At 44.9% G+C, this 60000-nt stretch overlaps 1 protein-coding gene across 1 annotated transcript; it reads right to left on the bottom strand.

Annotated features, from left to right (window-relative positions):
* Positions 1-11337: 11337 nt before the first annotated feature.
* LOC137594190 (paired box protein Pax-6-like) lies at positions 11338-40630 on the bottom strand. The gene is made up of 11 exons (XM_068313517.1): positions 40618-40630; positions 35367-35420; positions 23780-23910; positions 21236-21451; positions 20859-21012; positions 18767-18919; positions 18382-18464; positions 16533-16683; positions 15948-16057; positions 15221-15362; positions 11338-11423 (listed from the first exon to the last, which is right to left on the bottom strand). The coding sequence occupies exons 1-11, from the start codon at positions 40628-40630 to the stop codon at positions 11338-11340; spliced, it is 1293 nt and encodes a 430-aa protein (XP_068169618.1).
* Positions 40631-60000: the final 19370 nt, after the last annotated feature.

The following is a 60000-nucleotide window of genomic DNA, read 5'->3' on the forward strand; positions in this document are numbered from 1 at the left end:
TTGTGTGTCTGAGCTCTGTGTCCCAGCAGGAGAGCTGGCCTCACATTGATTGTGTCCAGTGTGTGGCCCGGTGCTCACACACTCTGTGCTGTGTGGCCCCGGCCGGCCTCTCATTTAATACGTGGATCAGTTTGACCTCCACATTTGATGTGTAGAGCAGCCTGACCTCTGCTTTGTCCTGAAGAAAAGCTCCTAACACTGAGAGCAGAGACCTTTGCAAGGCTTTGCTCAGTCGATGGAGGGACACACCAACACTGATGGACACGCTGAATGGCCATTTGGGTATCACTCCATTTGCCAACAACATTTTATTAAGTGTTTTCTGTGTATGTCCCAGAAGAACCTTTCAGTTCACACAGCCATCATTAATCTTGTCAGGTTAGAGTGAGTTTAAGGTAAAATAGTTCAGTGTTGGATCTTAAGCCAAGATGGGGATCCTGTTATTTCTCTTATTCATGTACACAGCTGGTTTTGGTTCTGGTTGTCCCGGTTCTCTATCCCTGCTTCTAACTCCATCCTAAAACAATGGAGGTTAATGAAATGATTTATACTTCTAGAATGACAAGAGACCAGACCATTAACAAGTAGACAACACTGTCTAAGCACAGCAGCTGAGTGAGGGGTGATCGTCCGAAACCAGGTCTGCCTTCTGCTAGTCTAGTCTCAAGTACTAAAAACCACGAAGAACCAGAGCAGTGAAGAAACATTTTACTTTTATTTTTGGTTGCTAACCGGCATTGTTCAAAACCGAAGACCCAACACGTGTCACAATTGAATGACAACCACTTCTCATTCATTTCACACAATGTAAAGAAGTACAAGCACGAAAACCCAGATAGTCCTTTCTCAGTCAGAGTTGGATCAGACATTGGAGAAGATTCTTTGCGTGATGCTTTGCCAGAAATGACACAAGATGTGAGGTTAATGGCAGCTGCTCAAATGCAGCCAGGAGGGGCAGGACTAGACCCCAGAGTAATATGAGGGAATATAGTGACTGTTTTACAGAGGGTGTCAAACTCATCTTCACTGAGGGCCATATCAGCACAACGGCTGTCCTGAAAGGGCCAGATGTAACTTTTAAATGTAACTAAATGTAACGCAATGTAATGTTACATAAATGCAACTACTCCTTCATGTTACATAACTAAGAATTTATTACTTATTCAAGTTACAAACATTATAGTTACACACAGCTTGTTGCTCTGTGATGAAATAAATTCTTTTAACCCCACAGAACTTCATCAATTAAGGATCAAACTATCCAAATCAATAGAGAAAAGTAACATCAAACACAAGTTAGGACATTAACTTTGTTTTTTGTCAAAGCAAAATACACTTCATTACTGCATTGTGGGAAATATGGTTTTTGTTCAAAGCATGCTTTTGACATATTTATTTGTAAACTCTGACCGTTTGTCCTCTCGCGGGCCACATAAAATGATGTGGCGGGCCACATTTGGCCCCCGGGCCTTGGGTTTGACACGTGGTTTAGAGAGGATTGTTTTCTTCTTCTGTTCATTACAGCCCTGAGTTAAAGAATCTGAAACTTTAAATTCTTCCCTAGCACTATGAATCATTGTGCAAAGATATGGAAAATTTAAACATAATTGAATGTAACTAATAAAAATTCCTGCATTACTGATTTGTTCTTTGTAGAATGTGGAATCATGTAACGACTCAATAAAGAGCAACGATCTCATTGTATTACACAGAACTGATGATCCTGATCCAGGCTCTACAGCCACGTCGTCTCTGCTGTGTGTCACTGGCGTGTAGCTCAGTGAGTTAATGGTGTGTTAATGGTGTGTTAATGGTGACAGGGCTTCTTCATGACTTGATGCCAGTGTTGTGGGTGAATGGACTGATTGTCAGACATGACGATGTGTTTTGTTGCTGTGAGTTCTGAAGGTCAGATGACCTGTTTGGCGGAGATGTGGGAAACGTTTCTGAAAATAGCTTCAGTATCGACCAGTAATTGATATGTGAAAAACTATAGTGGTCTTATTAACATGATTGGAGGATAGAATAGTTGGCACCAAGTCTCTAATATAAAAATTGTCTGTAAAGCAGAAATATAATCACATATGTTGCCTTGATTTATGACACTTAATTCTAGACGCCTCTTTTTGTGGTGTGTCAAGTATTATTTATTCTGTGTACTTATTTGGTTTATCTTATGTGGACATATCATTACAACAGACTTCACCACCTTCATCTCATTTGTGACACCAACATCCAGAAAAAGGGCTGATGGGTAGAAGCCGTCTGGTTTGTGTAGCTCCTGTCCCCAGAATCAACCAAAGTCCTCATCACAACGTTTTCAAGCAACTCATACAATAAATACCATAAATGTTGACGGTGATTGTGGCACATTGTTGTTCAAAGCGTCCATTCAGTCCCAACAGATGTGTGTCTGCATGTCTACATCAGGTCTACATCAGGTCTACATCTACTTCTACATTTGTTCTACATCTACGTCTACATCAGGTCTACGTCTACATCAGGTTTACTTCTACATCAGGTCTATGTCTACATCAGGTCTACATCTACGTCTACATCAGGTCTATGTCTACATCAGGTTTACTTCTACATCAGGTCTATGTCTACATCAGGTCTACATCTACGTCTACATCAGGTCTATGTCTACATCAGGTCTACATCTACGTCTACATCAGGTCTATGTCTACATCAGGTTTACTTCTACATCAGGTCTATGTCTACATCAGGTCTACATCTACGTCTACATCAGGTCTATGTCTACATCAGGTTTACTTCTACATCAGGTCTATGTCTACATCAGGTATACATCTACGTCTACATCAGGTCTACATCTACGTCTACATCAGGTCTACGTCTACATCAGGTTTACTTCTACATCAGGTCTACGTCTACATAAGGTCTACATCTACGTCTACATCAGGTCTACATCTCTGTTTACATCAGGTCTACGTCTACATCAGGTCTACGTCTACATCAGGTCTACATCTACGTCTACAACAGGTCTACGTCTACATCAGGTCTACATCTACATCTACATCAGGTCTACGTCTACATCAGGTTTACTTCTACATCAGGTCTATGTCTACATCAGGTATACATCTACGTCTACATCAGGTCTACATCTACGTCTACATCAGGTCTACATCTACGTCTACATCAGGTCTACGTCTACATCAGGTTTACTTCTACATCAGGTCTATGTCTACATCAGGTATACATCTACGTCTACATCAGGTCTACATCTACGTCTACATCAGGTCTACATCTACGTCTACATCAGGTCTACGTCTACATCAGGTTTACTTCTACATCAGGTCTCGTCTACATAAGGTCTACACCTACGTCTACATCAGGTCTACATCTCTGTCTACATCAGGTCTACGTCTACATCAGTTCTACGTCTACAACAGGTCTACGTCTACATCAGGTCTACGTCTACAACAGGTCTACGTCTACATCAGGTCTACATCTACGTCTACATCAGGTCTACGTCTACAACAGGTCTACGTCTACATCAGGTCTACATCTACGTCTACATCAGGTCTACGTCTACAACAGGTCTACGTCTACATCAGGTCTACATCTACGTCTACATCAGGTCTACGTCTACAACAGGTCTACGTCTACATCAGGTCCGTGAGTGAACAGAAGTTCAGTGACCTTTAGTAGCTCCAGTGTGATCAGTGTGATCCAGATCATGGTCACACTGGAGCTCCTGAAGTTGAAGCTACTAATGTTAGAGATGGTCCAAACAAGGTGACCCTGCCAGTGTTCCTAGTTACTGTACAACAATATATAATCATATTAGACTAGAACCATCTGAAGAATGAACCAACATTTCCATCCGTTGTGTAAACTTGTGTTGTCAATTCTTTATACGCGTTTTAAAGGCAGACGGGTTCCTAGACTCCCAACTCCCTTTTCCAGTTGTTCCAGTTTGACACCAGTAAAAGAAATAGAGAATGTTTTTAATGTAGTTCTGTTTCAGCTGATAGTTGGACTCACAATCCTGGGAGTGTTCTAATATATTTTGTAGTAAACTTGGCCGTCTTGTAAATGAGTTGAGCAGTTGTACGTGTCTTCAGTAATTTGGATGTAATGACTAATGGATCTGTGTGTGTTCTATCACGAGCATTGTGGAGAATTGTTACGGCTTTTTCCTGGAGTAAGAATAGAGGCTGTTTACCTCTTGTATATCTTTCTCCACACCTCAGCGCAGTAGTTCTGATTGTGTTGCTGAAACACAAACTCCCTGCATGTAAATGTATTTGAACTGAAGAACAAAACCAGTTCTATGAAATTTACTGAATGACACAAGGAGGACATTTTCAAGCAGGAGCAGCTAATCGACCATCTAATCAATGGTTACATTTAAAGACAAGTTCTGTGCTTGATTTTCTGTGAAATTAATTTCAAATTGTGATTTCTGATATTTTGTTGTTGCAATGTCATATATCAAATTAAACTACAAATTGTTCACTAGTACAGGTGGTCATTTCCATCCACCCATCCACTAATTGCACTGATTGATGAAACTCTTCCCTATTGACAGGTGACAGGCGTCACCACTGCTCTAGTGGTCTTCATTGGTGAGGTGGTCTCTGTGGACCGTCCATCTGAAATGGAGATGTCAGAATGGACGTGAACCCATCTGCTCTGACGTTCCATTCCAGCTTTCATCTGTTTGTCTGTCTCTTTATTCATCTGTGAAGAGGCAGAATGCTGCTCTGTTACAAAGCCATCCTGCTGCGATTACCATATAAATGTATTTGATTAGAATGTAAATGATGGACATAATGATGATTTTTAATTAGAATGTAAATGGTGATTTTTTGTTTGGACAGTGACAGGGAGCTGTTGTCTTTCTGACCCAGTAAATGGATGATGGCTTCCATTCATCCACTAACAATGTTTTCTTTTGTCCTCCTCTCTCATTCTCCCTTCTGTTTCTTCATGTTAAGAGTTAGAGACAACCGTTTCACTGGAGACCAGTTTCTAGCAGTCAGTCTGAGATGGACCACATCTCTTCTTACTGGACACAGCCAGTCCCTGATGAGATTAGACACCCACTCTGCACCTGAACAGTTGTGTAACCTGTAGAGTAGTCTGGTGTGTCACTAGGTCTCTGTGAAAACACATTTCTATTTTAATGTAAAAGAAAAAGAACAGTGGTGAAAATGAAGATTCTATAAGCTGATGAGAGCTGCTGTCAAAGTGTTTCTGCTGAACCACTATCAGCTGTAATAGAATCTACTCTTTATTGACCAACTACACTGCACTTTGTATGACAGACTCAGTACATCTGAGTGCTGGACTACCAAGCAAGTTGACTGTCTCACCAGGCTTATAGTGAAATATACAGTAAGAATATTGAATTTTCTTCAGTGGACTGTGACTAAAACCATGGACTGAATAGAACTGAACAGACAGCCACTAAAATAAAATGCTCACTATATGTTAGTGAACAAACAAGCAAAACGTACACACCGTGGAGATGTGGGGGTGCACATCTGTTCGGACGTACATTTGGACATAGAGGGGCGGTGGCAGTGGCTCAGCAGTAGACCGGACGCCTTACGACCAGACACCGCCCCAGACATCGGCGGCTCGATTCCCACTCCTGCCAAAACGTCCTCAGAGTGGGAGCTGACTGTGGTAGATTTTTCAACAATATTGCTTGAAAACGGGAGGTTTGATATGGGGCTATGTTTGCTCATTATTGAAGTGTTCTTTTCCAGGAGTAGCTTGATCACTGGAGTTTTCAGAGTCTGTATTAACAACCTGTAAATCTGGGGCCATGCAAATTTAAATCGAATAAGTAGGCTTTTCAATTCTGTTACTTACTTCCTAATTATAAATGTGTAGCCTCACTTTATAAATATCAGAATTAACCTGGAGATTAGTTTTTCACTACCTGCGTTCAGCTTTTTGGCACTCTCTTTTTTTGCATTCTGACCAGTGTCCCGTTTCCCCATGGAGATCTTTTCTTATCAGACACAGCCTTCACCTTAGTGGGAGCAATGGCATCAATACGATTTGTATTTGTAGAACTAAAAATATCTACAAGATCATTGACTGAGCCCCAGGAGAGGGGGGTGTGACAGAGAAGGCCTGAATGAATATTTTACTGGGGCTTTCAGTGATGTACCGTTTTGTGATGACCTGTTTGTGTGCATGGAAATAGCACAACGATCAGAGAGAGCAACATCAGTACCCACAACCTGAGAAAGGTTTAGGCCCTTAGAAATGAGGACGTCCAGAGTGTGTAGTCCATAAGTATCAAGGACATAATACAATTCTTTAGTTCTTTACTGTAGATTGTCAATGTGGACATTAAATCCCCAGCAGTAAGTGTATAGTAAATATAAATACAGACAGCACTTCAGCACAGTATTTAGAAATATTTAAATATTTAGTTAAGTATTATCGTTAAACCAAACGTCAAACCCGTCTCTAGCTTCACTCATTCATTTGAAGTTGGGAGGAGTTGTCTGGATTAGACCGGCTGCACTGTTATCTGGGTTTAAACCGGTTTCAGTTAGAAACACCAAATCAAGGTTAATCTGTTTTCCAAACCCTCAACGATGCTCAAGAACTCTGGATAGTTACTGGAAGACTACTGAATGGTTTTCTGTCACAGACTGGGGGCCTCCAGCGTGCCTCACCTTGGAGGTTAGAACCTGTGGAGGGAGGGGTTGTTGGGTTGTTAATTCATTACCCCAGATTAGTGGAGAAAATGGATGGATGGGATTAACTGATGGATAGATGGAAGGTATCAGCGGAGGTTCTCCATCGACGGAACGTAAGGTCAGGTGTGGCTCACCTGCAGAAATACTAAGGTCACGTGTGTGTGTGTGTGTGTGTGTGTGTGTGTGTGCAGGTGTGTATGGGGGGGGGTGTTTCTGATGCTTTGCTGTCATTGGCTGCCTCACTCCACAGACACAGCCCCCCTCCCCAGCTAACAGAGTTGACAGTGGAGGGTTGGAGATTGAGGCAGAGTCTCCAGCCCAGAACACGCCTGTCCCTCAGTGATACACACACACACACACACACACACACACACACACACACACACACACACACACACACACACAGACACACACTCACACACACACACACACACACACACACCTACACACTCACACACACACACACACACACACACACACACACACACACACACACACACACACACACACACACACACACACACTCACACACACACACACACACACACACACACACACACACTCACACACACACACACACACACACACACACACACACACACACTCACACACACACACACACACACACACACACACACACACACACACACACACACACACACAGACACACACACTCACACACACACACACACACACACACACACACACACACACACACACACACACACACACACACACACACACACACACACTCACACACACACACACACACACACACACACACACACACACACACTCACACACACACACACACACACACACACACTCACACACACACACACACACACACACACACACACACACACACACACACACACACACACACAGACACACACACTCACACACACACACACACACACACCTACACACTCACACACACACACACACACACACACACACACACACACACACACACACACACACACACACACACACTCACACACACACTCACACACACACACACACACAGTGGTCCCGGTCCTAAACTAATGATGGTGTCACCAGTCTCGTTTCAGCGCTGGGACACCATCATTGATCACCACCACTCTCTTCGTTGCTATTGTACTTGTGATGCAGACAGGAAGTGATCGGTGCTGACATGATGGGATGTGGTCGGCTGTAATGGAATGAAGGTGTTCACGGGGAGACGGCAGGTCGTGAGTCATGATTGGCTCTCCCTTTCTGTGGCTGACAGCTGTCAGCTCTCTCTCCGTCTCTCCAGTCCTTTGTTAGGGAGAAGAAGAGAGGATGACCCCGTTCCCATCCTGCAGCACCGCCGGCCAATGGGGGACAGGGATGACGGGCTGAACCAATGAGACAGATGGAGGCAATGAAAGGGCTTTACCTCAGAATTTACCGTGTGGGAGGTAGAGCACCTTGGAGTATATTGTGTGTGTGTGTGTGTGTGTGTCTGTGTGTGTGTGTGTGTGTGTGTGTGTGTGTGTGTGTGTGTGTGTGTGTGTGTGTGTGTCTGTCTGTGTGTGTGTGTGTGTGTGTGTGTGTGTGTGTGTCTGTCTGTGTGTGTGTGTGTGTGTGTGTGTGTGTGTGTGTGTGTGTGTGTGTGTGTGTGTGTGTGTGTGTGTCTGTCTGTGTGTGTGTGTGTGTGTGTCTGTCTGTCTGTGTGTGTGTGTGTGTGTGTGTGTGTGTGTGTGTGTGTGTGTGTGTGTGTGTGTCTGTGTGTGTGTCTGTCTGTGTGTGTGTGTGTGTGTGTGTGTGTGTGTGTGTGTGTGTGTGTCTGTCTGTGTGTGTGTGTGTGTGTGTCTGTCTGTCTGTGTGTGTGTGTGTGTGTGTGTGTGTGTGTGTGTGTGTGTGTGTGTGTGTGTGTGTGTGTGTGTGTGTGTGTGTGTGTGTGTCTGTGTGTGTGTGTGTGTGTGTGTGTGTGTGTGTGTGTGTCTGTCTGTGTGTGTGTGTGTGTGTGTGTGTGTGTGTGTGTGTGTGTGTCTGTCTGTGTGTGTGTGTGTGTGTGTCTGTCTGTCTGTGTGTGTGTGTGTGTGTGTGTGTGTGTGTCTGTCTGTCTGTGTGTGTGTGTGTCTGTGTGAGTGTGTGTGTGTGTATGTGTCTCTGTGTGTGTGTGTGTGTGTGTGTCTGTGTGTGTGTGTGTGTGTGTGTGTGTGTGTGTGTGTCTCTGTGTGTGTGTGTGTGTGTGTGTGTGTGTGTGTGTGTGTGTGTGTGTGTGTGTGTGTGTGTGTGTGTGTGTGTGTCTGTGTGTGTGTGTCTGTGTGTGTGTCTGTGTGTGTGTGTGTGTGTGTGTGTGTGTGTGTGTGTCTGTCTGTCTGTCTGTGTGTGTGTGTGTCTGTGTGAGTGTGTGTGTATGTGTGTGTCTCTGTGTGTGTGTGTGTGTGTGTCTGTCTGTCTGTCTGTGTGTGTGTGTGTGTGTGTCTGTCTGTCTGTGTGTGTGTGTGTGTGTGTGTGTGTGTGTGTGTGTGTGTGTGTGTGTGTGTCTGTCTGTCTGTCTGTGTGTGTGTCTGTGTGTGTGTGTGTCTGTGTGAGTGTGTGTGTATGTGTGTGTCTCTGTGTGTGTGTGTGTGTGTGTGTGTGTATGTGTGTGTGTGTGTGTGTGTGTGTGTGTGTGTGTGTGTCATACATACATACCGTATGTCATAACAGCCCATGGTACCAGCCCAGCAGCAGAAGGACCCAGTGATCCTAGGATCATGCTCTTTGTGCTGACCACACTGTGCCTGTTTGAAACTCTACTGAAAGTTCTGAATACTGACTACAGCATTGTTATGTCAAAAGGCTTCACCCTATGTGGCATGTAGGGACGTGAACAAGATCAAATTGAAGTCACATTGTACCAATTAACAACATTAGCTATACTAGAGGAAGACCAAAGAGGAGGTTTATGGATGTAGAGAAAGAGGACATGAAGGTAGTTGGTGTGAGAGAAGAGGATGAGAAGACAGGGTTAGATGGAGGACACTGATTGGCTGTGGAGACCCCTGAAGGGAAAGGCCCAAAGGAGAAGAAGAACAACAACAACATTAGCTCAACTAAGGGATTTCAGAAGAAGGTCTAGACCTGGTCTAGACAAGGACTTGTGAGTTTACATTCCAGATTCCCAAATTCAGTTTTATCAGCAAGGGACAAGAACCACTGGAGGACACCCATGTGACTGTTGGGTTGTGTCCAGCTGCGATCCATGGTTGATGGCTCGACCACCTAGCACTTGATGGAAAGACCTTCCCCAACGCCGGGGTCCAGGTTGAAGCCCAGGGGTCCATTTCACAAAGCAGGTTTAGTCAAAACTCTGAGTTTTTTAACCCTGATTTGTGAAATCCAGGTAAACTTGAGTCTTGTTATCGTTCTTCACAGGGGGGTCATGAACTGGGCCTAGTCTGGCTCTGTCACCTCAGTCCAATCTGCCTCCATTACAGCAGAGAGCAAAGTGTATTGGGAGATTGCTAAATGTCCTGTGATAACATCTGTAGTGATGTGGACACTATCAGTCTGCTCAGCCACAGGCGAGTCTCTCCATTCACCAGTCAGTCGACGTTCACCCTGATCTGTGGTGATGACAGAAGACTGAACACGGCTCTGGACGCTGAGGAGTGTCTGTGCTGACCCTTAGAGGTGGAGTAAATGGTCCATTCATGTTGAGCTCAGATGAGTCTAGAACTATGATCTTACTTATTTTAGTTTTCTATCTTGTTAATGAATTATTTATTCATTCTTTCCCTCTCTTGGGGGGTAACACATGACAGAGCAGACTAATAATTACAGAATGAAACACATGTCATTGAAATAAGTTTATTATTGAAACCCTCCCTGATCAGTGCAGAGGACAAATACTTCACATGTAGGATTTAAAAACAGAGTTACATCTTACACCCAGACACAATACATGTTCATTGTTTATAAGACTGTAGCGTTTGTTCATCTGGATTTCTGGCCCTGGGACCTTTAAAATGAAGTGAGGACCCCATCACAGACCCATCACAACCACCCTCACCCCTCCTAGAATGAATGTTTTTCTGTTTAAAGTCAAAGCCCATGCCATTTACCAGATTATATCAATAAAAAAGTTTGTACTATAGCAAACACATTTCATCAGAATCTACGTTCTGTAGCTCTATACACGTTTCAGTGTGTGTGCTGATGAGAACAATTCACAGCAGACACTTCATTTCAAGTTTCATCCAGTTCTTCCCTTTGTCGTCCAGTGAACACCTTTGTTTCTGGTGCAAACGCATCACCGTCACATAACATGTAGTTATTGTCTTCCACAGGGTGTGTCTGAATGCACACTGAACAGGTGCTTCCTGTCATTGTCTCCAGAGGATAGTTCACCTCGATGGAGGTCATGAGAACATCAGGCACCTCATGTCCTCAGCAGCCAGGCTTTGATGAGGTGAACCATTGATCCATTAGCAGCCCAACAGGCTAATGTTAGCCTTTAAGCTAGAAGAGACTCCATTGCCTTTGTGCTGGCTGTCTCCAACTTTTGGTTTGAACGTTTTATGTGTCTTCATATCCTGCAGTGCAGTCTGCGTCAGCCAATGACATTCCAGCTGTTGGTCCGTCTCCAGGGTCCAAACGCTCCTGTTACAACTGTTACTGCTGATAGGTTCTCCCAGAAAGCGTCGCATCACTGCAGGCGTGGCCAGTACTGCGACATGTCTGCTTCACCTCCAGGAACCTGGACTGGAACTGAGACCCCAGGGGAGATGAGACCTAGGAGGAAGACGAGTCATCAGAAGGTGTGGTTCAACAAAGGTTAAAGGTTAAAGCAGTTCAGCCATCAGGACTCCGTACTGGAATTGGCCCACGTATAACAGTTAAGCTGAACTGGTCCTGGACAATGTGGACCTTTCATTTAAGTAATAGTTAGACTGATTAGTTCTCCTGGGTGCAAAAATATTTGTAGCAAAAAGATCAAATTTATTGAATACATTTTTAATTGAATTATATATAATAGTATATATTGTTTTAGTGTATATGGTTATTTTTTAGCATGCCCTTCAGATATGTGGGATTGGAACATATTATCAGTGTTTATTACCAGTTTTCCATTTCAACATGGACATGGGGCATTTAGGTGCAACGTGAGATTCAGACACATTTTGAGGCAACCAGTCCAAAAGGTCAGATATTCTGAACGGCACCTGAAGTAATTATAATCACATTTCAAAGTACAGTAATCCATCGCTTGTTCGCACTACAAGATGTACGGCTTCACTGCATCGCAGATCTTTAGTAGGTAGTCACGTGATACCGTACGCACATGCTATTGGCTGACATGCTATTGGCTGACATGCTATTGGCTGACATGCTATTGGCTGACATGCTATTGGCTGACATGCTACTGGCTGACATGCTACTGGCTGACATGCTATTGGCTGACATGCTATTGGCTGACATGCTATTGGCTGACATGCTATTGGCTGACATGCTATTAGCTGACATGCTATTGGCTGACAAGCTATTGGCTGACATGCTATTGGCTGACATGCTATTGGCTGACATGCTATTGGCTGACATGCTACTGGCTGACATGCTACTGGCTGACATGCTATTGGCTGACATGCTATTGGCTGACATGCTATTGGCTGACATGCTATTGGCTGACATGCTATTAGCTGACATGCTATTGGCTGACAAGCTATTGGCTGACATGCTATTGGCTGACATGCTATTGGCTGACATGCTATTGGCTGACATGCTATTGGCTGACATGCTATTGGCTGACATGCTATTGGCTGACATGCTACTGGCTGACATGCTATTGGCTGACATGCTATTGGCTGACATGCTATTGGCTGACATGCTATTAGCTGACATGCTATTGGCTGACAAGCTATTGGCTGACATGCTATTGGCTGACATGCTATTGGCTGACATGCTATTGGCTGACAAGCTATTGGATGACATGCTACTGGCTGACATGCTATTGGCTGACATGCTATTGGCTGACATGCTATTGGCTGACATGCTATTAGCTGACATGCTATTGGCTGACAAGCTATTGGCTGACATGCTATTGGCTGACATGCTATTGGCTGACATGCTATTGGCTGACAAGCTATTGGCTGACATGCTGTTGGCTGACATGCTATTGGCTGACATGCTATTGGCTGACAAGCTATTGGCTGACATGCTATTGGCTGACATGCTATTGGCTGACATGCTATTGGCTGACATGCTATTGGCTGACATGCTATTGGCTGACATGCTGTTGGCTGACATGCTATTGGCTGACATGCTGTTGGCTGACATGCTATTGGCTGACATGCTATTGGCTGACATGCTATTGGCTGACATGCTATTGGCTGACATGCTATTGGCTGACATGCTATTGGCTGACATGCTATTGGCTGACATGCTATTGGCTGACATGCTATTGGCTGACATGCTATTGGCTGACATGCTATTGGCTGACATGCTATTGGCTGACATGCTATTGGCTGACAGCTATTGGCTGACATGCTATTGGCTGACATGCTATTGGCTGACAGCATCCGCTGCATTCCGTGAGTCTCAGAACGCAGCGCACTTCCTTGAGACACAGACGCACTTTAAAGTCGATAGCCAGCTCGTCTCCATCGGAGGAACATTAATAAACCCAACAGAGCCTGCAGCAGAAACAACTGGACGGCCTGATGATGAGTCCTTGTTGTTTGGCCATAGATTGGTTACTGACTGCATACAGGAGTACGGCCATTTCACTCACTAATGGGGGTTTTCTGTGTCGTTCTGCTGTTTGGACTCTCTGCTCTGAACATGAACATTGTTAACAGTTCTGACTCTAGATGATGTGAGCTGGAGTCCACCAGAGGCATGTCTGCTCCTAACACACCTTCTGGTAGATGGCCGTGATTGGTTGGGTGCTTGATTGACAGGTAGTGGGTGGAGTTGGTGACAACTTGAGACTTCAAGTGAGCTTATTCAAATATGTAGGTGGGGACACACACACACACACACACACACACACACACACACACACACACACACACACACACACACACACACACACACACACACACACACACACACACACACACACAGAGAGAGTTCATTGAACCTCCAGAAAGTAGTGCATCCCTGGGATGCGCTTCAAGAAGAATGTGTTCATCCCAACATGACGTTTATACATCCCAAAGTAGTAACAGAATACACGGTAGAAGCGTACGCAAGGATTGAGTTTAGTCAATAGTACAATATAAAAACTAAACAAACTGTTAATTTTAATAATTCTATTAATAACATCATTACTGTTTAGCTAAAAAGAAAAGAGTCAAATTACATATTACTTTAACAAAATGTTAAAGCCTGGCAGTCATTTAAACAACAATTTTCAAATTAAAGATGTCATACAGTTTTTCTTTCCACTTTTGCTTTTCACATAATAGTTTTCTTTGCCTTTAATTCATATACTTTCCTATTTTTGCTGGTTTTTTGCTCGGCTTCTTCTGCATCTTTATCTGCAACATCCACAGTAATATCTGTCTTTTTTCCCCATTAACTTCTGATTGTTTTTAGTCAATAAAGCACTTCTTGTCACTTGGTTTTTCTTCCATTTTTTTCATCTTTTTCGGAGGTTTATTGGTACGTATTACAGTAATCTCTCGTTTATGTGTGCGTCAAGATGTGTGGCTTCACTACATTGCAGATTTTTAAAATTAAATTTAAATTATATATTGTCCTTGATGAGATGTACGTTTCATATACAGTGCGCCCTCGGTCTTTTTGGTCAATGCGTTCCAGGAACCACACACGGTTAAGGAATCCGCAATAGCAGTCATGATCTATTTATTTTATTATTTACAGTAATTTAAATGTTTCTGAACCCCCCCATCCTGATATTAAACCACCTTCTATCTGTATTACCTCTAAAACACTCTGACAGACTGTTTAAAGCACTGTCGTGTCTCACGGAAGTCTGAGACTCACGGAACGTAGAACACTTCAGGATGCCGTCAGCCAATAGAATGCGAGAACGGTATCAGGTGACTGACGACCAGAAATCTGCGATGAGGTGAAGTCGCGTGCGTTGATGTACTATATATATATACACACACACACACACACACACACACACACACACACACACACACACACACACACACACACACACACACACACACACACACACACACACACACACACACACACACACACACACACACACACAGTATTTAGCTCTATACACATTTAAGGCTCAAATGGGTACATAATGAATCCACATGCAGAGATCACATTTTCACAATGTCCTTGGGGGATCGACTGGCTCTTGTTTCATATGAGTCTCCACCACACATTCATCACAAGCTAGCCTAGCCTAGCCTAGCCTAGCCTATCCCATAACCCCTGAGGGTCACCACAGATGCCCTGCGGTGGTCATCATGTGGTGTGTCTTAGGATATTAGGCTGATTGATTCACGTCCCTCCTGTCTCATTGCTCCAAAGCGTCTCCTGTCGTCCAGCAGAAGGAGCTGAGCCACGTCTCACATCCAACATCTGCAGCGTCCTACCTGTTGATGATGTTCCAGAAGATGTCAATGTCTGGCTGTTGATGTGATGCTGCATGTGTGGAGGAGTATACGTCTCATAACTTCTCCCGTTCACAGTGGTGCTGTTGGGCAGCATGCAGGAGTATGAGGTCTGGCTTGAGCCCTGGAAGCAGGAATGAGTATTAGAACGACATCCTCTAACAGCCCGTTGGGTCATCCTCCACCAGATGGGATCCAAAAAAGCTGGTGGTAATTTTTATGCCATCATTTTAACCTTCTGAGAACTTCACACAAATATTTATGAACATGTACATTAAAAAAACAGCACAGAAGTATGTCAAATGAATCTGCAGGCTCTTCTAGATTGTGTCCAGCTGTGACTCACAGCATCTCACAGGAACCTTTCATTCTAATGTCTGGTGAAAACACAGTCAAACAACTTTCACTCAAAAATGCAATTTGACTAAATAAAATAGAAGTTAATTTTGAATTTTTATTCCAATACTGCTGTGACTTTTATTACTATTGAACTCATTTTAATGCTAAACTCCACATATCTAAGAGGGATATAACGGTACTAATTTCCCTTTGTTAGCCGTTCATGAATGGTCCCCACACAGTAGTCCAACCAATCAGAAGTCAACACATTCATGGAATAGTGTTGACGCTCAGAAAGATGCTGACACGTGAAAATATTATCTCTAGCAATTCATTGCATTTTTTTTGCTGGCTTCTAAAATAATCTTACTTGCATTGGAAGGCTAGTAGCCATGCTAAAGCTGGGCATGGCTGGCAGATTGTAGCTGTTTGATAGAACTGGATCCGATCTCCCCAACATGGATCCTGATGAGAAGGACACTAGAGAGAAGTAGGGATGGAGATGGAGAGGTTTAGTTACACCCAGGATTAACATAAAACAACTATCCCCCACGGGGACGGTTGGTCCGGGACATTCATGATGTCTGATATGAGACAACAATAGAGCTAACACCAGCAACAGCTAACTTTAACCAGGCGTGATGATGAGATTTTATTTGGTGTACTGAGGCAAATCCAACACTTTAACCAATGTCTTCAAAACAGCAAAAGACATTTTCAGAAAAAAAGTAAAATGAAGAAACTGGAAAGATTTGAAGCGATTTCCAGTTTTTGTGTGTTCAGCTCCAAATATTTGTTCCACACATTTGAAAAGCAGTGTTTCAAGCTAAGTCCAGCCTCTTGGTCAAGTATGTGTATGTAGATCACATGTATGTTCCATTATCCCTGAACATTTACCAGGCAGCCCTGTCACTGTGATGTAATTAGTAACTCTCGACAGGTGTTGCCCTGGTACCTGGTGTTGCCGGCTGGGGCAGCGGCTGGTAAACACTGGCGTTGAAGCTGCTGCTGATGGGGATGTGGTTGGAGGAGCTGGACACCTGACGACGCTGATTCCTCAGCTTCTCCTCTCTTCTCCACTTTGCTCGTCTGTTGGAAAACCAAACCTGTGCGATAAAGTGCAGATGAGAAAAAGTCACTCATGAAAAATAAAAGACTACAATTCCTCCAGTCTACGTGTGAAAAGATGTCTGAAAGTCTGAGGATTTGGTTTGTAGTAACAGACTGGATGGCAACCCAACAACCCTCTACGCAACCCAACAACCCTCTACACAACCCAACAACCCTCTACACAACCCAACAACCCTCTACACAACCCAACAACCCTCAACACAACCCAACAACCCTCTACACAACCCAACAACCCTCTACACAACCCAACAACCCTCTACACAACCCAACAACTCTCAACACAACCCAACAACCCTCTACACAACCCAACAACCCTCAACACAACCCAACAACCCTCTACACAACCCAACAACCCTCTACACAACCCAACAACCCTCAACACAACCCAACAACCCTCTACACAACCCAACAACCCTCAACACAACCCAACAACCCTCTACACAACCCAGCAAACCCTCTACACAACCCAACAACCCTCAACACAACCCAACAACCCTCAACACAACCCAACAACCCTCTACACAACCCAGCAAACCCTCTACACAACCCAACAACCCTCTACACAACCCAACAACCCTCTACACAACCCAACAACCCTCTACACAACCCAACAACCCTCTACACAACCCAACAACCCTCAACACAACCCAACAACCCTCAACACAACCCAACAACCCTCTACACAACCCAACAACCCTCTACACAACCCAACAACCCTCTACACAACCCAACAACCCTCTACACAACCCAACAACCCTCAACACAACCCAACAACCCTCTACACAACCCAGCAAACCCTCTACACAACCCAACAACCCTCTACACAACCCAACAACCCTCTACACAACCCAACAACCCTCTACACAACCCAACAACCCTCTACACAACCCAACAACCCTCAACACAACCCAACAACCCTCTACACAACCCAACAACCCTCTACACAACCCAACAACCCTCAACACAACCCAACAACCCTCTACACAACCCAACAACCCTCAACACAACCCAACAACCCTCTACACAACCCAACAACCCTCTACACAACCCAACAACCCTCTACACAACCCAACAACCCTCTACACAACCCAACAACCCTCAACACAACCCAACAACCCTCTACACAACCCAACAACCCTCTACACAACCCAACAACCCTCAACACAACCCAACAACCCTCTACACAACCCAACAACCCTCTACATAACCCAACAACCCTCTAAACAACCCAACAACCCTCTACACAACCCAACAACCCTCTACACAACCCAACAACCCTCTACACAACCCAACAACCCTCTACACAACCCAGCAAACCCTCTACACAACCCAACAACCCTCTACACAACCCAACAACCCTCTACACAACCCAACAACCCTCTACACTCAACACAACTCCTACTTTGATCACAATCCATACCACAGTCTACAGACCATAATATCACAATCTACAGAACATAGTTTTACAATCTGCAGACCAAATATTGACATCTATAGACCATAATATTATCAAGCAATGTCTGCCACTGTAGACTCTTCTCATGTAAACCATAAGACAATAGTTTAAGGGAACATTATCTTAGTTAAGTAGCGATAGTGTTTTTATGTAATATACATTATTGTTGCACACAGTGTGTGCTGAACGCTGTAGAACAATGAGTCATAGGTTCTACCTGTATTCTTGCCTCTGGAAGGTCGATCTTGTTGGCGAGGCGCTCTCTGGCAAACACATCCGGATAATGAGTCCGTTCAAACTCTGGAGCGACACAGTCAGTTATTACCCAACAGCGCCAGATGTGCTGTGTCTGCTATGTGTCAACACACAGGCAGAATGAGGACATGCTGTCCACACTCCACCGTCATTGTGTCCTATACAGGCTGTCATTCTTTTATTAGCATGAAGGTGAGCAAACTGTGAATTTTTTTTTTTTTTTTGGGGGGGTGGCAAAGTGTCCCCTTTGAGTTTTAAAACATGAACAAACTGCATTGGCAGATATAAGTGTGTATGTTGGTAGAGAGGATCATGGTGTGTATGTACCTTTACAGGTGACTAGTTACCTTTCTCCAGCGCCTCTATTTGGTCTTGAGTGAAAGATGTTCTGTTTCTCTGTAGTTTCCTCTTGAGCTGTAACCTCATCTGTGTTTCCTCCGAGTCTTCACCGTTTGAACTGACTGTGAGGGCTTTCCCTCCCCCGTCGGCCTGTGGACACTCTGCACAAGGAGAGACGACCCAGAGGAATCACAGACATGTCACCGTCCACACCCTCCACCAGATGCTCTGAGCTACGGCTAGCTGTCCTGGACACTGGAGCTCCGTCCGTCCACCCATCATACTTGAGTGCACGGCTAAAAAACAACCAGTGCTTTAAATGAAACCCAGCTAACAGATCACCACATGTATGAGTGGAGCATCTGACAAATCACAGATTTCAAACTTTTATACTTTAAGAAATATTTGTCATTTTCTCATTCAGACATTAAGTGGACAAATTGATCATTGTAAACAGGAATAATGCCACATGCATTGATAATTTCACAGAAAAATTTCATTCAAAAAATGTTCATAAAAACTTGAAATTTCTCTTCATAAGGTAACTTTTTCTTTTATCAGTCAATATTTTACACAATAAAATATCACCAGGTTTCAGCATGGGTGACGTTAGCAGATAAAACAGCAGCTGCAGTATTATTCCATTATTATTCTTTGGTGAGACATTCTAAAACAACTGATGAGGACTTTCATTTGATGCTATATTATATTATTTTTATTTATAAATGCATAAATAACCTGCAAAAATAAGACAAAAAGTAATGAAATGTATGTTTAATTCAATACAGTATGTTGAACTGTATATAAGAACTGTATGGTCTAGCAGGTATATTAGAGGTCACAATTAAATCACAGATCCTTCAGACTGAAGCGCTCCAACCTGTGATGTGAGCAGGCGTTAGCTTGACTCCGGCTCCCTGTGGAACCGATGTTATTTGTGGTGCTAGCCTAATTATTCATTATCCCCAGCAGACAGAGACTGCAAAACAGAATGAAGCCATTGCTCACTGTCACAAGCAGTCAGGCAGAAAGAGACACAAATGAGAGCAGACGCCCCTTTTCCCTCCCCTACGCACACACGCTCACGCCGGCACAAACACGCTGCAGACCGATGAAGAGGAGCGGCTGTGATGGTCGGCAGGACCGTGTAATCCCAGGGCGCCGGAGGAGGAGCAGCACATGAGGCCCTCAAACACACACACACACACACACACACACACACACACACACACACACACACACACACACACACACACACTGAAGGAATACAAAGCTGCTCGGGTCAACTCCATACAATGCGTTCCATGAATTTAGATTATATTACGGCCGGTTCACTCAGTTTACTACGGCTGCTGTATAATAATGATTTGATACAATGATCTGTGAAATAAACTACAGACTTGAAAGTTACCTGAGATACAAAGTCAACATAATGTGACTCTTGGTTAGTGAACACAAACATCCTGAAGAATCATCAGCAGTCATGTCTCCTAACTGGACCTACTGGGACCGGTTTGACTTGGAACCTCCAGCCCAGCCTGTTTGATCACATTATGTGTTCTACTGAGTACACACTCATACTTGATCAGACGATACCTTCTTTTCTTATCGTAATGAGTGTTGACAGACCAATAGAGACGCTGTTATACCTGTTGTCCAATTGATGCAGTGACCAAGATGACCTCTGACCTGACGAAGCACCTGGACACCAGGTAGAGACTCCTCCTTGATAGCCTAGCCAGTATTGGTTCATCTGGAGCAGAACTGCTGCTAAAGTCAGCATTAGAGCTAACATTTGGTGCTGGAGCTAATGTTAGCATGCATACATGAGTACAGCTCTACTGGGCTGAACCCTTCATGAATGAGTCGGTTACCCAGTTGGACGACTCACTGGACGAAGCCGAGCTCTTTTTATGTTCTTGATGATGTTAGCTGAGAATTGTCTTTCATTAAAGTTGATTGTGAAAACAGTAGCATGTGAATTAGCTTCTGCTAACCCCTAAACTAATCACTTATATCCTCTTATGCTCCAAACTGCTGGAGGAGCAGTGGTTGTGACGGTACATCTACTGGGGTAGAACCACCGTTATGAAGTCTTACCGGTGGTCGTGAGCGTCGTCCCGGGGTACCACCCTGAGCGCCCCCCCCACGTGGTTTGTCCACTGAGCATCTTGAGTTTGTCAAACATGCCCTCAGCTCCCATTTGCTGTTTGTCACTGGCCAGGTTCCTCAGGACTCGGTTAATAGAAGAAACCTGGAGGTGAGCGGACGTGTGAGGGGTTAGTGTCCACAGTCTGAAGAACATCGTCAAAACTACAACTACTAAGATATGTAGGGGCCCGCAATAAAAGGGTCCCATTTCATCTCCATACCACAGTAGAGGTCAGTGCTGATAACGTCAATGTGCAGATGTTACATGTCAGTCATTTCAGTCGTGAGCTAACATCAACACAAGTTGGGCGGTCAACAGGTCTCACACTGGGTATGTTGTCGTTGGTGCAGACGCCCTCAGCCAGCAGCCGGTCCCTGATCTCCCAGGCAAAGATGGAGGGACACTCTCTCTTGTACTGACCGATCTTTCCCACCACTTCTGGAGTCGCCACCCGAGGTTTACTCCCACCTATCGCCCGGGGACGGATGGAGCCCGTCTCGTAGTACCTGCCCAAAATCTTGCTCACACAGCCGTTAGACACCTGCACACAAAAAGACATGAATCACATGCATTATTTAACAATTCTAAAACAAATAAATGAAAGGAGTGTGTGTGTGTGTGTGTGTGTGTGTGTGTGTGTGTGTGTGTGTGTGTGTGTGTGTGTGTGTGTGTGTGTGTGTGTGTGTGTGTGTGTGTGTGTGTGTACACAACCATCAAAGGTTTGGACACACCTTCTCATATAATGGATTTCTTTATTTTCATGACTACAGTGTAGATTCCCACTGAAGGCCTCAAAACTATGGACATGTAGTAAACACATGTAGTAAACACATGTAGTAAACACATGTAGTAAACACATGTAGTAAACACATGTAGTAAACACATGTAGTAAACACATGTAGTAAACAAAAAAACCCTAACTTCTCAGTAGCCACCCTTTGCTTTGGTTGGCATTCTCTTGATGAGCTTCATGGTCACCATGCTGGTTCTGTGTGCCTTCAGTTGTGAATAAATCCCAATGATGTCACCAGCAGCCCCCACGGCAGTATCAGCAGCAGGCGGCATTGTGAACAACGCCGGTGCCAAGGAAAATAATGACCCCGTTTTAATCCGTCTGACGTGGAAAGTCTGTGGTCCATTGGCTCAACAAACAGGAAACAATGCACAGCTCACTACGAAGTCACTACATAGGCTGGTCTCTGTTATGTGTCTCATCAACAACTCTATGACTAACAGATGGAAATGAGGAGTAGGAGGTAGAGGAGGAGCAGGAGGAGGAGAGAGTTTGCACCACCTTCCAGTATGTTATATGTGCACTAAAACTATTTGGCAATGTTACTATGACGACCATTTCAATGTCTCTCCAGAAAGGTTCTTCTACACAGTTTGGAGTCAACAGCCGTCATCTGGTAAACCCTGATGCCAAACTACATGTGAGTCTGTAAGTCACAGTGTTAGTAGATCATGGGTGAGGAGGCAAACTGAGATGAGGCCAGAGCTGATCAGTGTGTGTGTGTGTGTGTGTGTGTGTGTGTGTGTGTGTGTGTGTGTGTGTGTGTAACCCATGCTGATCCATGTTCATGCAGGAGCCTCATACCTGCTCATACCTACCTGACCAGACCAGTCACACAGAACCTTTGCTTTGTCTTTTGAACTGTTTGTTGGTCAGTGTTGCAGTCACCTTCTGCTGCCTCAAGGTGGCAGTGAGCCACCAAATACTGACCACACCTTCTTATTTGACCAACAGGTGGACACAAGCAATGTGGGTCTGATCAATGCAATGTAAGGTGCATTGTGTCAAGGCTAGAACACGACTGGCAGGGAGAACCCAAAAGCACAACAGAGTATCAGGTGGGCAAAGTCTCAAAAGAGGGTTTAATGATACAGGCAGGGGTCAAGTTCCAAAATAATCAGTCCGATAGGCAGAAGTATCCAATAAACGACAGGCAAATGGTAGAGTCCGGAATCAGGTAGGGTCAGGCACGAAACAATCTGCAAACCAGGCAGACGAATCAGATCAGGGGTCGACGAAAGGCAGGGTCGGGGAAACAGGCGGGGTCTATCAGAAAAGCAGGCAGGAGTCAAAGGCAGGAGAGTCAGGGCGACACTCAATCTGACAGAGAGCAGAAGGCTGAGCCGGCATATGTAGGGTGGAGACAGATTGGGGAGTGGCTGCAGGTGTGTGGGGAGACGGCAGGTGTAGGGAATGAACTGATAGAAGAAGAGACAGGATCTGGAATGATATGAGATGTTAATAGAAAGAAAACTAACTATTAGACCCGAGATGTGACACATTGATCAGAATGACCACTGTGAGACACTTTGTGGAAGATCTGAGATGGAGGTAGACCTCCAGTCCAGATAGACGTCCAGATAGACGACCTGGTAGACGTCCAGATAGACGTCCAGATAGACATCCAGATAGACGTCCAGATAGACGTCCAGATAGACGACCTGGTAGACATCCAGATAGATGTCCAGATAGACGTCCAGATAGACGTCCAGATAGACGTCCAGATAGACGTCCAGATAGACGTCCAGATAGACGTCCAGATAGACGTCCAGATAGACGTCTAGTTCTGACTGTCAGTCTGTGTTAAAACTGAAAACCAGATGATTACTCTTTTAGAAAAGCTCAATGAGAACATGAGAAGTGTCCTCCAGCAACGAGAACATGAGAAGTGTCCTACAGCACCCAGAGATGCTGGAATCCACAGGACTCCAATAGACCGTAGTCAGAACTCACACAGCCTCAGCATAACCTGACCCAGGTGGACCCCTACTCCATCACTGCAGTCCTGTCCAGGGCTGAGACCTGTGAACCAAACGAATGTGTTGGTGTCAGCTGTCAGCAGCAGGATGGTCTCACCTGCAGGATCCTGGAGATGTCACAGGGTCGAGCTCCGCTGTGAGCCAGCTCCACGATCTTCTGCCTGGTGGAGTCGGGTAAGGGTCTCCCATTAACAAACACACCTCCCAGTTGGTTTACGCCACTGTGACCTGCACACACACACGCACACACGCACGCACACACGCACACACACACACACACACACACACACACGCACACACACACACACACACACACACACACACAGAGGATAAGAGCTTTATTCAGACTAAAGTTAATTCAGACATTTTGAAAGCTGTCAAATGAAATCTAATGCAGGGAGAAGTCCAGCCACAATGAACTCAATAGCGTGTTCATACACATGCAGGTGAACACGGCACACAGAGGGATTACATGGATCACAGTGCAGCGGTGATGAGGAGAGACCAGAACCATCCTCTTCACTGCAGGAACACGGAGGTTTAAAGGGGGCTGATTGTTTCCTGTCTTTATGTGAGTTGAACACATGAAATACTTTGGTGGACTCACTTTTACAGTAGCTGTGTTTTACAGCTGGGGTGTTGGGGGAAACACTGAACCATTGTTCCGTTGGCCTGATCTGCCCACTTTGAGATTTTTACCATCAACACATTTTAAGTGGCAACAAATACTGGAAAAGATGCAAAATAGTGAAATAAAACACCTGCGGAGGGCAACAGGTCAGTAAGAAGAACATCCAGAGGTAAAGATGGAGTGAAGATGGGAGAGGTGGGGAACACCCTGGATGAGATGCCAGCTCATCGCGGGGCCACACCTACATGTGCACCTGTACACATTCACACCTATGGACAATTTGATGATCGATTCATCTAAGCTGCATGTTTTTGGAGGTGGGAGGAGGCCAGACAACCTGGAGACAACCAGAATCACAATCCTCTCGTGAGAATTCTGTATTAAGGATTAGGAGGAGACACACAAACTAGGCACATTTTATATATATATATATATATATATATATATAGCACAAAAGTGCTTTAAACAGTCTATCAGAGTGTTTTAAAGGTAATACAGATAGAAGGTGGTTTAATATGGGGGGGTCAGAAACGTTTAACTTAAAGGAAATAATAGGAGAAATACTCTGTCGCTTGATCGCGGAATTTGTTAATCGCGTGTGGTATATATATATATATATATACTGTATATACGTATATATTTTTTATGTGCGTGTGTGTGTGTGTGTGTGTGTGTGTGTGTGTGTGTGTGTGTGTTCAGTGGTCAGCATGTTGCTGATCTGACACGTTTCCCCAGCAGCAGAGGACAGTGTGTGTCTGCAGGTTAAGCAGGGATTTACACTCCATCAATCGTCTATTGTCTGGTAATGGCACTGAGGGGGGGCATACTGCACATTTATAAACCTCTCAACGGGACATTAATAAATCACACACATACACACACATACACACACACACACACACACACACACACACACACACACACACACACACACACACACACACACACACACACACTCTCTCTCAGAGGATTCACCAGATTCTCCATTCAGGGTGGAGACATGGAAATGTTCACCTTCTGTTCTCTGTGCAGAGAAACAAACACCCCCTCATTAATTCATGCTGTTCATGAAGGTTTTCCAGCGTCTTCATCTCATGATGACTGGAAAGAACGGACAGATTTGGGGTGTGGGTACCCTCAACCCATAAGTCTTTAGTAAATGTCTAACTTAAAGGGACAGTGAAGTTAATTTTAAGTGACATACTGTATATGTTATTCATCATTATGAAAAATAGAAGAAAAAATAACTTTTTTAGGCGACGCATCATCCCTTTGGTCGTCATACGTCACTGGGGCCAAACATAGCTTGGCAGCCATAAGAAACAATGTAATCCACGACACGATTAACTCTATAAATATCCTGGTTACCTGTGAGGTGAACGCTTGTGTCAACACAACAGGACACAAAGACCAGGACCTGTGGTTCTTCAGAATACCTCTGAGAAGATAGGAAGGAGATGGAGAGCAGGAGAAACCGGGTCAACATGACCCAGGACCCCAGGGTCTTCATGAACACTTTACCTCGGAGGATTTACAAAGAGATTTGAAGGTAACATCGTTTTCAGACAACCCATAGTATTTATTCTGAATTCCAAAGGTTTAGTGGATAATTAATTCATGTCTGGAGCTACTGGAGGTGTTGTATAAATGTTTTTATGACCAGATTATCACAAGATTATGGCAGTTGTGAAAGTAAACAATTAATAGAAGTGATAGAGGTCAGTTGATTGGTTTGTTTCCCCCGGGGCTTGTTAGTAATTTACAACAATTACATCAGATTTTCCAACTAGTTATAACGTCCCATTTGGGTTCACTGTGTGTATGAAAAAGTTAATCACGCTACCGATGCTAACGCACTAGCCCGTCAATGGGATTTTCCATATTATGTTAGCATTGAGCTGGCAGCCATTCGTTACTGTTGGACTGTGTGGAGTTAATAACAACTGTGGTTGATATAATACGTCTTGTATTAATGAATGTATCAGGACCAGGGCCTGACATGATGTTTCTGTGTGTTTTATTTCAGTGTCACAGATCTTCTCAGTAAAATGACTGACTGGCTGTCTGTCTACCAGAGGCGGGGCCTGGATTTGAGCCTATCTTCGATCAAATTCTGTTTTAACTGTTTTTTTGTGTCTCGTCTCATTATTGTTTGAGGACTTACATTTTTTTAATGTTATATAATGTTTGTCCCAGTCCAAAGTGTGACTGGTTGCACTATTTATCTATATTTCACGTTGCTTTACCCTTTTCATCTCTTTGAATTTACATAACAGACAAGTGAGCAGACAGCTCTGATAACCTCTAATAAATAGATTCTGTTGGTTGTTGGACTAGAGAACATTTTAAAGTGTTGTTACATTTCTCATCTTGTCATAAGTCTTCCATTTTCTTCATGAGATTCATTTCTTCAGTGAAACAAAATTATCTCAAGAGCACAGACATCTTTGTGAATGTAGAGTGTTCTTCAGGCGTAAACTTACTGGTTTGTTTTAAGAATCTCTGACTCCCCCTCCCTCAGCAGAGTCACATGTATGACCTGAATCACGGTGAGTTTACCCCCCAACACGCCTCACCCCCCGCGCCCGGTTAATTCAATTACAGAGGAGTCACAGCCCTGCTATAAGATGCTGCCCCCCCCCCCCCCATGCTGCCTCACTTCATGTTCACTGTGTGTTCAGGGGCCGTAGAAATGTTAATCACAGGACCCGGTCCCCGGGGGCCGCCACGGAGCCCCCACTGCTGACACACAATTAATGGACAGACATATGGAGTCAATTTGGCTGAGGGCCCTCTGAGACACACACACACACACACACACACACACACACACACACACACACACACACACACACACACACACACACACACACACACACACACACACACACACACACACACACACACAGGAGCAGCTCCCTTTAAATCAGCTCCTTCATTCAAAGACTGAATCCATGTCAACATTAATATAGTTAATATAACACTGATCAGTGTTAATATAACACTGATCAGTGTTAATATAACACTGATCAGTGTTATATTAACACTGATCAGTGTTATATTAACATTAATCACTTCAAATCACTTATGATTTATGATTAGATGATGTTTTTCTTTTTTTGTGAGAATTATGGTTACAGTTGAAATGACTGCGTGTTAAGGTTAGGGTCATTATATGACTAATTAATAATGATATTAATTAGTTATGTTATTATTCTCGTAAACTCTTTGATACAGGAAATGTCTCGACTCAAGTGTAATATAACTAAATGTAACTACTCCTTAATGTAACTAATAAATGTAACTAAATGTAACTCAGTGTAATGTAACTAAATGTAACTACTCCTTAATGTAACTAATAAATGTAACTAAATGTAACTCAGTGTAATGTAACTAAATGTAACTACTCCTTAATGTAACTAATAAATGTAACTAAATGTAACTCAGTGTAATGTAACTAAATGTAACTACTCCTTAATGTAACTAATAAATGTAACTAAATGTAACTCAGTGTAATGTAACTAAATGTAACTACTCCTTAATGTAACTAATAAATGTAACTAAATGTAACTCAGTGTAATGTAACTAAATGTAACTACTCCTTAATGTAACTAATAAATGTAACTAAATGTAACTCAGTGTAATGAAACTAAATGTAACTACTCCTTAATGTAACTAATAAATGTAACTAAATGTAACTCAGTGTAATGTAACTAAATGTAACTACTCCTTAATGTAACTAATAAATGTAACTAAATGTAACTCAGTGTAATGTAACTAAATGTAACTACTCCTTAATGTAACTAATAAATGTAACTAAATGTAACTCAGTGTAATGTAACTAAATGTAACTACTCCTTAATGTAACTAATAAATGTAACTAAATGTAACTCAGTGTAATGTAACTAAATGTAACTACTCCTTAATGTAACTAATAAATGTAACTAAATGTAACTACTCCTTAATGTAACTAATAAATGTAACTAAATGTAACTCAGTGTAATGTAACTAAATGTAACTACTCCTTAATGTAACTAATAAATGTAACTAAATGTAACTCAGTGTAATGTAACTAAATGTAACTACTCCTTAATGTAACTAATAAATGTAACTAAATGTAACTCAGTGTAATGTAACTAAATGTAACTACTCCTTCATGTAACTAATAAATGTAACTAAATGTAACTCAGTGTAATGTAACTAAATGTAACTACTCCTTAATGTAACTAATAAATGTAACTAAATGTAACTCAGTGTAATGTAACTAAATGTAACTACTCCTTAATGTAACTAATAAATGTAACTAAATGTAACTCAGTGTAATGTAACTAAATGTAACTACTCCTTAATGTAACTAATAAATGTAACTAAATGTAACTCAGTGTAATGTAACTAAATGTAACTACTCCTTAATGTTAAATAACTGAATTTCTGACTGATTCTAGTTCCAAACATTACAGTTAGACAGAAAAAACATGTTTGTTTGTTTCTCTGTTCTAACATAAATCCTTTTCATTTGTCAGGTTATTAAACCCACAGAACTCCATCAATCAAGGATCAAACTATCAATCAATAAAGAAAAATAACATCAGACACAAGTTAGGACATTAACTTAGTTCACAACGTTTGTGGTCTGAATTACTGCATTGTGGGAAATGTAGTTTTGGTCAAAGAACACACTTGTCCTATTTATTTTTAGACACTCTGATCTTTTTTGCTCTCGTGTGATACATCAAATGATGTGGAGGGCCACATGTGGCCCCCGGGCCTTGAGTTTGATCTACAGGCTACATGTGTTTGCTCAGTGTTGTGTTCAGGGACAGTAAGACGTTTTGAGAGTGCAGTAAAGTCAAGAATAAAAAAAAAAAGCAGAAGTTTGAGTGAAATAGTTTCTGTGTAACCAGTTTAGGTTTAACTGAATGTGAAAGTAAGTTTTCATGTTTGTGCTTCTCCGTAGATTCACTCCTGTTGATCTTCTGAGATCTGTGTTCTATTCTGAGATAGAGATAGATGATCAGGTTGATCACCTAATCAATACATGTTTGAGTTTGTTGTCAGAGTTACTACTAAATGTGACATGTGCTTTCAGCAGACAGTAAATCAATCTAGTTACTCATCTGACGAAAACAACCCATCCAACAGAAAACCCAGTCAGACGTGTGCATTGAAACATTAATGATTGATGTCATGACCCCCAGTTGATGTAAGAAAGCATCAAATCTTTATAGTGTTGTTCTGGTCTGACTGACGACTCAGCGCCTCATGCATTCACCCTCTCACACTGACGTTCACTCGGCGGTGACAGCAGTGGAAACCATTCACACACATTCACACACCAGTAACAGCTGCTGGGACCAGTTTGGACCTCATGGGATCCTTCAAAACAAACGTCTTATTTAAATGTTAATGTTCATCTCCAGAACATTTTCTGGTTTTTCACTCAGTCTTCATTTCTCTTCTTGACTCCACTGCTCCTCTAACGCCGTAAGGTTCTCCTCCTGCCTTCATAGCTAACGCCGTAAGGTTCTCCTCCTGCCTTCATAGCTAACGCTGTAAGGTTCTCCTCCTGCCTTCATAGCTAACGCTGTAAGGTTCTCCTCCTGCCTTCATAGCTAACGCTGTAAGGTCCTCCTCCTGCCTTCATAGCTAACGCCGTAAGGTTCTCCTCCTGCCTTCATAGCTAACGCCGTAAGGTTCTCCTCCTGCCTTCATAGCTAACGCCGTAAGGTTCTCCTCCTGCCTTCATAGCTAACGCTGTAAGGTTCTCCTCCTGCCTTCATAGCTAACGCCGTAAGGTTCTCCTCCTGCCTTCATAGCTAACACTGTAAGGTTCTCCTCCTGCCTTCATAGCTAACGCTGTAAGGTTCTCCTCCTGCCTTCATAGCTAACGCCGTAAGGTTCTCCTCCTGCCTTCATAGCTAACGCTGTAAGGTCCTCCTCCTGCCTTCATAGCTAACGCCGTAAGGTTCTCCTCCTGCCTTCATAGCTAACGCCGTAAGGTTCTCCTCCTGCCTTCATAGCTAACGCCGTAAGGTCCTCCTCCTGCCTTCATAGCTAACGCCGTAAGGTTCTCCTCCTGCCTTCATAGCTAACGCAGTAAGGTCCTCCTCCTGCCTTCATAGCTAACGCCGTAAGGTTCTCCTCCTGCCTTCATAGCTAACGCTGTAAGGTTCTCCTCCTGCCTTCATAGCTAACGCCGTAAGGTCCTCCTCCTGCCTTCATAGCTAACGCCGTAAGGTTCTCCTCCTGCCTTCATAGCTAACGCTGTAAGGTCCTCCTCCTGCCTTCATAGCTAACGCCGTAAGGTTCTCCTCCTGCCTTCATAGCTAACGCCGTAAGGTTCTCCTCCTGCCTTCATAGCTAACGCCGTAAGGTTCTCCTCCTGCCTTCATAGCTAACGCCGTAAGGTTCTCCTCCTGCCTTCATAGCTAACGCTGTAAGGTCCTCCTCCTGCCTTCATAGCTAACGCCGTAAGGTTCTCCTCCTGCCTTCATAGCTAACGCTGTAAGGTCCTCCTCCTGCCTTCATAGCTAACGCCGTAAGGTTCTCCTCCTGCCTTCATAGCTAACGCCGTAAGGTTCTCCTCCTGCCTTCATAGCTAACGCTGTAAGGTCCTCCTCCTGCCTTCATAGCTAACGCCGTAAGGTTCTCCTCCTGCCTTCATAGCTAACGCCGTAAGGTTCTCCTCCTGCCTTCATAGCTAACGCTGTAAGGTTCTCCTCCTGCCTTCATAGCTAACGCCGTAAGGTTCTCCTCCTGCCTTCATAGCTAACGCCGTAAGGTTCTCCTCCTGCCTTCATAGCTAACGCCGTAAGGTTCTCCTCCTGCCTTCATAGCTAACGCCGTAAGGTTCTCCTCCTGCCTTCATAGCTAACGCCGTAAGGTTCTCCTCCTGCCTTCATAGCTAACGCCGTAAGGTCCTCCTCCTGCCTTCATAGCTAACGCTGTAAGGTCCTCCTCCTGCCTTCATAGCTAACGCCGTAAGGTTCTCCTCCTGCCTTCATAGCTAACGCTGTAAGGTTCTCCTCCTGCCTTCATAGCTAAGCTGTAAGGTTCTCCTCCTGCCTTCATAGCTAACGCCGTAAGGTTCTCCTCCTGCCTTCATAGCTAACGCCGTAAGGTTCTCCTCCTGCCTTCATAGCTAACGCTGTAAGGTCCTCCTCCTGCCTTCATAGCTAACGCTGTAAGGTTCTCCTCCTGCCTTCATAGCTAACGCTGTAAGGTTCTCCTCCTGCCTTCATAGCTAACGCTGTAAGGTTCTCCTCCTGCCTTCATAGCTAACGCTGTAAGGTTCTCCTCCTGCCTTCATAGCTGACGCCGTAAGGTTCTCCTCCTGCCTTCATAGCTGACGCCGTAAGGTTCTCCTCCTGCCTTCATAGCTAACGCCGTAAGGTTCTCCTCCTGCCTTCATAGCTAACGCCGTAAGGTTCTCCTCCTGCCTTCATAGCTAACGCCGTAAGGTTCTCCTCCTGCCTTCATAGCTAACGCCGTAAGGTTCTCCTCCTGCCTTCATAGCTGACGCCGTAAGGTTCTCCTCCTGCCTTCATAGCTAACGCCGTAAGGTTCTCCTCCTGCCTTCATAGCTAACGCCGTAAGGTCCTCCTCCTGCCTTCATAGCTAACGCCGTAAGGTTCTCCTCCTGCCTTCATAGCTAACGCTGTAAGGTTCTCCTCCTGCCTTCATAGCTAACGCTGTAAGGTTCTCCTCCTGCCTTCATAGCTAACGCTGTAAGGTTCTCCTCCTGCCTTCATAGCTGACGCCGTAAGGTTCTCCTCCTGCCTTCATAGCTAACGCCGTAAGGTTCTCCTCCTGCCTTCATAGCTAACGCCGTAAGGTCCTCCTCCTGCCTTCATAGCTAACGCCGTAAGGTTCTCCTCCTGCCTTCATAGCTGACGCAGTAAGGTTCTCCTCCTGCCTTCATAGCTAACGCCGTAAGGTTCTCCTCCTGCCTTCATAGCTAACGCCGTAAGGTTCTCCTCCTGCCTTCATAGCTAACGCCGTAAGGTTCTCCTCCTGCCTTCATAGCTAACGCCGTAAGGTTCTCCTCCTGCCTTCATAGCTAACGCCGTAAGGTCCTCCTCCTGCCTTCATAGCTAACGCCGTAAGGTTCTCCTCCTGCCTTCATAGCTAACGCTGTAAGGTTCTCCTCCTGCCTTCATAGCTAACGCCGTAAGGTTCTCCTCCTGCCTTCATAGCTAACGCCGAGGTGAGGGGTGATGGTGGTGAGGGGGTGAGAGGTGAGGGGGTGAGGGGGTGAGAGGTGAGGGGGTGATGGTGAGGGGTGAGAGGTGAGGGGGTGATGGTGGTGAGGGGGTGAGAGGTGAGGGGGTGAGGGGGTGAGAGGTGAGGGTGTGAGGTGGTGAGGGGGTGAGGGGTGAGGGGGTGATGGTGGTGAGGGGGTGAGAGGTGAGGGGTGATGGTGGTGAGGGGGTGAGAGGTGAGGGTGTGAGGTGGTGAGGGGGTGAGGGGTGAGGGGGTGATGGTGGTGGGGGGGTTAGAGGTGAGGGGGTGAGGTGGTGAGGGGGTGAGGGGTGAGGGGGTGAGAGGTGAGGGGTGATGGTGGTGAGGGGGTGAGAGGTGAGGGTGTGAGGTGGTGAGGGGGTGAGGGGTGAGGGGGTGATGGTGGTGGGGGGGTTAGAGGTGAGGGGGTGAGGTGGTGAGGGGGTGAGGGGGTGAGAGGTGAGGGGTGATGGTGGTGAGGGGGTGAGAGGTGAGGGTGTGAGGTGGTGAGGGGGTGAGGGGTGAGGGGGTGATGGTGGTGGGGGGGTTAGAGGTGAGGGGGTGAGGTGGTGAGGGGTGAGGGGGTGATGGTGGTGAGGGGGTGAGAGGTGAGGGGGTGAGAGGTGAGGGGTGATGGTGGTGAGGGGGTGAGAGGTGAGGGGGTGAGGTGGTGAGGGGGTGAGGGGGTGATGGTGGTGAGGGGGTGAGAGGTGAGGGGTGATGGTGGTGAGGGGGTGAGAGGTGAGGGGGTGAGGGGGTGATGGTGGTGAGGGGGTGAGAGGTGAGGGGTGATGGTGGTGAGGGGGTGAGAGGTGAGGGGGTGAGGGGGTGAGAGGTGAGGGGGTGATGGTGAGGGGTGAGAAGTGAGGGGGTGATGGTGGTGAGGGGGTGAGAGGTGAGGGGGTGATGGTGGTGACGGGTTGATGGTGAGGGGGTGATGGTGGTGAGGGGGTGAGAGGTGAGGGGGTGATGGTGGTGAGGGGGTGAGAGGTGAGGGGGTGATGGTGGTGGGGGGGTTAGAGGTGAGGGGGTGAGGTGGTGAGGGGGTGAGGGGTGAGGGGGTGAGAGGTGAGGGGGTGATGGTGGTGAGGGGGTGAGGGGTGAGGGGGTGATGGTGAGGGGGTGATGGTGAGGGGTGAGAGGTGAGGGGGTGATGGTGGTGAGAGGTGAGGGGGTGATGGTGAGGGGGTGATGGTGGTGAGGGGGTGAGAGGTGAGGGGGTGAGGGGTGAGGGGGTGAGAGGTGAGGGGGTGATGGTGGTGAGGGGGTGAGAGGTGAGGGGGTGAGGTGGTGAGGGGGTGAGGGGTGAGGGGGTGAGAGGTGAGGGGGTGAGGTGGTGAGGGGGTGATGGTGGTGAGGGGGTGATGGTGGTGAGGGGGTGATGGTGATGGTGAGGAGGCAGAGACACAGAGGGGGGTCCACACCCCTCCCTCAGACGGCGGTCGGACCCAGACGCTGTGACACACGGCGTGTTGGGATTGGTTCGTCTGGTGAGTGTCTCAGCCAATCAGAGCTCATGTCCAGTCGTTTTAACAACCAGGTGTGTCTCACCTGTAACATGGCATCAGTGTCTTCACTGGGGAGTTAGTATGTCCCTCAGTGGGGAGGAGGAGCAGGAGGGGGGCATCATGATAAACACAACACCCCCACCAACATGATGGATGTGACAACAGGAGACATGGAGGGTTGGGGGTTCTACTCCCTGAGAGTCGTTCTGTTCCAGTTGGGGGGTCAGAGCTCTGATCACTACTGGACCCCCCCGTGTCACCTCCTCCATCTGCTCCAGCTGCTCCATCAGCCCCCAGTTCAGCCCCCGTTCAGCCCCCGTTCAGCCCCAGTTCAGCCCCCGGTTCAGCCCCCAGTTCAGTCCTCTTCCTCCTCCTGTACCTGCAGCAGCCCCCCCATGTCGGCTGACTTCAGACTGGGGGCTGAACTGGTCAGGGCTGCGTCCCAACACTTATTTCTACTTAAAGGTGAATCTCAGGAGTTTGTATGTGGTTCCAAACAAGCGTGTCCCTCCCCAGCGCTGTGGGGATTGGTGGGAGTCCTGGTCCTGTGTTACCCCTGAGTGTCTGGGTAGGGGGCAGCTTCCTGGGCAGGTGTGTTTCCATGGACAGAATCTGGACCAGGTCTGGGTCAGGTGGGGGCTGGGGGGTACCGCTGAAGAACACTGGATCCCAGAAGCTGTGCTGGTCCACCAACCAGGCAGGAGGTGACCGTCAAGAAGCACCAGGGGTTGAACAGCAGGAGCACATGTGGACGGTGGGAGAGGGTCGACCCCCCCACTGGAACAGGGACTCCATGGAGTACAGGAACAACATAGACGTAGACTATCCTGTTGATGTAGAGTCAGCCTGAACCAGGAACAGTGGCGTTGTGGACAGACAGACAGTCCTGTCATGTACGTCCCCAACACGCCCCCCCAGTTTGTTACGCTGTTAGAACAGATCAGGTTCGTTACATTACATCATCGATGGTTACAGACACGTAACTGGAGACACTCCCAACAGACAGATGTGTCAGGTGTTCACCACAAGTTCTGTTGGTACGGGGATCCTCCCCCAGGCAGGAAGGGTCTCTGACTTCCTTTTAGGAAATATGTCTGCATTATTTTACAGTGAGCAACACTGTAGATGAGATGTTTGGTTCCAGACAGAAAAGGAACCTTCTAGTAATTAATTCACAACTTTTCCTCTCGTCATGAATAAATCCTTGTTGATAATTTGTTCCACAGATCGATGAATTCACGAATGCAGATTATTGGAATAATTTTTAGGAAACAAGGAATATTTTAAAGGAATAAAATACAAACAGGACTGATGAGGAGACTCACTGCTTTGCATCATGGAGGCCACGCCCGTCTCCCAGCTGGTCTGGCTCCGGAAATCTGTGCAAACACACACCATCACCTTTAGTAGTGTTTTAATGTACAGCACACACACACACACACGCACACGCACACGCACACACACACACACACACACACACACACACACACACACACACACACACACACACACACACACACACACACACACACACCTTGTTTCATTATTCATTCAGCAGAGAAGAGAGAATGTAGCTTCTTGCTTCAACTGAAGAATGAGATGAGGTCTGGAGGTTTGGAGGTTTGGACAGAACGGAACAGAAAGGCCAGAAGTTCAACCCTTTGGTTCATGTGTTAGTACATGTTAACGTCCATAAACTTATGAGCACAGGTCTCGCTCCAGCTCTGGAGGCCAATCAGGACAGGTTCAGGTCCGACACAAGTCGGTTCAGGTCTGATTTAGAGGGTAAAGGAGATCTTGTAGACTGTCGTCTGTAACAGTAACAATTATAAAAAATACTAATAAATAAATGAAAACCACTTTCTGTACCACACCTTTCTAAAACAAATAGGAAAGCATTAAATATTTAGCGTCTCTTTCCGGGTCAGATGAAGTTTTGGGCCTCGTGGCTAAAACGCTGGGGATAAAGGAGATAAAAGAGAATTCAACGATATGTCCTGTGAAGTAATGGAACAAAGTGACCAACAAGAGGTAGAATGATGAAGAACAATCATGTTTGCTTTCACAGTAAGACATGTTCTGCTGCTCAGCTGTCTGGTTCTATTCTATAGGCCACAGAATAGAGAACACATTGATTAAATGTACAACATTTCTCTACGTCTCCATCCAGACCACTTGTTTTGGGTTCTTTACATATTTTAATTATTCTACTTATTTGAAGTACTCTTTCCAGCTTTCTATTTTATTTATTTTTTTGTATTTCTGATGCAGCGGGCCAAAGGGATTTGACAATTCATGATGTTACTGACATAAATGTTTTATTCTAGCACGAGTTCAGGTGTGGATCCAGCATTAGAATTTAAAGCGATCGATCTAAGACACTGAAAAATGTACCCAATTAAACTAAAAAAGTTTTGAAATATTTTACATCCCTTTTCTTGCAAATTAATATAAAATTAACAGAAAATGAATTTATCCATTTAAATTTAAAGATGTATTTCTCTGTGTCCTGGGTTTTTATTCACTTTTGCTGCATAAGCAACACACATTGTGTATTTAAATGTGTCACTGCAGGGCCACCAGTGTAGGATTTTAACATGAATCCCATCAAAATAAAGAAGAGATCAAGAAACTGGTGTGAAAAATAAATATTTGAAGTGTTGCTGTTGTCTTTACCAATCATCCTGCTGCTTCTGTTCAGAGAATAGAATATAGACTTCACTGAATAATTAACATTTTATCTGTTTTAGCATCTTCACATTTGTAATTTGTTTCATTTGTTTCTTTTCTATTTGTTAACCGAATTGATTATTAAATCCGACTGCAGAAATATCTTTAAGACATGAAAGATGTGTGATATTACCCAGGAGGGCTGCACGTTTACGAAAGTTGATCCCGATTTTATCTGAGCTGCATCTCCTGTCTTCATGTGGTATTATTATTATTATTATTACTATTATTATTATTATTACTATTATTATTATTACTATTATTATTATTACTATTATTATTATTATTATTATTATTATTATTATTATTATTATTATTATTATTACTATTATTATTATTATTATTATTATTATTATTATTATCATTATTATTATATAATCCATTTCTTATATATAGAAATGTAACATTTTTTCATCATCAGTTTTAATGTTAAAGCGTTTTCTGTTGAGTGGTTTTCCTCTTCGTCAGATGTTTAAAGGATGGAGGACGTGATGAAAGCATGTCAACAACCAAACAGTTTAAGAATGTCATTAATTAGACCTGATCCTGATATTCAGTCCGAGCCTAAAGGTCGGCCTACAGAAATGTGGATAAAGGCTGAGAGCAGCTGAAGTCTGTCTGAACACAAAGAGCCTCAGAACAAACCGGCCCGCCGGAGCGGCCGAGCGGCCGCGAAGGAGCTCCGCGCCTCCGGCTGTGAAAGGAGACAAAAGCCGGAGGAGAGAACCAGCGGCTCGGCGGAGCGGCTTTGAGGAGCCGCTGCCTCGTTAGCGGCGGCTCGTTAGAACACGGCCGCACAAAACCGCTGCGGGGAGCCCAGTGTGGGCAGAACAAGAGCCCCAAGGAGCCCTGGTGAACACTGGTGAAGACTAAAGGAGCACTAGTGAACACTGGTGTAGACTAAATGAACACTAGTGAACACTAGTGAAGACTAAATGAACACTAGTGAACACTAGTGAAGACTAAAGGAGCACTAGTGAACACTGGTGTAGACTAAATAAGCACTAGTGAACACTAGTGAAGACTAAATGAACACTAGTGAACACTAGTGAAGACTAAAGGAGCCCTGGTGAACACTGGTGTAGACTAAATAAGCACTAGTGAACACTCTGGTGAAGACAGAAGTCTCATTCAGCGCGTTGTTCACAGGATGTGGAGCTACAGCCAAACACACACAGGACGCTGCGCTCATTCAGACTGTTTACAAACACGGTAATCATTCAGCAACAACAACAACAACAACAATAACAATGACAAAAATGAAAAAAATGTCATTATTATTATTATTATTATTATTATTATTATTATTATTACTATTACTGTTGAATAAATAACAAATGTATTCATTATTAACAAGTAAAATAATAATACGAATTGAGTTATTTACAAAATTATTATTATTATTATTATTATTATTATAAGAGTAATAATAAACATTTAGTAAACAATGTTGCTTAAAGTAACAACAATAATAATTACAATAAACAATAAGCAGCCGAGTTAATAATATAAATAACAATAATAATAATAATAATAATAATAATAATAACAATAATAATAATAATAATAATAATAATAATGATAATGATAATAATAACAATAACAATAATAATAATAATAATAATAATAATAATAATAATAATAATAATAATAACAATAACAATAACAATAATAATAATAATAATAATCTTACAGTAAGTAATCTTACAGACATCGCGTCTGAGTTGAGGCTGACTTCCTTTCTCTTTACTCTGAACCGGATCCCGGACCCTGACCTGTGAATTTATTCCATCGGTCATTATTTTGTCCTAAAGCTTCACGGAGTCTTAACGGTTTCCTGATCGGACGGAGACGCGTCATAACGCGACATCGGATGACATGAAGGTTATTTTGAAGGGGCTTCACATGATCTCGTTTTTCGCATCAAAAAATAATCCAACAGCTGCGTGTGAGCCCGTGTGAGCAGATAGAACCTAAAGGCTCGGTCACTTCAGGAAGTGGTGTCTGTCAATTTTATTTTTTTCACTGCTTTTGTGGATTTTTTAACCCAAATCTAACGGCAGCATCCTGACCACCGCGAACCTTCACACACACACACACACACACACACACACACACACACACACACACACACACACACACACACACACACACACACACACACACACACACACACACACACACACACACACACACACACACACACACACACACACACACACACACACACACACACACACACACACATAATGAAACGGTACAAATTCACGTGTTGGCTGAATTTATTGTGATCTGATTAATCATGCAGTTAATTGACTCCGACCTAATTAAGATGTTAATTATCATCCGATTTAATGAGATCATCCATTAAAGCGGACTTCCCGGCACACACCGGCTGTGTGTTGGAACAGACCTCACAGACTCGGAATGGGACGCGGCCCCAGACCACCAGAGGTTTGAGCGCCCGAGTTTCACTCAGAAACATTTACTTTAGGAAAAACAAACAGTTTAAAAAGCAAGAAACTAACATATTTTATCTGATAATAATTATTAACGGCAGTGAAAATCAAAATGATGTATTAATATTGACAGTCAGTGAATTAAAGACGATTGAAGTTAATTAAATTGTTTTAAAGGAGGAGACAAACGAGTCCAGAACGTGTTTATATGTGAATAAAAACCGACTTTTTGTGTTTTATGAGGGCGTTCATTTGAAAGACGTGGAACGGTCTAACCTGCTTCATCCTAAACAAACAAACAAACAAACAAACAAACAAACAAACAAAGCACCAGTACCTGTGTGAACACAGCCTGGACGGGGACTCTCACTATTAACTCACTATGGAGGGAACCGTGGCTTCCCTCCGCTACACGCGTTCATCTCTGACACCCGGGGGTCCGGACATCATCATCATCATCATCATCATCATCATCATCATCATCATCATCATCATCATCATCATCATCATCATCATCATCATCATCATCATCATCCTCACGGAGACGCTCGGTAAGTTACGGTGCTGATGTCTGGACCTGATCCGGTCCGGTGACCGGGTCCGGCGACCGGGTCCGGAGACCGGGTCCGGTGACCGGGTCCGGTGACCGGGTCCGGTGACCGGGTCCGGTGACCGGGTCCGGTGACCGGGTCCGGTGACCGGACACACACCGACGGAACTAGTGCGTGTGAAAAGTTGAGGTCGTGAGTGTGAAACCTTGTCTGTCTCTCACTGTCTGTTCACTACAGACGTGAACAAAGTGTTTGGACACGAACACGAGTGATGCTGGAGGAGACGCTCAGTCACTGCATCCGGTCTGAGGGTGTCCAGTCCTGTCTGTCTGCAGAGGAGGTCTACCTGTCCTGTCTGTCTGCAGAGGAGGTCTACCTGTCCTGTCTGTCTGCAGAGGAGGTCTACCTGTCCTGTCTGTCTGCAGAGGAGGTCTAACTGTCCTGTCTGTCTGCAGAGGAGGTCTACCTGTCCTGTCTGTCTGCAGAGGAGGTCTACCTGTCCTGTCTGTCTGCAGAGGAGGTCTACCTGTCCTGTCTGTCTGCAGAGGAGGTCTAACCGTCCTGTCTGTCTGCAGAGGAGGTCTACCTGTCCTGTCTGTCTGCAGAGGAGGTCTAACTGTCCTGTCTGTCTCCTTCTCCGGTCGTCCTGTCCAATCATTTCTCTAGAAACTTCTGTCTGTCTCCACTCTGGAGATGTTCTTTCTGGTTCAGGAGCTCCTCTGGTCTAAACTAACTGATAACTTCACACTGCAGCTGATGGGGAGAGAGAGACAAAGAGAGACAGACAGGAACAGAGACAGAAAGAGAGAGAGACAGGGAGAGAGAGACGGGCTTACCTTTCTGTGGCATGCTGAAGAGAAACTTCTGGTTAGTTTAGTTTTCCAACAGCTCCTTTCTTCTATTCTTTCTTCCAATTAGTTTCTCCTTGACTGAGGAGACAAGAGCAGCGAGACGGAGCTGCTCCTCTGAGGAGGAGGCGGAGGAGGAGGAGGAAGAGGAGGGATAGTGGGAGGTCCAAGAGAGGATGGGAGAGGAGAGGAGAGGAAACAATGAAGGGTTTGAGTCAATGGTGAGAGCTGATTATGTGTGTGTGTGTGTGTGTGTGTGTGTGTGTGTGTGTGTGTGTGTGTGTGTGTGTGTGTGTGTGTATTTATGAGATAGATAGATAGATAGATAGATAGATAGATAGATAGATAGATAGATAGATAGATAGATAGATAGATAGATAGATAGATAGATAGATAGATAGATAGATAGATAGATTTTTTTCATTTTTTTTTCAGTTTTGTTTTTCCAACCTTGATTTTACCAGGAAAACCTTTGAGATTAAAAATCTCTTTAATAACACAGACATTTGGAAAATCGATTTATAACTCCATGAATTCCATATCATCAAAAATTAAAACGCCACAAATTTAGCACCATTTTTGTGTACAGGGACGTTATTATCAGATTTACATTAATGCTGTTATCACCCTGACATTAATACAGTTAGCAGCCTTCATAAATCCTGCTGCTACCTTTCATTACTGCAGTAATAAGCTAATAAAGCTGTTACCAGCTTTACATTATATACGGTAATACTGAGAACTATGTATTCATACATTATAAATATACATTAATACTCTTATTACATTATATTATTTGTTTTTATATTTGTTATTTTATATTAATTTGTTCATTCATTTCTCTAACCGCTGTGTGTGTTCTTGTATTACTGGTGTTAGAGATAACCTTCACACACTGGGAGAACACTCAAGTCTCTCCACCTCAACATGACCCGTGTTATCAGTGACATGTGATGTGACTCATGTCGATACCATCAAACGACTAGTTCACGTAAAAAGATCCTCTCTTGATTTGTTGTGTTCTTCTTATTTTTAACTACATCTGCTGAAGACAGAAAATATCTGAGAAAGTATTTATCATTAAAGAATGAGAACAACCAGTGATCAAGAGGCGGTAACAGTGATTGTTAAGTTAAAGCACAATTTAAAAAAAAATCATCCACCAATGAAGCTGTGTTACTCTGTTCTTAACCTTATATTATATATTATATATTATATAACGTTGGTTATATAAATAAATGCAACACAAGACATTTGTTCCAGAAGTGGACTTTTCTGTACGATCACCTGCCTCTGTGCAACTAACTGTAACGACGCACTAGTGACAGGATGTAGCTCACTGGTTAAGATCACCAGAAGTAGTGACCCGGAGGGAAACGTCCTCCTGAAGTCAACCCAGAGAAAGGCGTGCAACACATCCATGACTCCAGTGGAGTTTAAAACACGCGTGTGAGCCAACGGCAGCTGTGTGTGTGTGTGTGTGTGTGTGTGTGTGTGTGTGTGTGTGTGAGTGTGTGTGTGTTTAGCAGCCAACTGACACACAGCCACACAGTAAGGTTCATTCTCAGCCATAACAATGCGTTGATTAATCGATTCAAATCAAATCAATGAACATGCTTTATTGATTGATCAACTGTCACAACACGTGTTCTTACCCCCAGAGGAGTAACAGCCTGTCATGTAGTATGACCACAAAGATGGTCTCCCTTCTCCTCCCTTCTCCTCCCTTCTCCTCCCTGTTCTCCTGTTCTTCATGTTCTCCTGTTCTTCATGTTCTCCTGTGTACAAACCGCCCCTCAAGAAGAAACCAGCCGACCTCCAGTGGAGGATTTTACATGGTGCATCGGTTCCAATGCTTTATCTCTGTTTTTAACCCTGCGGTGTCCAGCCAGTGTCCCTCCTGTCCCCTTCAGGAGACAGTCTTTCATACTTTCAGTGGGTGTGGGAGACTTCAGTGCTCTTCACTCTTCTGACCAATGTTTTTAATTTGTTCAATGAAAACTTTAGTATCAGGAAATCCATCTACGGTTCTGGGTACAATAGATGGAATCAGAGAAAGTGGCAGCTTTTACATTTTATCTCTGGGGAGGCAAAACTCACAATTTATGTGTCCAGGAAGAGGAGAACTGAAAACAAGACTGTTCCAGAAGCAGCTCCTGTTTTCTGCTGTAACATCAGATGTCGCTTAAAACTAGAATCTGGTTTCTATAAAAGACCTGAATAACTTTTGGAACATCTGGTGTTACAAAAATGTCCTATGGACTGTAGTTGATGATCACCTCACTTTTGCAAACTTCCTGTTATAATGTACTGATTTTTAAATTGTATTCCCTTTCATTTATTGGTTTTTAGTGTTTTTGAGGCACTTTAGTTCTTTCATCTAATGTAAAATTGTAAAATGTTTGAATGTGATTAAAGTGTTTTTGCAAAAATCAAAAATCTCCTGTTCTTCATGTTCTTCTGTTCTCCTGTTCTTCCTGTTCTCCTGTCTCTCTCCCATTGGTTTTTGTGTGTTAGTTTGTTGGCGTCTCTCCAGTGTGCCTACCCCGTCCTCCAGCTCACTCCCACTTCATGCCTGACTCATCTAAATCTTGTAAATCTCTCTGTTTTCTGATCCTGAGTTGTGTTTCCTGTATCTTGCCTCCATATTTACCACTTGAGTTTTTGCAGTTCCCCGCTTTCTCCTGAGGATGGCGCTCTGGTTTTGAGTGGAGGGCTTGGCTCGCGGGCCATCCTCGATCATGATCCAGTGAAGTTTCCTGGTGTGGGATGAAATGACCTCTGTGTTAAACCTAGTGACCTCTGTTATGATCATTGACAGCATTAACTTCAGGGTTAAAGGTTGTGTATCTGAGCTGGAAAGGCAGAGCTCTTCCATGTTGGTCTAATTAAGAGATGCTGGCTCAACAAAATGCACTTCCAAATTTGGTGACTCATCCATCGTGGTGACGTTTGCATCTCACCTGTGGTGTCATTCTATGATGACTTTACCTAACCCCCCCACTCCAGATAGCGTCAGTCAGGGACTTTGAGGGAGGTGAGTGTTTCCTCTTTGTAGAACAGCTGTTTGGCTGCACAAGATTTGTGTGTTAGGGGTTTGACCTTTGGTTCATTTCATTCAGAGCAACTCTGTTAAAGGCATTACTACAATTGGCAGCTGTTAATTCTCATATTTCAGCCACTATTCTAATGACTTATCGTATCTCTGCCTGTCTGACAGTATGAAGCAGCAGAAGCACATGTACGACTTGATGCTCCTGACCCGACCACTAAATGCATGTCCTCCATTCTCTTTTACTCTTGTTAATGTCTTTGATTTGACGTCTGTAACAGGGCGACGTCGCTCCATCCCTGTTCCTGCACTGCATTTGGATAGTTTATACTTCTTCAATTCCAATGCTCCTGGACTCAGATCAACCACCACAGACTTTCATTCATTCCTTCATTTGTTTAATGCTTGTCAGAATAGTGTGGCTCTGTACTTGTAACATCTATTCCATGTTTTGTTCTCTGAATGACGATTCAGATAGATGAATTCCACACACCGACTGTAGCTGGAATGCTTCCTCCCAGGAACACACCTGATACCATTTTGGCTGCTTTCATAATATTCCTTGATTTGGACTGTATTGATACTCTGGGGTCTGCAGCTATTTAGTCTGTTCATGGTAGAAAACCCTTTCTCTTATTGTCCTTTATTGTGTGCGTCAAGTTTTCAGCCCATCCCAGTGTTCAGAGGTCGCTCTGCTTTCTCTTATTTCTTTTAGTGGCTTCACCTGTCTTTGACTTTTGATTTAAAATCCCTTCCTATCAGACGTTCATAACAATACACGAAACAATGGTTTCTCATCTGGAACAAACAATCATTAGTCACTCTACAGACACAACGACTGTTTCTCATGTGGCTGTTTTACATGGAGTATGTGTCTCTTTAATGTTACCTGATATTATGCTGCCATGACTACACATTGGTGTCAAAATAAGATTTCGGCAGTGAAAGGTATTAAAACTTGATTAAGGCATTAAGGACACCTCATTAGGATTCACACAGTCTGTTTCACAGTGTAAAACCTTTTCTCAGGTGGATTCATTTTCTTTTCTCCACCTTTTCTTTACTTGTTGTTGAGTCCATTTGCACATTGGAAAGCAATTTCCAAACTGTAAATTAAAACAATAAAAAAATGTATTAGTGTAGGTGCAAGCTGGAATTCTTGTTGTGTTTTCATTAATCATTACGTGATATAATCAAAAGGCACGGTAGTAATTGTGATTTCACTGACAATTAACAGTCCCAAAGAAACAATTAACAGTTTCTAAATATGGATGATTTAAATGATTACTGACAATGAGTTACGTGCCAACGATCGTCTCTTTGCACCGAGAGCACGAAGCCAGATGCAGAGTGAACTCAAGATTATTTTAATGGCAACAAAGTTTATCTATGGCAAAAATACTGAGTTCAATATCAGGTGTGATTTTGTTCCACTGGTACCTATACTATTGTTTTCACTGTCACGTTACTCAATTCAGTTCAGTTCAGATGTATTTGTGCAGCACCAGATCCTCACAGAGTTATCCCAACACACCTTCCAGGTAGAGCAAGGACAGACCTCCACGTACAGAACCCAGTGTGCCCCACATGACTAAGCACTTGGGTGGCAGAGGCAAAGAAACCGTTCTGTTGAACAGGCAGAAATCTTGAACAGAACCCAAGACTCTTAGTAGATGAACAGCTGCCTTGACCGATTGGGCAGAGAAAGAGAAAGTCAGCGACATAGAGATAAAAACTGAAAGTCCACTCTACACACACTGGTTAGTAGTTACATGCGTGTATATATAGTGTGTACAGGTGTGTGTAGAGTGGCGGGCAGGTTTTCATGGTGCGCCTCCAGTGAATAACTTGTAAAGGGGGACGGTGCCTTGCTCAAGGGTGCCTCAGCAGTGCTCGGGAGGTGAACTGACACCTTTCACTGTCAGTTCACACTCCAAATTTTTTTTGCCCGACACGGGTCTTGAACCGCCCCACTCCAAGACTTAGTGGACTGAGCTGCTGCCACCCCTAATAAATAATTACATAAATAAAAGAAAAAGATTGGAAGGCAGAGCGGCAATGGCAGAGAGGGAAAGACAGAAACGACACAGATCAGGAGGGACAGAAAGACAAGACAGAGACATCCGGAGCAGACAGGCCATGATGCAGGTATTAGTCTATCTGGTGGTTCATAAGGAAGCTGCTGAAGAAACTACCGACTAGAGAGCTGCTATAACAGAAGTACTGAAGTGTAGATGCTAACCTTCCTAATCTTAACAGTGATGATGACAGTTGGGCTGGGGACGTCCAGCGGGGACAGTCTCAGGTCCAGATCTGCTCCATGGACAGAAGGTCAGGCAGACTGAGAAACATTGAGAGACACTAGACGGAAAGACAGCAACCGCAGGGGGGGAACAGCAGTTAACCTAGAACACCGTCAGGTGATTTTCACCCACACAATTCTTGTCATGGGATTTTCGTTGTGTTGCTGGTGTCTGAGTTGCAAGAGTCTTGGGCCCTTGTTGGGGCAACCTGACGAATTGCAGCCAGGAAATAATTTAATATTATTTGCAACAGGCAAAAGTACAGGCATTAGTGTTTGTAATCTGTTTTTATCTGTCTGTCTGTCTGACTGTCTGTCTGCCTGTCTTACTGTCTCTGTCTCTCTGTCTGTCTTTCGTTTCTTGATCTGTATAAAAATCGAGGTATGCTTGACTTTTTTTTACCTGCTGCATCCACTAATTTGACATTATTTGAATACCAGCATTTATAAGAGAACTCATTACAGTAATTACATCACAGGAATGACTGCACATAACAACAAAAGGGATATAAGTGGGCCTCTTCTTAACATTACCACCTGACTGTCACATGACTTGTGGAAAAAGCAGCATCACTGTCATCAAAAAGCAGCTCAGTAGCCCTGCAATTACTGCTGCTGTCAGAGGTCTGCGCCATCTCTGCAAATGAAGGGAGATTAATTCAAAGCCACTGTCTGATGGACAGCTGCTGAAAGAGGAGACAGTATCCACTTGACCCCATCTGACAGAAACACATATCAACACTGCCCTTTGTCCTCTGATCCATCATCTCCAGCTCCTTCTACCCCCTGCTACTCCTCCTTCTCATCACCTCCTCTTCTGTCATCTTCACTCCAACCTCTTCCACCAATTTTACCTTCATCCACCCCAACATCCTCCTCGTCCTCCCCCTCCTGTCTCAGAAGCTGAAATTCTGTCTGTTAGTGACAGCTAACCAGTAATTACAGGTAATCATCTAAATGGACAGTAATTACTTCAAGGAGGGCGTGGTCGCTATTTGTCTTTACAATATTGTGAGTTGAAATTTAGCCCGTGACTTACTTTTGTAGACCCCACCCCCACCTTATACGCACACATACAAACACACAATGCTTGATTATGTCACTTGTCGGAACAACTTTACATACATTCACTGACTGAATTTTGGGAACACCAATCATCATCTTCACAGCTTTCACAGATGGTTCATGGCAGGACTTTTATCCCTATTCGATGCTTCACCATCTTCACCATCCGGTGGAAGAATCATGGTGCACCAAAAGTCAAAATTGGCATTGGTTGATTTGTATGAATGTCATTTGTTTTGACCCCCCTTTCTCTGTTGGAACAGGCAGACAGGCTGGAGCACACACATACCATCTCTCCATCTACCAGTTACCACTTTAAACTTTGAATATTGAATCTCTGTCTTAATCAATGACATTATATCAGATTATCATATAGATTTACTGTATTCTGTCTGAAGGAAACCTGGCTAAGTGAGGATGAGTAAGATTCCTTAAATGAAGCTCCGTCTCTTAGTTACCTAAATTGTCAAATCCCACAAGTCTCAGGCAGGGAAGGAGGAGTTGCGTCTATTTTTAATTCCTTGCTAAAACTGAAACCTAAGACGATCTTTAATTCGTTTGAAAGTCTTATCAAACCCAATCCACAAACTACTCCAGTCTCTATTGTTTGTCACCGTTTATCGTCCTCCTGGTCCACACAGTGACTTCCTATCCGAATTTGCCAACTTCTTAACTAGTTAAATTCTTAAAACTGATAAGCCCATTATTGTTGGTGATTTCTATATTCGTGCGGGCGACAGTAATGATAGCCTCATTAGGGCATTTATGTCATTACTAGACTCCATAGGCTTTAGTCAGTGTGTACAGGAATCTATTGATCAGTTTAAGCACACTCTGGACTTAGTCCTGATTTATGGGATTGAAATCGAAGAGCTACTCGTCTTTCCACAAAATCCTCTCCTTTCTGACCTCTGCCTAATAACTTCTGATATTCGGCTATTGTGTAATTCCCTTCCTGCAAAAATGTTTATACAGTAATCCCTCGTTACTCGAGGTTAATGCGTTCCAGGACCACCCGTAAAAAAATAAATTTCGTGATAGAGCGACAAACTATATATTTTATTATTTACAATAATTTAAATGTTTATGAACCCCCCCCATACTGATATTAAACACATTCTATCTGTATTACCTTTTCCCACACTCTGATAGACTGTTTAAAACACTTTTGTGTCTCATGGAAGTGAATTGCATTCCATGAGTCAGCGCACTTCTGGATGCTGTCAGCCAATAGCATGCGTGTACAGTGTCATGTGACTACCTACTAAAAATCCAGCTTTAGCTGTCTGGCTCTTTTACTCTGGAATGATCTCCTGGCCTCGGTCCAGGGGCAGATACCCCCACCTGTCAAGCAGAGGCACATAGACAGTGGGAGTATCTTGCCTGAGAAGGGTCGATGTGGTATAAGCAAGAAAAGCAAAGAAAGAGAACCAACAGAAGCTCCTAAAGTAATTAATGTAACTTTAACGTAGCTCATCGTGTACGGGTGGCAGTAGCTCAGTCCACTAAGTCTTGGACTAGGGACCGGGAGACGCCAGTACGAGACCCTGTATAGGAGTGGAAAAAATTATTTCTCCAAGCCAGATTAATAAAGTGCATCTCTTCTTCTTCACCTCCGATGACCTCGGGCCCTACAGACCGCCTTCTGCATGCCTCTCCCTCGACGTATACCTCTTACCTCTTCCAAGCCTCCACACCTGGAGGTCGTGCACATACTGGACCCATTTCACCCGTTGTGACTTCGTGAAGTGGTGGCAGCAGAATGAGCTCAAGATGAATGTCTCCAAGACTAAGAAGATGGTGTTGGACCTGCAGTGGTCACCCCCACTGCAGGTCCAACACAGCTGGGGGCTATCGAGGGCAGGGAGATGGAAGTGATAGGTCAATAGAAATACCTGGAACTCCAGCTGGATGACAGATTGGACAGGGGTCAGAACAGGATGTACTTCCTGAGGAGACTGGCCACCTTCAACGTCCTCTTTGAAGATCTGTCTGTCATGTCAAGTGTGTGTCTGTCATTGGCCATTGTGTGTTGGGGTGGTGGTGCCATGGAACGCCTGAACAGACTCATCCACAGACGTGGTTCTGTGATCAGTCAGAACCTGGACTCTGTGGAGACTAGAGAGGAAGACCATGTCCAAGTTCAGAGCCATCCTGGAGAACACCAGCCACCCCCTGCACACACCACCTTCTCCCAGTAGAGGAGCTTCTTCAGTGGTAGATTGCTGTCACTCAGCTCCTCCACAGAGAGACTGAGGTCCTCCATCAGGGGTACAATGAGTACAATATGTGTGTGTGTGTGTGGGGGGGGGGGGGGGGTCAAGGTCAGCAGCCAGAGGATGGATAGGGGGAAAGAGATGGTCTCAAGATCTTTGAACCGCTTGGTATGTGGTGTCAGTCGAAGGTAGTCTCATACGGTAGGAATACACCGATGAGGTCACGACAGACAACTACAAAGTGCTCTTGTCTGTTATACATTCAGTGAACATGCTGCAACATATGTACCCCTTCCTTTCACTGAGGTTACTACTAGGCGTTCTTCAGGAGGACGTCTGAAGCTTGGATTCGGTCTCTTTTTGGGGATTCCAGATGAACTTCTTCCTGCCTGCCCTAAAGATTACCTGCATCAAATCCCAGAATTAGCAGCACTACTTCGCTTTGTAGGGTAGTCTGCTGGTCGTGGAGCAGAGGTGCGTAGGTGGGCTGCCTTGAGTTGAACTCCACACAAACTTATCATTAACAAGCAGCAGAAGTGATAATATAGTATTCCACTACGCTGTAGTCAGTGTTAAAAAACAAAACATTTGTCACAGGGTTTAAATACCATGTTCATGTATGTATTCATGTAACAGTCCATACCGTCCAGTTTCAGACATGCTAAAGATACCACATTTTTCTATTTTAAATACGTATTGACACCTGGCTATGTTCAGAGGCTGATAGCTGATATAAGTTACATGCTAATTCGACTTCATACAAAAAAATAAAAACACTTGTCCAAATAATACATTTAATAATGACTCCTTAGTTTTTTATCATTAATTAAGGCTCAAACTCAGCTTGGCCCTGGCTGCAGGTGTGCTAATGTTAGCTTCAACATTGAGGTTTTACAGTGAGTGGGTGGGTGGAGGTGGAATCACACATTCAGAGGTGATGGTTCTTTCTCTTCTCTCTCCACAGCCTCAGCAAGATGCCCTTGAAGGCACCAACATTTTACACAACTTGTTTTAATGTGGACTGCTACTGATCCTGTGCACCTTTACAAACACTGACAACAGTACCCAGACCTCTGTGTCATTAGTTGTAACGTAAAACAATATAGCCTTCACCAATTAGTCAAGTTTCTTCATCCATTTTGTTTAACTTCTGGGTGCAAAATAATTGGATAGGCAAGGGGGTACATCCAAGAACAAACCCACTGGTAGAGAGGTTCATACTCACACACACACACACACACACACACACACACACACACACACACACACACACACACACACACACACACACATACACACACACACACACACACACACACACACACACACACACCTGGGTTCTCCAGCTTCCTCCCTCCTCCAGAAGCATGCGCTTCAGGTTAATTGGCCAACTTCAAATTACCCGTAGTGTGTGAGTGTTTGTCTGTCTGCATGTGGCTCTGCGGTGCACTGGCATTGTGCCCGGAGTGTCCCCTGCCTCATACCCCCAGTCACCTGGGATATGCTTAGCACCCCGCAACCTGTGACAGCAAAAGAATCAGTATTGCACGTTTTCTTTTCCAAACTTCATTCTCCCCTAATCCAATCACAATCTTTCGTATTCCCCTGTTAGCCAATTATTTGCAAGCCAGGCTGCCATGGGGAGGGCTCCTTCATACCCAACAGCAGTGATCTACTTTGTGTCAGGCTGTAGGCGCCAAACACTCTACTCCCAATAAATCACTTTACATTAATGCTCTCATTCCTCCTGTAGTCTTCCCTGATTGAAATGGGCGGTTCAACCCAATATGACCATAAATAAGAGCCACTGGAGGTCAAAATAGGAGAATTAATGTAAATTGGTTATTGGTGTTGGTGGTGCTTGGTGAGGGTGGTTTTTGGATTTATATACCGTCATTTAGAAAACAACTCAAATCATAATGTCAAAGAGATCTTAAACAATTTAATCATTGAAATTAGTCACATTAATGTCATCATGTTTGATGGTATTTCAAGATAGTGTGAGGCTAGCAGCTAGCAGTGGAGTGTTGATGAATAAAGTTATCCATGGCGGTGTGTGACCATGTGTACCGCAACCAACCACCGACGTTTACCCTGTGACTACTCTTACGTTAAAGGCAGTAACATAAACACAGTATTAAAGTTATAAAAACTATTACATGGAGACAGACAGACAGACAGACAGACAGACAGACAGACAGACAGACAGACAGACAGACAGACAGACAGACAGACAGACAGACAGACAGACAGACAGACAGACAGACAGACAGACAGACAGACAGGTTTCTCAGTGGAGCACACTGGACACGATGGACTGCTGAACCTAATAATCATAAATAATTGTAGGTGTTGAAGGTTCATTTATAATTGCATTAATTAAATAAGAACTAAGTAAACAAATCTCCCTTTTGTAATTCACTCTCGTCTCAATGTTTGTCTGTACATGCTTCTTCTGGCGTTGGGGGTTGCAGGGTGCTGGAGCTTGTCCCAGCCGACTGGGGGTGTGAGGCGGGGGACACTCTGGGTGCAACCCGAGTCAGAACCCAGAGAGAACCCACGCAGACACGGGGAGAACACAAAAACCCGTAACAGAGCGGGACTCGAACCGGGAACCCCAGTGCTGTGTAGCGACAGCGCTAACCACTGCACCACCGTGCCGCCCCTCTTGATCAAATAAATGACTTTTTTTTGTGCCTTTTACGATTGTTGCTATAATTAGTGTTGATAAAGACGACATTCTGACAGTAATGTGATAGCACTCTAAATGTTTCATTAATAGTGTGTCATATACAATTAATGAAAATCACAGTCAGCAGACAAACCCTCATCCAACCGACAACATAGCATCAACATCACAACTGGTTCAGTAAAAAGAAGGAAAAGAGTAAAATTATGTATTAGTTTCATCAAAATGTTAAAGCCTGGTAGTCATTCAAAAATTGTTTTAGAAATAAAGAAAGATCTAAAGTTTGCTTTTTCAATTTTGCTTTTAACTCAATAGTTTTCTTTTCCTGTAATTCATATTTTCTCCTGAGGACACTGAACCAGGCTGACAGAACCTTCACACACATTTAGTAATATCTGTAGTAATACCTGTAGTAATATCTTTAGTAATAACTGTGGTAATATATGTGGTAATATCTTTATTAATATTTGTAGTACTATATTTAGTAATAACTGTAGTAATATCTGTAGTAAAATATGTAGTAATACCTGTTGTAATATCTGTAGTAATATCTGTAGTAATATCTTTAGTAAATCTGTAGTAATATCTGTAGTATTATATTTAGTCATAACTGTAGTAATATCTGTAGTAATATCTGTAGTAATATCTGTAGTAATATCTGTAGTAATATCTGTAGTAATATCTGTAGTAATACCTGTAGTAATATCTGTAGTAATATCTGTAGTAATATCTGTAGTAATATCTATAGTAATATCTGTAGTAATATCTGTAGTAATATCTGTAGTAATATCTATAGTAATATCTGTAGTAATATCTGTAGTAATATCTGTAGTAATATCTATAGTAATATCTGTAGTAATATCTGTAGTAATATCTGTAGTAATATCTGTAGTAATATCTGTAGTAATATCTATAGTAATATCTGTAGTAATATCTGTAGTAATATCTGTCTCTTTTTCTTCATTAACTTCTGATTGTTTTTTATGCTAGAAAACACTCATTGTCTCTCGCTTTTTCTCCAACTTTTGCATCTTTTTGGAGGCATGGTGATAATCAATCAATCAATCAATCAATCAATCAATCAATCAATCAATCAATCAATCAATCAATCAATCAATCAATCAATCAATCAGCCTTTATTAGTCTATCTCTTAATCCCACCAGCAGACGTTCCAAAGTGTTTTAACAGACAGACAAACCCAACAGGACTCTTCTTGTTCTCTGGGGGGTTGAACTATCTCCTCTCTCACTGCAGCGTTTAAACCAGCACACCTGTTGCTGATTGGTCGATTTTAATCAGACAGAATCACACAGGTGAATCACACAGGTGAGTCTCGTGACGAGAAACTCACGCAAGATCAAAACATAATGCGTCCCAGAGACACACGCTGCCTGATGATCGTGCGTCCCTGTCAAAAAATGTGTGTCAGAGACGCAGGGACGCACGCAAACCAGAACACTGCTTCTCTGCAATTTTCCATTCAACTGACAAATAAATATAAATAAAATGAATTATAAAAATCTTTGGCACACAGACAAAGTACTGCTTTCAAGGAGACGTCACGTCTTGTAGAAACAATGAAGAATTGAACTGAATTTAAAACTGAGAATACGTTCCTGCTGTGTGAGGCTCACTTGTCTGAGGTTGGGCTGATGTTTGATGGTGTCTCATCTTTAGTACAAGTTCATGAATGTTCAGGGTCAGGGGTCATTCAAGGGTCAGGGTTCGTTCAGGGGTCAGGGTTCATTCAGGGGTCACACTCTGATTTGAGGAACCCCTCAGGATGGACTGAAGGTGTTTGACACTCCTGTGATGTTTGGTTCAGCTTCACCAGAGAGAACACCTGTTCACACAGGTGTGTGCTGTGAAACATAGAGAGCATCAGAGCTGCTTGGATGCACAGCTGGGGCATTGTGTCGGGGGTGAAACGTCAAACTCAGCAGAAGACACACAGGTTAACCTTTGACCTCTCTAAACATACACTCTGACCCCCACCTGGCTTGAAACTCCCTGCGGAAGAAAGACAGAGACACAATGACAAAGAGGGGGCAAAAGAACCAGGGACAGAGATAGAGAAAGAGAATCAGAGACAGAGACAACGCAGAACAGGAGGGAGACAGACAGAACGATAAAAGACAAAGAGAAAACAGGAGCAGACAGATCATAATGCAGTGATTAAAGCCTGTGTCTCAGCTGTGTAGGATACTTCTGCACCTTTTCAACATGAACCTGAATCTACAAAGGGTCCCTGTGTTGTGGAAGACATCTAGCCTAGTCCTGTACCTAAGACATCATATCCAAGTGGCGCAAAAGTTTACAGATCTACCAAATCATGAAAATCCTTTGAAAAACTCATCCTGGAGCATCTCCGACCACTGGACCACCCCACCTGGACCTGGACCCTATATAATCAGCCCGTGTTGGAGTAGAGGATGCCATCATCCATCTCCTAACCGTGTCCACGGTCACCTGGACACAGGGAGGACCATGAGGATCATGTTTTTGATTTCTCCAGACTCTAGACTTCTCTAGACTCTTGTTATAGTGTTGGAGAGGAGGACATTGTCCAAACTAAGGGCCATCTTGGACAATGAGTTCACCCACCATACAGAACACTGATGGGACATAGGAGAACCTTCAGTGGTAGGATGACCCTTACTAAATGCACTACTGAACGCCAGGGGAACTCTTTCCTGCCTGTAACCATCAGACTGTATAATGTCTCACCTTGATGAGTAGTGATGGAGAGGAGTGAAGTGGTAAAAATGTGTATATCTGTACATACGCTTTCATATTATTCTATTTATTAACTCATTTATCACTAATCTCCTTTGTCCATTTTTTTTTCTAAATGATCTATTCTGGTTCTCATTTTGTCCTAATGTTTGTGGTGACTGTAACAAAAAGTAATTCCCGCGTTGGGCAGATCGGGGCATACTGCGGCCCGGGGCCCTTTGTACATCCCTGTCCAGCCCGCGTGAGGCTAATCAGAGATTATATACACTCAAATAACACAAATTACATAAACATTACAATTTCAAATAGCCCAATACAGTGCATTTGAGCATAAAAGTCGCGACTTCACCTCATCGCAGATTTTTGGTTGGTAGTCACGTAATAACGTACACACATTCTATTGGCTGACGGCATCTTGAAGTGCGCTACGTTCCGTGAGTCTCTGACTTCCGAGAGACACAAAAGTGTTTTAAACAGTCTATCAGAGTGTTTTAAAGGTAATACAGATAGAAGGTGGTTTAATATCAGTATGGGGGGTCAGAAACGTTTAAATTACCCTAAATAATAAGATAAATAGTTTGTCCCTATATTGCTGAATTTGTTAACCACAAACAATGAGGGCACACTGCATACATATTTAAAGAGTGTTTCATTCTTGCGGTTATCAGTACCGGCTCTTCAAAACATTTAATTTAGTGCCTTTTGCAATGGAAAGAAGTCAAGCAGAATCAATTTCATGTTACCATTAGTGTCGCCCTTTGACACAATTCAGGTTTCTAATATGGTCCCTTGTAAAAATTAATTGCCCAGCACTACCCCAGGAGATTAATAGAGGTGTAACGCGGGTGAGGTTGGACCTAAGTACAGCACAGACTGAGACCAGATCAGGAATAGTCCAAAAGTTTACTCTGAATGGCAGCAATATCACAGCGAACAGTCTCAGCAAACAGGTATCCAGGTGACAGGTAGCAGACAAGGGACGAGCAGGCAGAGGAATCAAAGACTGAAGGCTGGTCAGATTACCGGGGCAGAGACGAGGAAGACGGGTCGAAGATGGGCAGGGTCGAAACCGAGGAAGCAGTCCGGAGATCAACGCGAGAGAGCTTTGCATGACACAAAGACAATCTGGCAGAGACTGAGAGGAATGGGAGGGTATATGTACTGAGCCGGCAGGTGATAATCAGGTGAGGAAACACAGGTGAAGGCAGTTACACTGATGAGTTGGGAGTGGAAGGCAGGTAGAGCTGGGCAGATGAGAGGAAAACCAGGAGCGGACTGTGACAGGACCCCCCCCCCCCCCCTTCAAGGGATGGCTCCAGACGTCCCAGCCTGAGCCAGGAGGGAGGGAGGAGGCCAGAGGGGGGCTAAAACTCCTCTGAGACAGCGGAATCTACATCTTCTTCTGCAGAAGGGGAAGATGAGCCATCCTCCGGTTGGTCGGCAAGCCCATCAGCAGCAGGTCCCTCAGGAGACGGGATGGAGGATGGAGCAGGCTGGTCCAGATGCAGGCGGGGAAAGTCTGCAATGAGCCGAGGGTTCACGATGAACCGGGCTGGGACCCAGGAACGATCCACTGGACCGTAACCTTCCCAGTCCACTGGATACTGCATACCACGTCCACGGCGGCGAGAGCGCATGAGGCGCTTGACAGCATACACAAGACCGCCATCGACAAGCTGAGGAAGTGGAGGGGGTGGTGTAGGGGGAACAAGAGGACTCACCCGGACAGGCTTGATCTTGGACGCGTGGAATGTCGGGTGGATCTTCATGCACCCTGGAAGGAGCAGGCGAACCGCTTCTGGGTTAATGATGCGAGTGATGAGGAAGGGCCCCACAAACCTGGGAGCCAGCTTGCAACTCTCCATCCTCTGGCCGACCTGGTAGGCGGGAACAGGTTTGTGGCGCTTGTTGGCGGCGGCAGCATAGCGGTCAGCAGACTTCAGGAGGGCGGTGCGTGCTCGTTCCCAGGTGCGCCGGCAACAACGGACAAAGGCTTGGGCCGACGGGCATGCAGCTTCCCTCTCTTGGTTGGCAAAGAGCGGCAGCTGATACCCATAGGCACACTGGAAGGGGGAAAGACCCGTGGAGGAGCAGGTGAGGGTGTTGTGGGCATATTCTACCCAGATGAGCTGCTCCGACCAGGAAGCAGGATTGTCAGCAGGGAGACAGCGAAGCGTGGTTTCCAGGTCCTGGTTAGCTCTCTCAGTCTGCCCGTTGGACTGGGGGTGAAAACCAGAGGTGAGGCTGACTGAGGGCCCCAGCAGACTGCAAAACTCCCTCCAGAAGATGGATGTGAACTGGGGGCCCCGGTCGGAGACGATGTCGGTGGGCAGACCATGGAGCCGAAAGACTGGCAGTCTCTTTGGCAGAAGGGAACTTGGGAAGGGGAATGAAGTGTGCCGTCTTGCTGAACCGGTCTACCTCTGTAAGGATGGCAGTGTGACCACTGGAGGGGGGTAGACTGGTAACAAAGTCCAGGGAAATGTGTGACCATGGGCGATGAGGGACAGGCAGGGGGTGCAGGATGCAGGCTGGTGGGTGACGAGAGGTCTTATTCTGGCTGCAAACAGGACATGCATTGACGTAGCCACGGACATCCTCCTCCAGCGAAGGCCACCAAAAGCGCTGCTGCAGGGCATCACAGCTGCGCTGAATGCCTGGAGGACAGGTGAGCCGGGAGGCGTGCCGGAACAAACAGGTGATCAGGAGGACAGGAACTAGGACCGGGCTGGTCCTCAGCGGCTACCCGCATCCTCTCCTCGATCTCCCAGGTGACGCAAGTGGTGAAGCAGGAGGCTGGGATAATGGTGGAGGGTTCAGGTCTTTAATCAGGGCTCTCAGGAAACTGGCGTGAGAGTGCATCTGGCTTGGTGTTACGGGAGCCTGGCCGATAGGACAGCGTCAAATTAAACCTGTCAAAGAACAGTGACCAGCGGGCTTGTCTTGAGTTCAGTCTCTTGGCAGAGCGAATGTATTCCAGATTGCAGTGATCAGTCCACACAATGAATGGCACCTCGGGCCCCTCTAGCCAGTGGCGCCACTCCTCCAGAGCTGCCTTTACTGCTAGAAGCTCCCTGTTACCAATGTCATAATTCCTCTCCGTGGGAGTGAGACGGCGAGAGAAAAAGGCGCAGGGATGGAGCTCCTGGTCGATGGCGGCGCGCTGAGACAGGATCGCCCCCACCCCCACACTGGATGCATCCACCTCCACGGTGAACTGGCACTCTGGATCGGGGATCTGGAGGATGGGTGCAGTGGAGACACGAGTCTTAAGGGTGTCGAAGGCTCCTTGAGCTGCATTGGACCAGCGGAAGGAGGTCTTGGACGAGGTGAGGGCAGGGAGGGGAGATGTGATGGAGCTGAAAACTCTGATGAAGCTCCGGTAGAAATTGGCAAACCTGGGCGGTGTGACGGCAGGGAGGTGGCTTTAGCCTTGTTAAATACCTCTTTCAGGCCCAGAATGACGGGCTGGTTAGGTGTGGACAGAAGCAGGAACTGGATGCTCTCACCGTGCCCCCCTGGCAGGAGCATGCACACCGGGTTGGTTTGAGATGTTACCCTCCCCAGCACATGTCCGTCCAGGGCTCTGGCTGCAACGGGCGACGGCAGCGGCCCCGGGCGTAGTCCCCGCTGAAGAGCGAGGTTCTCATCCATGATGCTCCCATCAGCCCCAGAATCGAAGAGGGAGGTGATGGAGTGGGAACCACAAGGCAGCAGGAACTCGGCGCTGATGCTTGGCCTTTCAGAAGAGGCGGGATCAGCGATGGGGCTCACCAGTATGCCTCCGTTCACTGATGAGCTGTGGCTTTTACTGGACACCGGCTGACGAAGTGCCCTGGATGACCACCGTACATGCAGAGGTTCAAGCGCTGTCTTCTCTCCCTCCCCTCAGGTGAGAGGCGGGTGCGGCCAAGCTGCATCGGCTCCGGATCCCCCTCACACATAGGGGCGACTGAGGCAGACAGGAGAGAGGTCGGCGCCGCTGTAGGCTTGGAGTGAGGAGGACTGCGGGGACGGGCAGGGCGTGGCTGGAGCTCAGAGCGTCTCACTCCCCGGCGTGCTTGGATGCGCAGATCAATGCGGGTGGCAAGTTCAATCAGGCGCTCCAGTGTTGACGGCAGCTCATAAGCGACCAGCTCGTCCTTGATGTATCCAGCCAGCCCCCGCAAAAAGAAGTCACGGAGGGCGACCGGGTTCCAGTCACACAGAGGGGCAGTCGTACGAATGTCTATGGCGTAATCTGTGACTGAACGGCTGCCCTGGACCAGATCCAGCAGTTCTCGCCCGGCGTCGGTCCCCAGAGGTCCGGTACCATAAACCCTCCGGAGCTCGTCGGCGAAGGACGGGAAACAGCGACAGGTGGGGTTCCCTCTCTGCCACTCCGCAGTGCCCCACAGACGTGCCCGCCCGGTGAGGTGATTGACGGTGTAAGCCACCTTAGCTTCCTCCGAGGAGAAGGTGAGCGGCTGGAGGGAAAAAATGATGGAACAGTTGCAGAGAAAGGCGTTGCAGGTGGCAGGATCGCCGTCATAACGCTCCGGTGCTCCCACATTAGGCTGCCGGACCGGAGGTGGAATGGTGGCGACACCCGCTGAGGCGGACGGCGGAGCAGCAGCGCCCGCCGAGACAGGTGACGAGAACGTGGCTCCCGGTGAGGCAGACGGTGTGAGCCCCAGGGCCTGGGTGCGGGCGTGGAGACTTGCCACGTCACGCCGAACTTGTGCCAGAACCTGCTGGTTTTCTGCCGCAACGGAATTCGCAACCAGCTGGTCAAGCATGTCCTCCATCCGGGAGATCCAGTGATCAATCTGTGCTGGATCCATTTCTGGCCAGATGTACTGTGACAGGTCTGAGGTAGGACCCAAGTACAGCACAGACTAAGACCAGATCAGGAATAGTCCAACAGTTTACTCTGAAGCTTCGCATGAAATGGCAGCAATATCACAGCGAAACAGTCTCAGTAAACAGGTATCCAGGTGACAGGTAGCAGACAGGGAACGAGCAGGCAGAGTAGTCAAGGACAGAAGGCTGGTCAGATTACCAGGGCAGAGACGAGGAAGACTGGTCGAAGACGGGCAGGGTCGAAACCGAGGAAGCAGTCCGGAGATCAACGCGAGAGAGCTTTGCATGATACGAAGACAATCTGGCAGAGACTGAGAGGAATGGGAGGGTATATGTACTGAACAGACAGGTGATAATCAGGTGAGGAAACACAGGTGAAGGTAGTTGCACTGATGAGGTGGGAGTGGCAAGCAGGTAGACCTGGGCAGTTGAGAGGAAAACCAGGAGCGGACTGTGACAAGAGGATTC

This window comes from Antennarius striatus, chromosome 4 (genome assembly GCF_040054535.1).
Source record: "Antennarius striatus isolate MH-2024 chromosome 4, ASM4005453v1, whole genome shotgun sequence".
Lineage (NCBI taxonomy): Eukaryota > Metazoa > Chordata > Actinopteri > Lophiiformes > Antennariidae > Antennarius > Antennarius striatus.

Excerpts from the sequence above, each read along its gene's own strand:
- LOC137594190 (XM_068313517.1), bottom strand. Across the intron at positions 21,452-23,779 it reads ACATCTCCAGGATCCTGCAG|GTGTCTAACGGCTGTGTGAG; the intron begins GTGAGACCATCC and ends TTTTGTGTGCAG. Across the intron at positions 11,424-15,220 it reads TTCTGGAACATCATCAACAG|GTCTCATCTCCCCTGGGGTC; the intron begins GTAGGACGCTGC and ends TCTTCCTCCTAG.